At 38.2% G+C, this 60,948-nt stretch overlaps 2 protein-coding genes across 2 annotated transcripts; one reads left to right on the forward strand and one right to left on the reverse strand.

Moving 5' to 3' along the window:
* Positions 1-5,820: 5,820 nt before the first annotated feature.
* Positions 5,821-44,000, forward strand: LOC134649405 (moesin/ezrin/radixin homolog 1). Its single transcript, XM_063504155.1, has 10 exons — positions 5,821-6,012; positions 33,119-33,241; positions 33,919-34,089; positions 35,790-36,001; positions 36,418-36,678; positions 36,997-37,102; positions 37,520-37,654; positions 39,295-39,441; positions 41,593-41,793; positions 43,748-44,000. Exons 1-10 carry the CDS (start codon positions 5,821-5,823, stop codon positions 43,910-43,912), a joined length of 1,713 nt encoding a protein of 570 aa, XP_063360225.1. The 3' UTR covers positions 43,913-44,000.
* Positions 44,001-50,879: 6,879 nt separating this feature from the next.
* LOC134649724 (zinc finger protein 449-like) lies at positions 50,880-60,711 on the reverse strand. Its single transcript, XM_063504555.1, has 8 exons — positions 60,355-60,711; positions 59,656-59,937; positions 59,069-59,113; positions 58,765-58,941; positions 57,764-57,927; positions 56,752-56,927; positions 53,910-54,062; positions 50,880-51,149 (listed from the first exon to the last, which is right to left on the reverse strand). Exons 1-8 carry the CDS (start codon positions 60,526-60,528, stop codon positions 50,965-50,967), a joined length of 1,356 nt encoding a protein of 451 aa, XP_063360625.1. The 5' UTR covers positions 60,529-60,711; the 3' UTR covers positions 50,880-50,964.
* Between the last annotated feature and the right edge of the window lie 237 nt (positions 60,712-60,948).

Raw genomic sequence — 60,948 nt, forward strand, 5'->3', positions numbered from 1 at the left:
CCATTGTGTATATTATGAGATAGAGATAGTTGAGCTATAAATTGATAATGTTCCCACGTCATTTTTGATATATGGTGGCAAGTAGCTATAATACCGGCTTTCACACTCGTGACATAATCGCGTGCACCCACTTTTATTATATGGCCGTACGTTTCTAACATGGTTTTATCAGTATGTTTGATATCTGTAAGAAAAACACAAAACTTTTCCCTTATTTTACTAATAGAAGCTTGTTAAATTTTTACTGAAAGAAGCTTGTTAAGTTCATGAGATATGCGGATAGCATTTCCTTTGAATGCAACCCGTTAAAAAACAACGTTAAAACCAGACAAAAACTCAGCTATATGATATGAAATCCCGCGTGAGTGCCTATAAGTAGAATAGCGTTTCACACATATTAATAGAAGTACCTACACATGGTCTCCGGTATGATGTCACGTTGTTTGCGCACCAAATTACGAGATGCAGCGCGCACGACCTTTTATGTTCAATGTTATTTTGAGTTAGGTTTGAATTAACGTTTAACAGATTTTAGGATAAACAGAGCGTGAAGCTTAATTTAGAGAGAAATTTTAATAAGACAGTACCAGTATCACTAAATATATTACATTTGTGCGCCCAGAATTTAATTAATAATCCTTTTCTGGTGATAAACGTGTAAATGCAGGGAGGATTTTTTGAGATAGTCAAAAAGATTCTGGCAGAGTTTCAATCAAGTTCATATGTTTTGCCTTGTCATAACGATTAGGTAAAGTCTACGTTAATTCTTGAAAGTCCTGAAATGTTGCAACTCTCATGAGTTCCTCTACAAATAAAGACATCATTAATTTCCAATACGAAATAGATATTAAATATCTATTGCACTTTGTAATACTAATTAAATTTTAATTAGTATTACAAAGTGCATTTTAGAGGATATAAGGAAAATTATCAACAACAATCCGGGGTATTGTTTGTTTTTAGTTCGTGTATGCAGGTACTTCCCAAGTTCTTATGACTTATACCTACGTATGAAATCTCGAGGAAAAAACAAATTAGGCAATCTTAAGGAAAATCAAATCAACATAATTTCCTTGTAAAAAACCTCGCCCGCATGGCAGTGGCAGCACCCTTGACACAGCACACTTTGGCCGCTGCATAATATCATTACCATGTCCCCTTGACTCGTGACAATATCATTTCACGTACTTACTACAGTACAGTACCGGTATGTACTATCGACACCGCTGACAATACTTGTATTTTATTGCAAAGAGATAAGGCTGTAATGTAATGATGTAGTAATGATCAGTTTGTGTTGCTAACAAAATTCACTGTCGGTTTTCCTGACGGAATGTACAAATTTTACATAGTGCACGAAAAGGAAAGTAAGTAAAACAGAAAATTTTACAAATATTATAGTGACTAAAGTGAGGAATGTGAGGATTGATGAATTTGTTATTGATATAATTTTACGAAAACTGACTGGTTTTGCATTAAATTAAGTTCACTAAAGCAGTTGTGAGAGGATAAAATATGGGAAAGAAGTATGGGAGTGAAATTAACGACCAAAATGTATGCAGCAAGTGGCGGATATAAGTTAGATAATATAGGGAAATTAAATGCAACAGATTATTGCCAGGTAGAATTTTACATAAGAAATCAATAATCCATAAGTTAGATTAGAAACAACCATCTTTGTTAAAAATGTTATTATTATAGAAAAAAAAGTGCTTCACACGTGTTAGTTATATAATTATCCGTTGTCTCTTCATTCAGTAAACATATGTACGCAAACATTGCGGTCTCATGGATATTTTTAGAAAGATGTGGTAAATAATATCACTTGCTGCCATGATGTAAATCTCTCCAATATTTTAATTAATTCAATAATTTAATTCTGATGTCAACGAATATCTGTAAACTATTTGAAATATTGCATAATTTACCCACCATTAGTAAACCTATAAATTCTACAATGCGAAAGTTCTTGGTCCTAAACTCCTAATCCAGCTGTATATCCCATCTGGGATTTTGTCCCGGTTGTAGGTTTTTAGAAGCTAACTTACCTATCTACCTACGTTTTTAGAAACTAGTCTACTACTTTAAACTTAATTGTCTAAGTAAGTACTAGTATATTGACCAAGTTTTGGAGTGCCCAAAAAAGGACAAAACACCACCTTACACCCGCCGACAGTTCTTGTTAGAAACTGTTTGTTTAGAAAACTTAAACGTTCAACAAAGATCGGAATGGTTTTCTTTCCTCTCTAGCCGCCATAGAGAAAGGTATTGGCATGGCAACAATTCCACTATATCCCTTCACTACTTTCCCTCCGATAAACGAATTCACATTTAAAGACCAAACATGGTATGTGGACTCAGGAACTATGGAATAATGTATTTGAAAATTCTTTACCTTATTGCGATCTAAAAATGGCACTACTCGTTGCCGACGCAAAAATCCTCCTTTTTAGGGTTCCGAACCCAAAGGGTAAAAACGGGACCCTATTACTAAGACTCCGCTGTCCGTCCGTCCGTCTGTCACCAGGCTGTATCTCACGAACCGTGATAGCTAGACAGTTGAAATTTTCACAGATGATGTATTTCTGTTGCCGCTATAACAACAAATACTAAAAACAGAATAAAATAAAGATTTAAGTGGGGCTCCCATACCACAAACGTGATTTTTGACCGAAGTTAAGCAACGTCGGACGGGGTCAGTACTTGGATGGGTGACCGTTTTTTTGCTTGTTTTTTGTTGATGGTGCGGAACCCTCCGTGCGCGAGTCCGACTCGCACTGGGCCGGTTTTTTGTAGATTGCCAGACTTTAATTCGCATACAAACATCGGCATGCTCTACACCCGACCGATATACATTATACATATCTTCTAGTAGCTTATTTGAGAGTTAAAAGCCATAAGATAGTTTCTTCCCCTTTTGGCTAAGGCGAAGATCGTCTTAATCTTATTTATGGATTTAACTACCCATTCGCGTTAATTTCCTTCCATTTCTTCTTTATTACCGTTTACCGTCATTAATGTCTGTAAGAGCAAAGATCCTTTTTCCGACTAGTTCTTTTCAATTCCCCGCGTACTAGTACAAACATCCGTTGCGATAAGTCTTATCACCAATTATGGTGCCAATGCCAACTCACCGGCGGAGATTAAAGCAAAGCCGCTTCCATGTTACGATAAGCTCATTAATAATATATATTTAATTAACACGAGTCTCGTGAAAGTTATTGAAATTGGTTTGAAGAAAATTTCTAGCTTTTTAGAAATGCTGGTCTGCACGTGAATTATTATCAAAAAAGGTTTTGCAGCCTTTTTGTTATTAGGAAGAGTGTGGAATCTGGAAGACTTGCCTAGGTGGTAGACTTGAACCATGTCATTTAAAAGAGTGTCAAATTTATACGCTGTGAAATTTTCGATTGAACCGAGAACATCCACGTTAAATGATACTTAAAATGACGAATTAGGTAGATACCTAGAGGTATATCCAAACTTTACTAAATGACTGCCAGTGCATCTCCCTCGTATATATGTACATGTTTGGCTCAGCGAAATGCGTTGCGAGTAATCTCAAAATGAGATACATCAGTCGAACAGACCTGCATGGTGTGATATAAAAATTGTACTCAAGGCCACAGTTTCCGGGGTTCGACGTTGACTTTGCCGTGACTCACTGAGAACTCAGTTTTAAAATCCTTCAAAATATAATTACGTCCATGGGTATAAGAGTAATGATAGTTAAATATCTATACTCAACTCTTATGCGGGCTATAAGTGGATAAATGCTAAACAATAGGGGAGGAAGCAAGGCTGAATTGCGACCTCGAAATTGGTATGAATGAACGCATCGCTGCAACATACAAAGGACCGCAATATAAACCTTAAAACCATAAACGCAAGCCTCATTATCGATTAAGTTACCATCTTGTTAAATTATGAGTCGTCGTACACCATTGTTCGGCGTCTTACTACTGATAAAATCACAGTAACTAACGACTGTTATTAATAATTGTTGTTATTTGCTATAATTGTCGTTTATGGCACACTTAGTTGCGAAATACCTTGGAAATATGCTGTGAGAAGGCATTTATTAACCGTTGAAGCTAATAGTAATGACAATCATTAGATCTATATATCCGTTCCGATAAAAATAAACAAAAAAAAAATAGAAGTGCATCAACAAAAACATGTTTGTCCTTAGCAATGACTATCACTTCAGCAAACAACAATGACATAATCTCCGGAAGATCGCATCCGCTTGGCACAGCTTCAACGTTAAAATTAACTTGACAGAGATTCGGATTTACGCGTTTATTTTTACTACTTTTCTCCATTTTTTTTGTGGCCGTAACTCACGTTCTATTAACAGCTGTGTCTTAACTGTGTTCTAACTATAACATCTTTATGACTTCTCTCGTTTTAAATACTCTTGTTAGCTGGATTAATATTTGCTGTTTCATTACCCCTATCTCTTTTATGCTTCATTTATTGCAATAAGTTTTACAACTCGCGGTTTCTAGTCGTCAAAGTCTTGACCTCTGCGGTCGTCGAATCAATTTAGCTGTTTATGTTCCGAGGTTTAAAAGGCAATGTTCCTGGCCTTACAGCCTTATGTGATGACACTGAGGTCAGTTTTTAATGTAAATTGTTAGCCATGTTACGGGTGTCTGTAAAGGCTATTAGGAGCAGTCAGTGGACAAGGTGTTTTATTATACCTGAATGCTAATAAAGACTTCGATATTCTCACAAATCTTTGCATCAATAAATTTTTGATGCAGCCTTATGTAACATTCATATTATATAACCTTCGCTCGCACCACGTAACCATTCAATATCTTATGCATTTTATTTGCACTAACGCGGCGCCTAATGCATTCACACTTCGCCTTAGAAACAGAAATAGCCAGTCCATATTTCACGTTGGTACTTTCTGACATACATACATCAACTGTGTTAATGTTTTCCTAGGTAATTCTAGGTCTTTTAGGACAGTTCTAGGAAGTCTTATTTAGCAATTTATTAATTTTATAGTCTGGTATCGTTACAGGATAAAGGATTTAAATAAACACATGTTGCTGAAAAATAGGAAATATGTCAATCAATTTCACCCACAGATTTTGGCAACTTTTCCTTTCACTTTTTAATTATAAAATCCACTTTTAATTTGTCTGCGCTCTTTTGTAAATTTATGTCCTGGAATGGTGCCGAGTAGGGATGTCACTATGTTGAAAATGGCTATTATTTCGACAAAAATAGCCCATGTCGTCTTCGTCTTTTCTGTAAGTTTGTTCGCAGCTCATCTCAAAAAGGTCAAAGATCTCACAAGTCCAGTCACGTAGCTAACACTTTCCATGGACCTACTAATTTTATCGTCGTTTTCTAGTCTTGGCCGTGTATGTCGGCACTCTCGATATCTTCAAAGTGGGACGAGTAATTAAATCGTACAACATTTTTCTTCAATGGATTTCGAGAAGTAATTACTTTAATTCCAATAGATGCTAGTAAAATCAACGCTTTTTAAAATAATGTAATATCACATGAAGTCTGTACCTACAATTTGTAAACGACAATTCATGCGGTTCATAAATATCATTACATCAAACTAAACAGACCTAACTTACCCTATACTATACAACTTGTACTAAACCAAGCACAATCATCGGCCTGTGAAATCTTCTTCAAATGCAACTATTGAGAAATCAACTGTGTTGTGCTGAATTAAATCCCCTTTCATAAATCTACGACTCCCATACTCCTCTTATAACCTTTATATAATAACAATGATAACTCTGATAATTGTTGTTGAATACTGTGATGATGCTAATGACAATGTTATTGCAGATGAACGTCCGCGTGACGACGATGGACGCGGAGCTGGAGTTCGCGATCCAGCAGACGACGACAGGCAAGCAGCTTTTCGACCAGGTGGTCAAGACCATCGGCCTCCGTGAGGTCTGGTTCTTTGGCCTGCAGTATACCGACTCCAAGGGAGATCTGACCTGGATCAAGCTGTATAAGAAGGTTAGTTCACAAATCTATGTCAGCGAATCTATTGAGGTCTAATAATAGACCTACAAAGCCACAATGGAATAGCACAAGCATGTAGAGTTTTTTAAGGTGTCTAAATATTACTTATGAGTTATTCATTACATTCGGACATGTAAAAAATCCAACAAAGACTTATTTAAATTTGCAAACATCAGGAGATAAATGTTTTTTGTCACGTAGCAAAAGGTTACGTGTACTTGTGCTAGGCCTACTGGCGAAATATTTAGTGCAAAAATTATGCAGAACTGCAAAAATTCCTCGACTTTCCTTAGCCAGCAATTAAGAGCTTATACGTCGGCGGTTAGTATACGTAATTAGTTTCTAGTCTATTTACATTTCATGTTTTAAGATGTACTTTTTAATGTTCCTTATATATTTCTGATTGCTTTCACGATCTAGCCTATGTATGGAAGCATATGTATTTTTATACTTTTCTTTCAGATTTAAATAAGTTTATTTTAAGAAATGTAAGAAAATCTAATTTCATTGCATGATGTAATGAATCATTACTAATGAGTAATGAATAATGATAAATGTCGATAATTTTGTTAAGTCACGTGTCGTAAAAACTATTTTATTATCTTATTTAATTCTTAGAAAACTATACGCACGCCGATTAAAAGAATTGTTATCAGAACGGAGTGTAGAAATATGCTCATGATACTCATTAAATTTATCTTTAGCGTATTGGTAACGTATCATTAATTTTCTGCATAGTCGGTGTCTTTGACTGAGGCATTTAATAATTTATAAGTGTCATAAATTCTTGTCGATAAATATCCCAGTTAATCACGTCTCTTGAGTTAAACTTAAATTTCTTTTGAAACCTTTTTTGTGCAAGAGATCAAGATGAAGCTCTAGAAATAAATATCATAGCATAGCATATGACCAAGTCTTTTTTTCCGGTCAATCTTCTTCTTCAGTCGGTCCCTCAATACTATTAAGGATCATGACATCATGTCCTTCTGTTGAAGAGCAGGTTCCTCCATAGGGTTCCCCGCCAATCAAAAATATGTTCGCTCAATCAAACATTCAGTTCTAGCTTAGTACACCATATACCAGATGTGATATGAATGATATGATGTATCAAGAAATATTTCAGAAAGTGTTTTCTATATAAATATTGAAAACGCGAAGATCATAATGTATTGTTAATTAGTACTGAATCTAAAATATACAACTATCTAAGATACTATTCACTTTTACGAGAACGTATTCAACGTATACGCTCGTCCAATCCCGATAGTATACCAGCGACAACAGCGCCGCGCAAAAACAGCAACACATTAGTGTGAGTAGCCAACCATACAGTATATTTCAAGCGGACCTCGACGAAGTTCAAGTTTGTTTTGCACCAATTTGCTCGTTTATGAGCGGAGTGTGCTCGCTTGATTTACGAGCAATTCCTTTTATACCACCACAAGCCACAATACTTCTTATTACCCCACCTAAAGGTTTATTATTCTTTGATTGCAGTCGTTTCGTCTTTCAGTACCAAATGTATACGTTCCACTCTCACTTTGATCTGCACGCCATAAATTTGCCAATTTGTGAAAGTAACTGTTATTAATGGTTTTGAGACCTCGGGGTGATGAACACCCTTGCAACATCAACAATTTATATATTATACTCGTCAATATCCTTCATCGCAATGTACTTCTTACATTTTTCCATTAGAAGTTCATATCAAGAATCGCTCTTTACCAACTTGTTCCAATGCTTATTGTTTAGAAAGTAGCCAAAGTAGAGGCGTATTTAAATTGCTATACGCCCACTGTAAAATGATTCAAGTGTATGCGAATTGTAAAGTACCTCCGATTCACAGTAGGTGTATAAAAGTACCTTGATGCGCCTGTTTAAAATATCACTTATAACCAGGGATCGGAACCGGTTTTTTGCAAAAACTTAGACATAACCATATTTTTCGAATTATTTTATACTCGAAATGTAGGACTCAGTTGTGTTTTTAGGTTATGACTTCGTATTATTAGATTGCCCAATTAGAAATGAAGTAATTAGCAAAGAACGAAAAAATACCGTTTCCGTTCCCATACAAAAAATACCGGTATCCGATCCCTGCTTATAACAATCTTTGAATTAGTTCAGTCTACAAATTTAGTAGTCCAAAATTGCAAAGTCGGATAAAGGAAAGCGATATGCTAATTTTAGAATGAGATTTGATAAGGAAGTCAAGAACTGAAATAATGAAATAAACATAATCGGAATCGGAACGGAAGTCATTAATCGGCTTACCTCATCCTAATGACGGATACACTTTGATTGATTCGCCAGTATAAATAATTCTGCTCCCTGAGTCATACAAGAACGGGGAATCGAGCGTTCTTGATGTGGTTTTCCTTTTCAATAAAGAAGGATTTTCCTTGTAATTTCAATTTATAAAGAAAGTAGGTATAAATGCAGTTAAAGGTAAAATCATACTGTTTTTGGATCATTAGTAATTACAATTTCATCATGTTAATATGAAGTTATGAACATGTTACAGTTGGTATTGAAATGATAATCCAAAGCACGTCAATATAAAGTTTCAAATATTTACCCGCTACAAAATAAATTGGCCAACAGTCCAACACAGAATTTCCCAATACCAAAAAATGAATTGGTTTTCCTCCGAACCGACATTGACCCAATGAGCAATGCCGACGTGTCTCCCGCGCATGTTTGTGCCATTCGTACTTATCAATGGGATTGAGGACAGCCAGTTTCGGTGCAGGTGCTGACGAATTTCTTTTCGACAAACCTGTTCTGCTCTGGTATGCCATAATGACACTGATCTGATCTCTATGAGGTTAAGCCGCTTTTATTAGATAAAAGCTTAAAGATGGTAAATTTTGGCCCTCTTATTAATAAAACAGAAAACCTTAAATTTTGTCACTTTCTATCACCACAAATGTCAAAATAACGACAAACGATTACAACATCTTGTACTGACGTTTATGTTCAAACCAGATTTTTATAGGCCCGTTTCGACGTGAAAACCTGGTAACAAAAAATGCTTGAGTTTCGCTGACAGATAGCATAAGTATTAGTGTAGTATTGCATAAGTAATTTAAAAGTTAATGCTGTGTGCCAGAGAAATAGACATGCAAACAAACATACGTACAAAATTTAGCCTTCCTTTTTTTATCAGACAGGTCACATTGAATTGGCGACCTGAATTCTTGAAGCTTAAAGGTAACACAATCCTTCAAAGAAACAAGTCTAATTTAATACCGGTTTGACGCTTCTTACCTTCCAAAACATCATTCCAGTTTACGTTATTCAAGGCACTCTAGACTTCGGTCGAAAAGTCTTCACGGTTTCGAAACCGGATTTAGGAGTGTTTCTTTATCAGAAATTAGTTTACTTACATGTCTGAGATAAGATTCCTCGCACGTAGTTACATTTAGTTGTGAAATTTCTTCATTGAGACATTGATGTTGGTTTTACAGTCTAGCAAACGAATTTGTTGGTAGAAAAAGGCGCGAAATTCAAAATTATGGTAGGAGATCGACCACCGCACCTAAATTTTTTAAATATGCTGCCAATATCTACTGACAAATTTGGTTTATCAGACTATAGTTCAAACATCTTATCCATTTATGTAACATTGGCAAAGAGAAACAGCTTGTAACATTTATAACAAAGCCTACATAGTTTGTATTCATTGTAATAATCATAAAAGTTGTTGCTTATCTTGATTGTTTGTGGACTATTTCTTAGATGTATTGTTTTATCGCCAACTAAAATCTTAAATTAACACCCCTCTTCTTCACCCGGAAAGTAATAGAGTATCTGATTCACTCATTGTTTACTTTAGCAATCTCGGCCGTAAATCTAAGATGCTCGTTTTTTTGTCCCAAGGCCGTCGGTAAACTGCACATTTTAGAAACTGAGCACGCGAACAATAAATAAGACACTTGACGACAGGTGATAAACGATGGTGTCTCTATTTATATTGTTAATAATAAAAAGGCTGAATATATGGATTGCTCGGTATCACGAAGTCATTTATCTCAAAGATTAATTTTGCTCTTAAAATAAACAGTTGTAGATGATGCAACAAAATCAAAATGTTGACTTTACATCTTAATTGAAACACGATCAAACACACTTTCTTTTTTACGCATCTAGATGATATCCGCCAGTTAGAATCAATTACTAGCTAATTCTCATGTAGCAGCAATTAAAAGGGATCACAAATGCGTTTATTTACTAACACCGGTTGTGAAACGACAAGCGTGTTTACGCTCAGCACGTGGACATTTCCTCCGTTGTTTGAAAGCTAGCATTGCGTAGAATAAACAGTGAAATTCAGTTTCTTTTATCATTTCTTCTTCGAATAACGTTACAGGAATAAAAACTTCTTTCACTTCATTTTTGTTGTATTTTGAACGGATATGGCAAGCGTGTTGGTTATTATTTATTATCATTAATAAAGTTATTAAATTTTCAAAGCTATTTTTACTAATTTCGTCCTCAATATCAATGGCAAAGCTTTGGTAATTCTCAATGACATAAATTATCGACTTCCAGTAGGTAGGTATGGTATTTTTTTACCCTTGCGAGTCGTGTCATCTACTTCCTTTGACGTCAGTCAATCGTCAATAACATCTAAAAATGTACTATCTACAACTGTTGAGTATTCGAAGAGCCTCCACCAGCAGACACTTTTCTCGGAACTGGTTTTTCTATTGGAAATGCAAATCACATTGCCGTTCGCTCGCCTCACACTACGGAATGTGATTATAAAGCGATTAGCGTGATCGATGCGATAGTACACCGATATCGATATGATTTACCACTGTTCTCTTTAAGTAGTCCTCTAGTATTTTGTGTCGAATACTTTGACTTTCTTATCTTTTGGTTATAAAGTCAGTATACTCAGTATCACCGTACTTATCATAATGATATTCTTGCTCAGGAATTTCAATTGTATTACTAATATCATTATAAATCACATTGAGTGTTTGGATCGTCTTGCAGAATTGCCTTGGCCTTAACAATCTCATGGCAAACATACTCGTAATATAAATAGTGGTTTCTTTATAATTGTATGAGTTTACGCATCTCTTATTCATGTGTGCTTTAAATCAAAAATAAAGCAGTGTCAACTATGTGTTTTATAAGTAGCAGTTCGTTGATACTACTCTAGTATTTGACGCAACCACTTATCAACATCTCGCGCGGGACATCAGTTTCTCTTTTATCGTCCAACTTACGCCGGCGAGAAGTACACCAGTTACAGAATACCTTGTTCGGATCCGGATCTTGATGATTCGAATGATCTATGTTGTTTCCATACCGACACTGTAAATTGCCTCTCATAAGTTGATGTTCTTCAATATCACGTGCACATGAACTATCTCGTGGATATTTTTTATCTTCACCGAACATGTAACCAAGTTTGTAATGTACATCAATTGCATAATCTTCCAGTACATGATAATTGTACGTATGTAGCGATCCGACGTTACCATGCTGACATTTAACAGCGTCATGCGGCCTCGCGTGAACACCACAATAACGCTTACACGACAAGTACGGAGTTTACCGTAGAACAACATTCGATTGCTATCTCTGTCTAGGCTGTGATTAGCCTCTTACTTGCAACTTTTCTTACTTCATAAATTAATTATAAATCTGCACTGCTTTACCTGGTTAGTAATTAACTTGTGTACCTGCACGTTGAAAAATCTTGTCGATCGAACCAAGAATGTTAAAAGTTAAAATACTAAAAATATTTCAGGAAGTAATAAAAAAGGGTTTAAACACAACAGCTAATATAACCTAGCTAGAAAAAATTACGAGAACAGTCACTATATTACGCATAAAGCAAAAATGCATCAAATACTTAATTTCAATGACGTAATCGCTTTGTTATCAGCGACTAGGTATTACTCACTTGTTTAGGTATAATGTTCGTTATTTGCATTTGCCTATTTCACACTGTCGTTTGATAGTTGATAGTATTCATGATTTTACATAACCTCAACGGGTGAGATAAAACCAACAATGAATCGTTATGATTTTATAGTAGAATTTCTATTAGCTTTATTGAAGCTGCATACATTAATTTGCTCGCTTCAAATGCCAAGTATGATTCCATAGACAAATCCGAGTGAAAGTAAATATTTCAAGTACGCCATAGTGCTGACTCACGAGTTATTTCCGCCGTGACTAAAACGCTGTTTATGGCATCGCGGGAATTATGGCATCTTAATTGCCGACTCGTTGCGTGGCGATCAGGCTCTTTAGTAATATGACTACTACTTTGCCAAGATTCCAATAGTGGTCACTTTGAGAAGAGAGACAACAACTGATGGCATTGTTGTGATTTTTTCTTTAAACCGTGACCTGACAGAAATTTAAGATTTTATTAACTTGATTTCCAATGAACATGTCTACATAAAATGACCCATACATTTTAGTGTCTTAGAGACACCAATACTTAGTTGAATTTTTTTATGAAGAATGTCGGGAGGTTTTTAAAACCTTTTGCTATTTTACCGTATAGCAAATATAATCTAAAGTAATGAAGTTAGTCATGAAACTAATAAACATTTTAAGTATTTTGACGAATCATTATGGCAATCTTTGCTCGCAGCAAGCAAGTATAGTGTATTCATCTCAGCAATCTTTGTCAATAATATATATATTCTGATGCTTATGATTGAGTGATAATAAAAAGATTTGAAATTTCTATTCATTCAAAATTGTTTAGACGACAACGGTTTCACTCACTTTAATTTTTAGTCGCTATTGGCGACATGTCTCACGAAAGTTTAATATCGATCATTCAAAATTGTTCAAGACTTGTAGAATGTAGTTATGTAATAGACAGTCAATCAAATAGATGTTTCACCTTCATGCTCGTTCGGTTTTGTCACTTTGAACCTAGCAAGGTGATCTCGCGTAAGACAAATTTGAATAAATTATCATCTAGTTTCTTACTTGTCGACGACCTTGAGTACAAAATCTTGAAGTTACAACCAATTAAACAATAATTTTGTTCATAACATTCTTAATTTTTCCTTATTTGTTGTTTTTTAAAGACCTAATCCTGATTGATCGTGAGAAGATGAACAATTCCTCGGTCATCACGTCATCAAAATATCTGCCTTTTTTTTTATTTTTCTTCATTCCGAGAATCGCTTGACGAGTTATTTCGCAGTAAAAGGCGCAGGCGCAGTAGACGGACATACAGACAGACGCAAGAGTGATCCTATATGGGTTCCATTTTTTTCCTTTTGAGGTACGGATGGAACCCAAAAATTAAAGTATTTCTAACTATCTCAGATTGCAATACTTTATTTCAGTTAGAAAGTGCGATGTGTTAGTAATAAACAGCAAGCATTTTAAACGTTATGCAAACAGATATTTTCTTTCATCATTGCACCTAGGAGAAAACTGTAGGGAACGCGGAATGCCAAAGGCATTTCGTAATAGATCTCGAGAATGATTCGCATTTTTGTAATTTCGTTTCTGTTTGACCAGTCGGCTACATCTTCTCAATGGACGTAAAATGTCACGGCCGAATGCTTTACAGGCGCGAGGCGCGTCCGATACTTTAAAGTGTGATACTAATGTGATATCAATACCGGTGCCTGCCATCACAACATATGAGTGCGAGCTGGATAGATAGATTTCGATATTAGATTGGCATCATATTTTTACAATCTGAGTGTTCTATTGTGTTTATAGTCGTCTTCAGTACATGTTTTACTTGATGCTTCGTAAATAGGTTGCAATGGCGCTTTTATGTCGATTAATGGATAGCCTCTTGTACACGCATGCAAGTAAAAATATGTTTCATAAACATTTCTGTTAAGTTTATCGATTAATTGTTCAAATTCCTGTATAAAAATCTGTTCAATATAATAATTATACAACTTATTAACACAGCACACGCATCTATTTAGATGCGTATTTATTGGCGATGTCTTCACTGACTTCATAATCTCATAAATAATGTTCTTTATTCAGGTATACACCCACATTACAAATTGCAATAAAAATATAATTAATTATTGGTTATTGCTTTTATTTGCTTTGTTTCATCTGTGATTGTCATCTACATTAGGTTAAATATTAATATTCTTATATTGTTTATGATAATTGCATTGCGTATATACAGTTAATAGTTACATGGTATTTAGTTCCATTGATATATTTAATATACATACATATATGCCTGTTTTAATAGCTCCTGCCTGTAACATCATTCTCTTGAAATAAATATTACCGGATGTTCCTTCTGACTCACAATGGCCTTATTGTTGCTACCAAGTTAAGTTTTTCATGCAAATTCCAAGTACGGTAGTGTTTATTTTATCAAATTGTCATGTCTGGCCCACATGGCGGTGAGATCATCTTTGTAACATAGTTTTTGCTCGAATAATCTATGGCTTCTTCTTCATCTCTATCTATATCGCTTTACATAGTTGTTACAATTTCTATTAAACTTGCCGCCATTATTACATATTAACTCCTTCCTTTTGTTTTAACTCAAAACCTCAACCTCAACCTCAAAACTCTAATGACCCAATTGGACTTATATACTTAAGCCGATTGAAAAGTAATTTATATCTCATTTACTTTCTCCAACGTCCTTGTAACTGCCCTCTTATTTTGTTTTAACTTCGTCTTAATTATAAACAGCTCATATTGCGTAATGGTACCATTCTACGCCATCAACGGTTTCAAGTAGTGTCGTTTTGCCCATTAGCGGTTTGATCCGTTACTTAACGACTTTCCTCGTTTCCATCGAGGATATTGGTACCGGTCTAGGAGAAAACTTAGGAAATGCTATTTATGTTATCTTCCGGATTTTTTCGATTTACCTTGTCTGTGACTTCAACTGAAATGATAAACGAGATTGCGTCATATTTCGTGGTAATTCTATTATCTGTAGCGTCATTTTAATTATACTCTGAATCACTAGGCATTTCATCGATTCCGATGACTAGTGCACTGCGTCTCGCATTTTTTGTGTAAATTCTGTCAATCTTATGAAATGAGGTTCAGACAGCATCCATGAGCATTCAATAACAGTATCTATATTGAAAATGATTTCAAACAGCCAAGCGAAATTCAATCTTATTCCAATGTCAAAACGTTTTTCTCCCTTTTTAAATTACAGCTATGATTGAACCTAAGTCTTTGTTATTTATCAATAGTACAGCAATCAGTTCACCTTAGGATTTCACACACCGGTGTCATAAGTCGGCCGCGCGGTTTTTGCGCGCGGGCTCGATCTCATTCGCGGCTGGAATGTAGGTTTTTGTCGCGATAATTACGCGCGGTTGGTGTATGTACAGTATTTTATTAGACGATTTACTGACGTTGGGAATTACAAAGTCAGTCGAAAAGGATGACGTCTAATTATGCATTTTCTTGTTTCTTGGTGTAAAATTGTAGTTCCATTTTCAAAGAATGTATTGACTAAATATTATCGCAGCAGCATTCCCTGGCAACCAAATCGTTAGGGCAAATTATTATTATGCGGTAATAGTCGTAATGTAAGACGCGCTCTATCGTATTCTAAAGTTCTTTAAAGCATTTACTTAAAGCTGCCTTTACTTTGATATTGCGCTTTAATATTAAATACTGCATTTAACAAATTAAGTAATTCTGCTAAATCAACAAATACTTACCTCTGCTCTTCTGACTTCTTTCCGTAAACCGATAGTCTCCAGTAAGCTAATCTTATTTTCCAGGCTATTGGACTTAGTCTCTTAAGTTTATAAGAAAATATTTTCTTACAAAAGCTTTTATTGCATTTACCTTCAAAAGTTTACCATAAGTCATATGGGGTAAGAGAAACATAGTTTATTTTGCTCCGGGGAAGAGAAACAGCATGAGGATTATTCCTGCAAGTGTTATTCTTAACTCCATCTAACCTTCAGCCAAATTTCATATTCACTATAGTTAAAGTACTGATAGCAATAATTTGTTTGAGCCTGGCCCCGATACCTGTCGCTGACGCGTCGTTGCGTCACGTACACTACACATGGTTATCTCCTGGTTATCTCTAACGCGTTATGGAATGCGACTGTAGATTAAATATCAACACTAAGTCCTGGATCCGGTCCTGAGGACCGACCGCGAAAAAATAAAATTTAAATTTCGTTATCTGCCTCTCTATCACACGAATATGGAAAAGCGATAAAGATAGATAACGATAACGAAATTTCAATTTCGTTTTTCCCGGTAGTCTTTAATAAAATTAGAGCGGTTTCGCACTACGTCCGATCCGAATACGTGAAAATATGGTCCGAACTCCGAAGTAGCCGTAGAACTATTTCTATGGTAATTTACGCACTCCGTCCTCCGATTTCGAAAAGAAATCAGACGGATCTAGTGCGTAAATTACCATAGAAATAGTTCTACGGCTACTTCGGACCATATTTTCACGGATTCGGATCGGACGTAATGCGAAACCGTAGTAACAAGAAAGGGGAGAAGATAAAATGAAAACTGAAATTATTCGATCTTTCGGACTACAAACGCGCTAAAGATCCTAAAGAAGGAAAGAAGATTTATTTAACATTAACACCGGATAATGGTAAATTAATGGTCTTGAATTGTATTTCAATGATTTCTCTGTAGCTTATCAAGCAAGAACAGCCCATTCACAAGTAAAAAATAAACAAAGTAAATTAACGTTGCGCGAGAGTTGCAAGATAATGATTGTATTTCAATTGGTTTTTCCCGTTCTAATTCTCACTACAGTCGCACTTAACTTGTAGATCATTAACCCAAAAATTAATGACACTATGCGATCCAGTTTCCATTTTTACTTTATTTTTGGAAACAGTCGGCCAAAGACATCATTATCCGCTAGCTAATGGCTATTACCGACCTAGTTTAAAGCACTCAATGGCTTCAACTACTGTTTACTTATGTTTACAATCTATCATTTCAATAACAGCTTAAGTAATTGTATCTTCTATACTCATTTTGCTGTTTTAACCCATTACTTTCAATTGCATATATATTTTAAATATGTCAATAGCTTTCCCCTCATCCTCTTATCCTCAACTGCGAAGCACAGGTTTTTCTTCGAATACGTCACTTGTCCAGGTAAGATAATCTTATCCAAAAGAGAAGTGACCCAGCAAAAGCAATTCCAAATTTTCCAATTCGGCTTTCGTTACGTTGTTCAGCTTTTTATTCCGATTTCACTTAAATTCACATCTCGCTAAAACAAAAGAGCAAGCGAGAAAGCTATTACCATAATACGATGGCGTGGTGACCATACAACCACTTTTTGCCTAGTTTGTGATAGGTATTTGAACGAGCCAAACTAACAAATAACTTTAGTTTGCTTTGAAGAAAAGCAAATCGATACTCTAACTTACAACACGCGTGAATACGACGCAAATAGACGTAATGTTTACGTGTTAAGTCGGAATTTAGGAGGGATTTGTTTTAAAGCCGATGTCAGACATCGAACCAGTAGGTTTTGATTTCCAAAGGACTCAATTATAGCTTTAAAAACATCTCTAACTAACGCACCTATTTAGCGCATAATAAATATTATGGTGTAATTTTTGAAAGCATTTTCGATAGAGAGTTCTCATCTTCCTCGCGTTGTCCCGGCATTTTGCCACGGCTCATGGGAGCTCGGGGCCCGCTTGGCAACTAATCCCAGGAATTGGCGTGGGCACTAGTTTTTACGAAAGCGACTGCCATTGCCATACCATCTGACCTTCCTAGTCTTCCAGCCCCTAGTTTACCCTCTAACTAGGCCCTTATTGGGATTAGTCCGGTTTCCTCAAGATGTTTTCCTTCACCAATAAGCGACTGGTAAATCTCAAATGATATAACGAAAAACTCATTGGTACGAGCCGGGGTTTGAACCCGCGACCCCGGCTCGTACCTTCTTCACCTATTCCCATAAAAAGTAACCCAGTCAAGGACGCGAGGTCGCCGTTGTGGGAACGGGGTCAGCTAACGCGGCGTCGCGGCTCGCTGCCCGCTCTTCTGCCGAAACCCGACAAGTGTTGATGTCGAATCAGACGTCGGAACTATGGACGTGTTGCTAAATTAGAATAGGATAGAAATAGTCAATTTGGTGTCTAAATAAAACTTAACCTACAAATACATCTTACTCTAATACATTCAAACATCAAAATGGATGCCACTCAGCATTTACCGATGGCTAAAATGCTTAGCCGTGGCGCTGGTTTTCAGGGAAAATGGATGAGAACTACATGACTAGTATGTTACAGATACGAGCAAAATACATAATAGGCTTTGACCACGCTAAGTTTGCATTTGGACCGGCTTGGCACTCTTAGCAGTGACAATTTACGCTTTGTCGCTGTCGCTACTTTATTTTGATTTAATCCTACAAATGAGATGTTACTTTTTCTAGAAAATTTAACATCATATTCTGTTATCGGTGCTACATCTTCCAGTCTGACTCATTGATAAGATTCAGTAACCACGAATACACACGTGTAAGATTCAAGACACTAATCACACTATCACAAAGACGTCAAATCATCAAACAGCCAGTGCCAGATGGCCTCACAACACCCTGGACTGTTTTGGCCAACAATCCTTCAACGTCGACCAAGCGTCATAGCTCACAATGATCGCTCGCTGCCAAATCGCGATCATAAACTGCTCATGACGTCAGTCTGCGTCATCCTTAACAATAGGACGTCCATAACAACCAACATGGACGTCAGTTTGAAAGGCCGTAACCGTCTAGTCTGTATTCTCATTGCAATAGACGAGGTGGACACTCCGACCAACCAATATAACTGTATGTATTTATGACCTTGAACGCGTGAGGCGCCATGAGCATTGAGCAGGCCTCCAACCCCTGCCCACCTGAGGGAGCATACACCTGCGGCGTGTGTGGACGCGGGATCCTTTCTCGAATAGGACTACACATCCACACGAACGCGTGTCGTCACCGGGATGCTGCTTGAAACATCTTACATGGATGAGAAGGCCTATTATTATTTATGACCTTGAAATCCCTGAGCGCTACACTTATTTGGTAGATACATAGAAAACATCCATGACTCAGGAACAAATATCTGTGTAAATAATTGCCCTTACCGGGATTTGAACCCAGGACCATCTGATTCATAAGCACACTACCCACTAAGCCAGACCGGTCATGAACGGTAGAATACCTCAGGAGTCCGGTGAAAGTGCGTCGTCTGGACGCGACCTTGCTGACCCCCTTCCACGGATATCCCCCACAACCCATCGGCCTTGCTCAACCAGTTCTTACTAAATTCCTAACGCGATCATATCTCGTGTAACGCTTGATTAGGTACCAGATAAATACGGGGAAATAAGGACAACAGATTTTCCTACGCGTGCAGACTTTAATGATTAATTATCTTTAATGATGCCGTGAAGAGAAGGGCGAAGTACGAACTGGGACGAGAGAGAAGGCCGTAGGTGATCTCTGTCTGAAGAGAAATGTCTCAGACTTCGCAGGTTTCACCCATGTTTGATGTAATCACGTACGCAACGGAATTCGCGTATCAGCATATGTCTGCACATAGGGTTGCCAGATGGTCGGGATTCGGCGGGATTCTCCCGATTTTTAGCATGTGTCCCGATTCCCGACGAAGTGAAAATTGTCCCGAAAAACAGCATCACGTTATAAAACAATAATTTCAAGTTCTGAACTGTCGTCGAGCGAACCAGCGACCCGCGTCGAGCCCGTCAGCGCGCACGCGGGCCGCGCGTGGTGAGATTGGGCAGAGCAGCTGACGTAGTGCCAATAATGTATAAGATCGTTGTTTTTAATTCAATTAATTTAATTTGAATGGTTCATTTTCCCGACTTAAGGCCCAAAATCCCGAAAAATTGGTATTTTTTCCCGATAATAGCGCCTTTCGATCTGGCAACCCTATCTGCACATCTTTCAAGTGCTAATAGATGATAATGGTCCTCTCTTGCTAATTTGGTTAGTGTAGCTATTTCCTGACACAGGCCACATTTGATGCAAATTTCGAACAAAGTAAATTAGCTTTCCGAGAGATAAATCTTGGTTGTCTAAGATTTGCTAATTTGGTTAGTGATTTCCCTTTGTGCGGTTCAAAGACAGGATGTGGACGAAGAATTCTCAAGGAAAGCATTTCACGAAATTGTCTACCGTTGTCTTGTACAAATGTGAATTGTCTATTGATTTGCAGCTATAGGAGTTTGTTTTTTTTTTGTCACAATGGATGTGAAAATACTCAGTAAAATAATCATCGACTTGAAACGTTGAAAAACTGTAATATCACTACATAATATAAAACAAAGTCGCTTTCCGCTGTCTGTCTGTCCCTATGTATGCTTAGATCTTTAAAACTACGCAACGGATTTTGATGCGGTTTTTTTTAATAGATAGTGATTCAAGAGGAAGGTTTATGTATAATTTGTTAACCCGTGCGAAGCTGGGGCGGGTCGCTAGTACGAAATAAAATGCGTTTGTACGGGACAGCTCATAGAATGCCCCTTGAGTGTATTTGGCTGTATAAGATCCTGTTCCACGGAAATTACGAAAAAAGGCCCCGAAATAAGTACTTTCCTATGTAGAAAGATATTCAATGAATCTACGTTCAGTTCTGCAATAAGCGCGTAATGAAGTATTTTGCCGGAAATCGTGAAGAGAATCCGTAACTTCCTTACATTCCTCGACTATCCCTCTGATTGCCGTTCGATTGCAATAACACACCACGCAATGATATGTATCTCTCATAAATGACAGAGAAAAGATGCGAAGCTGCTTCATAAATTTCTTACGTTATCGTTCCGAATTCAGGCTAGGCTTTCTTTTATAAGGTGTAGTGATTAGAGAATGAGTAGAGCTAGAGTTAGACCAAGAAAAGTCTGCAGAGATTTTGACAGCACACGCAGTGCAGGTGTTATTTTAAACGTCAAAATTCTATGAAATTATGTCGTATAAATAACACTGGCGCTGCGTGTGTTGTCAAAATCTTCAGACTTTTCTTGGTCTAACACTAGATACGTCAGACGCATAGTCTCACCTGACTGATGCTGATAACAATGACGTCAGCATGCAGCATTCGATAATTTTCATTGAGGGGAACAGCTGTGACTATCTCGGTCGGGTCGTCGACCGCACTTTCGCCGCTCCCACGGCGGCGTTGCTCAATCTCAGTCACGGGGGCTCTAAGAGTTAGCTGAGACACGAATGTGCAAGGTGCATGCGAATCTGCAAGGCTTGTACACGTTAAAATCGGAACAAGACGACTCTGCATGGTATTTGCAATGACAAAGTGCGGCACTGTCATAATGTTGAACTTCTATGACAATATGACGTTTATAATTATTAATGACACTGTTCTGTTCAAGTCAGCGCGAAGTTTAGTTTAGACAGACTCTATATTTTTATCCTGAAGACATATGAGCAATTGAGGTGATTAGGACCTTCCGGAAGGTCGCACTAAACAATTTTTGTTTTCAGTCGAAACTCCGAAATCGCGAAATAAAATTGCTGTTTCATATATTCCGGCGATTTATGGAACAACTGATATTTTTCGCTACATCTTGGTTGGTACAATAGTAAAAGTTGTTTAGTAAGACCTACATGCTCAACTCTCGGAATATGTGTATGTGTATTAATAATATGTCCCACGAGTACCTATGTTTAATTTGCTACAATTCTCAAACGGGCTAAATTCAAACGTCCTTATTCCGGAGTCTTTGCAAGTCATACAAATACATCGTTTTCAGCTTATCTGATAAAGATCAACTTAATCGAACGCCGACAAGCTTTGCGGTTAGGCACTATATCGCCTTAGATATATATAAAATCTTATAAATAATTGATAAATCAGCGGCCAGATAACATACAAGATTGTGCGCTTGTGCTAATGAACATGCGGTCATTTTAGCGCCCCGCTGGCTGTTTAGCACCTACGACCATGCCACCTGCATCGATACCCACCTTGCTTAACGCTTACCTTATCTCAACACCAACTTACGCGGCTATCACACTGGACGCGGTTATCACGCGGAACTGTACACCGGTGTGTGAGCAGACAGCGTTATGCACGGATATAGCGATAACCCTTTCGCAACGGAGCGGCATTCGGACCCGCGTCCAACTTATACCTTACCTTACCAATACACATGGTTTTCACACTGATTCGGACCTGCACGCCACTGGCGGTGTGTGAGCGAGCACTGTGCACGACTGCACGTACATATATAGCGATGTCCCACTCGCCGATGCCTCATCGGAACGGCTTGTGAAGTGAATTTGAAGACCGCTGTACCTCAACAGCAATTTACTTTTTACACGGCCCATCTATTATAAAATACATGAGCTTTTGAATTTATAAATTATGTATTCAATAAACTAATGTTTAACATCTGATACCTCCGCTAGATAGGTGAATGAATGAATGGAACATTCGTCCCACGCATTGCATTCATCAAAAAGGCAGTTGTTTGTGCAATAAGAGAGCTATGCTGTTTTTGCTGCGAGTACTGATTTCGAATCGCGACATTTCCGTGCAAATTTAACATTTTAAATAAGACAGAATTACGAGATTAGCTAGTGATTCTAATTTAGAATTTTTAGCGTAGCTAAGGATTCGGATGAAATAAATTATTTTCGTTTGCTGTTTCAAATTAAAATACTATGAAATTAAAAGCTACATGATAAATAAGCAATTTTACAGTACATATGGGGCTACTTTTCCGCACTAGTGCGTAAAATAGCACTTTTCGTGCGATGTTGAAACTTTAAAGTGCCATATGACTGTAAAACGTTGTTCGATCACGTGCGAATAGGTAATTCGCAACTCGTGTCGATTTAAAACAAAACCTTCGGTCCTTCGGTCGTGTTTTAATTTATCGCCACCAGTACGGATATGATGGTCGTTCTTGTCTACGTGACAGCGTGATAAAACGGTCTCCGTCACTTTCTTTCCCACGGTGTTAAACAGTGACAGTTATTTTATCACGTGGATAAAGATGGATAAAGCTATCCATAATAGGCTGGCAGATCGCCACTCGTTTCGAATTTCCTCTTTTTCGCACTTGTATCGAAAATAACTATTTCCTCGATATTTTATTAAATTGATTTTCCACAGTTGTCTAAACTAAAGCAATAGGTAAACGTCTTTCGGTTTAAATGGAGGAAAAAGTGTTTTCAATATGTTTACTAGATGTATATGGACTTAAATATTAGTTATTTTCGATACAAGTGCGAAAAAGAGGAAATTCGAAACGAGTGGCGATAAATTAAAACACGACCGAAGGGAGTGTTTTAAATCGACACGAGTTGCGAATTACCTATTCGCACGTGTATCGAACAACGTTTTACAGTACATATGGCACTTTAAAGTTTCGACATACGCACGAAAAGTGCTATTTTACGCACTAGTGCGGAAAAGTAGCCCCATATGTACTGTAAAATAATTTCTAATGCTGCACACTCGTCTAAGAGACCCCAAGACCGACCGAGAATAAGTGTGTACATTACATAGGTACTGTACCTTTCTCGTCTAGTTCGCTTGTCCGATTAGATCGGAGCGACACTCGGCGAGAGGCTCTCGACGAGTGTATACAGCCTGCATAAGACATAAGTAGAGTCCAGACGAGCTCGACCGATTTGATCCAGAAAATAATTGGCGCCAATCTCATCTAGCGTCCACACGTACACAAATTTAATCACCAATTTACATTCTATAAATACTAACTTCGAAAATTGTCATTTTTGTGTCCGCACCTGCGAAAAATTGTCTCGTCTGGACTCCACTTTATTAATACATATATAAGTAACAGTGTAACATATAAGTATGTTCCAAGCCGGAATCGGTAGCGGAAAAAACAGCCCGCTACATCTCCACGGGGGTGAAGAAGTTGGTCTCGCCTGAAGATGACGAGGAAGCGGCGTACGATAGGGCTGACGACCTGGTAAGACCAGGAGTGAGCTAGTTTACTGACACACCGAACTGACCAATGGTAATCCTTATGTCGTTGCAATAAGGTTTACATAAGGGTGAATTAACTATTTATAACTAGGATTTAAAGAGTGATCCCGGCGACCGTAACCATGGCAACGAGTGACAAGAAAAAGTTGATTCACCCACATAAATCAGTTAACTGTGTCAACAATGTATAGGTAAAAAACTTAGCTAAACCCCGCTTGCATACAGGGTGGTGGACCACCCTCCATAATGGAAAATAATTTGGATTAATCAGACTTATATAAGTACAAACACTTCAATACTGCATAAAAGAGGGGTCCAACATAAGTTTTTACCTATACTTGAGTAGAGCTATATGCTAATATCGTAATATCAAAGGAAGTAGTAGTACTAAATGCTAGATGGTCATAGTCGCTATACTTAAATACCAATAGGTGGAACGAACATGTTTCTGGGCGTTTTTTTTTTGTAGTCCCCTACACTTTTTTTTTTTCAAATTTGGGATTTTTTATGTTATTTCCACTCAGAATCACGAGCTCTTTCTATCCTAATAGGAGAAAAAAGTGTCCCAAAATTTCCATACATTTTTCGATCTTTCCATTCCGCGACCGTCAAAGTCTATGAAAAATGGTGACGTAATGGAAATAAAAACCTTAGGACACTTTTTTTCTCCTGACACGGTTCGTGAGATACAGCCTGGTGACAGACAGACGGACGAACGGACAGTGGAGTCTTAGTAATAGGGTCCCGTTTTTAACCTTTGGGGTACGGAACCCTAAAAATCCCAATTTTGAAAAAAAAAGTGTAGGGGACAACAAAAAAAAACGCCCTTCTACATACAGACATTGTAACTTTTGTAACGTAACCATAAGCCCCATTTTTACGATAAGGAAATTGCATATATGTAATAATCGATACATTGCTAACTACACAGAGAGTAGGTAGGTAATAGGTACAATGAATTCAGTCGATCGACCAAATACCGCAATTTAACGAAAATTACACGAGAAATTCTTGAATCATTTCAATGATTGTGTAGATTTGTAAATAGAATGTATTATGTGCTGTTAAGCTAAAAATGTCTGCGTATGATGTCATACAGAGATAAGATAATTAACTCAGCACGTCAGAGTAGCTCCAATCTTGTGTAAGTTTTATGTATGCTAATTTTAGTTACTTAAATAAAACGCTAATTTGCCTTAATGTTTACTATTATTCGTATTTTTACATTATTACATTTATCTCTTTGAGCAATGCAGATAAGGATATAAATAAGGACAAGAATACAAGAGATGTAAATTTATCAATTTTTTAACAAGCAGTTTCGTCTGCGAGCGATATTTCATAAAGGAAGGGATAGAAAGATTTGCGATGTCCTGGTAGGCTTCCGTAGCTCAATTGGTTAAGAGCAACGCACGGATTGCGGAGGATGCGGGTTCAAGTCCTGCCGGAAGCGTAACTTTTTCCATTTTTTCCTTTAATATAAAATTATATAAATTTATATTGCTTGGGTTTGTCATAAATTGTCTATGGTTGACTGGTAGAGAATGCCATTTGGCATTAAGTCCGCCATTTGTACATTGTTGTATATATTTTGTGCAATAAAGTTTAAATAAATAAATAATAAATTGTCTAGCTAGGGTACCTAATAATATATAATGGGCAAATAGTAGTAGTAGTAGTAGTAGTAATCACTTTATTGTACACAACACAGGTTTACATAATGTTTACAGAAATAAAGGTACAAAGGCGAACTTATCCCTGTAAGGGATCTCTTCCAGCTAACCTTCGAGTAGATGAGGGGAGAATTCAAATTAGATAGACAAACTTACGGAATGTACAGTAACACTTTAAAAGTAAACTAACCTAAATGTCCAAAAGTAAATAAAATACATGCTACATACATAAATACTAAACATATATTACATATAAATATATATATATATATATATATATATATATATGTGTGTGTGTGTGTGTGTGTGTGTGTGTGTGTATATATATATATATATACAAGTGTCAACAAAAAAAAAATAGACATCAGTACTTAACCAAATCACGCTTGGTTGGAAAGCATAAGTTTCTTCAAATTAGCCTTGAATGACGCTACAGACTGGGACTGTTTGAGCGACAGGGGCAACTCGTTCCACAACTTCACAGCGCGTACCGTGAACGAATTCGCATACGATCGTGTCTTATTCGGGGGAATAGCAAGCGTAAGATTAGCACTTGAACGTAAGCGGTGTTCACTGCCTTCAGCCAGATAATTAAATCTCTCGGTAAGGTAAGATGGAGAGCAGGGGTTAAAGAGCACGTTGAAAAGCAACGACAAGACACGCACATTTCGGCGTTGGCGGATCGGTAACCACCCGAGCTGAGAGCGGGATTCAGAAATGTGATCGTACTTACGGAGGCCAAATATGTACCTGATACAAACATTTTGTAAACGCTCAAGTTTATCCAGCAATTCCTCAGTAAGATCTAAAAACGCAACGTTACCATAGTCAAGAAGAGGGAGCAATAGAGAACGAGCAAGAGTTAGTTTGGTGTGAAGAGGGAGGAAATTCTGTAGTCGTCGAAGAGAGTGGAAAGATCCAAAAATATTTTTGCTCACCTCGGCTACGTGAGGAGACCAAGAAAGCGTCTGATCCATGATGATACCCAGATTTCGGACAGTAGAGGAAAGTGGGATAGTAATCCTATCAAACAAAATGTCAGGTACCACCATGTCCGAGATCTTGTCTACATAGTAAGGACTGCCAATGACAATCGCCTGTGACTTCTGAGCATTAATTTTTAAACCAAATTTGCACGCCCAATCCCGTATGGACTCTAAGTCGTAATTAATCTGAGAAATCAATGAGGGAAGATCGTCTATACTAGCCGCTGCATAAATTTGTAGGTCGTCTGCATAAAGATGGTATGATGACGTAAGCGATGTGGTGATACCATTAATAAAAATAGAGAACAGGAGTGGAGAAAGCACCCCTCCTTGCGGGACGCCAGCCCCAAATAAAGCAGCAGCAAATACCCAGAATATCGATTAACTATTTTTATAAATTAATATCTTACAATAAATTGTATTATACTAACGTATGTCTTTAAAATAGGAGTGTAACTACAGATTTTTAAAGGGTCGGCAACGGAGGTATGGTTCAAACTCTGTAGTTGCAGGGAGTCATAAGCTACGGTGACCAGGTGACCACTTACCATCAAAAGGGCTGCATGTTTGTTTGTCACATATAAAAAACTCTCTCAATTTTATTGAGACACCAGCGCTTGGCCCTCTTTTCCTGTTGTCTGTCGCAAGACATCCAAATTACAGAAAATTTGGACGGAATCCAGCAGCGATGTTGCGAAATCTTACAAACAAAATCGTTGTTACATCACGCAGTCACGCCATCTTATCACTGCCATCTTCTTTCGACGTCATAGATAACAGATATCATTGTCAAATTATAAATTTGTAGCAAAAAGTAACTTTGTCGGGTGTTATTAGGCGATATTGCCATAAGTATGTATATCAAGATCGTCTTTAGCTAAAGACTTCGTAGTACCTTTATATTGAATACACATTTACATAATAACCGTTTGTTTCGTGTCGACACTGCTGATAAATGTTATTAGTTTATACTGTTTTTTAATTTATTATGTGTATAATATGGACTATTAGTCTGCAATAAAGGTTACAATTACAATTATTATCACTTTAAAAAAAAATCTGTTTAATACCGGTCGTGGCGCCTGACGATGATTTGGCCTGTTACCAGAATTTTGACCATTATGGTTCTTATATGTATGTCCTTATTTTTAAAGAAAATGAAATAACAAATAGCGCCTATCCTTTTGACTTACACGTCGAATTAATTGCTATAAATAATAATTGGAACGAATGACGTATTATGGACGTTATTATTGTTTCCAATATGTCTATGAATCATGCGTGACGGTTACATATTGTATGCAGTAAACAGTTAACTACTGTATCGATTGTTTCATCTTACACGAGTACTATGTGTAGGTACTTATATATTAGGCATTGGTAAAGTTAAAAATCACAAAGTATGAAACCATAGCCTGAAACTTGTTCGTTTATAGGTTATGAACAGTACGCTGCAGAGATAACTGTCCCCCTGCATAGAAATTTGTTTACACAGGGGGGTCAACTATTTCTGCAGCTGAATGTACCATTGCGTGAAGGTCCTTCGTGCTTTCAACAATCATAATCATCTTTTATCTTCAAATTTAAATCTAACTGACTCAAAGCTAAAGTTCACTCGAGTTCTAATTAATATCTTTCATTATGGTCCTTGTAATTATTGCCTTACGGATTATATTAGCACCAATTTATAATCTCCTTAGTGTAAAATATGAACCAAAATGAACCTTAATTTCCTTGATATAAAGCTTAAGTACTAATTGTACTTTTAATAATGTGTTAATTCTAAGGAGCTGGCTAATCTTAATCGTTGCCCACAATTTCTTCCACGCTTCATAACGTATGAAACTTACAAATATACTCTAATCCCAGGGAATACAGTCCATAATCGTGTATATATTTATGAGTTGAGGCCTTATAAAGGGATCAGTGATGAGTCAGAGGTTGTTCACATTTGTGACATCAGTCTTTGTCCGTTACTGACACGCTTTGGGACAATTAGTTTAATGAGTTGCTGTAGATGGCGCTACCGAATGATCTGTTTCAACGGTTTTATTGAAACAATAATTGGTGTTGCCATCATTGTCATTTTAAAATTTGATTTTAACTAGTAGTTCGCCCCGAACTGAGAACTCGCGGTTAACCAAAAATTATATAGCGATTGACTTTGTTGCACCTACTTAGGTACTCGTATAGTGCGACATAAAATAATAGAAAATAAATGAGGGCGCCACTTTCTACGTACCTGTCACATTTTTGACGTAAAATGCTTACACATGACAACAATTTAGTATGGACATTTTTGAGTTCCATTTTATTTAATTTCTACTATTTTATGTCGCTCTATAGGCGGCAATGGATCAAAGATCGCGTGGATTTATTGCAAGGTCTGTGGAGCCTTTAACTGATTGATTTAAGCAAAGATTAATATGTATATATAGTTGGCCAAGCAGATCTTGTCAGTAGAAAAAATGTAGGCGCGAAGGGATATGGTCTCATAGAAAATTTGAGTTTCGCGCCTTTTTCTACTGACAAGATTTGCTTCTTTGCATCAATTTTGAAGCGCCATTTACAAGTTTAGCGTTAAGTAATATAGATGGCGCTATTTTTTCGAATAAAGGGCTTCGTATACGGCTGTCCCTCCCCTGGATTTAAGTCACCACCATAGAGATTAAAATAAACTGTATCTGTGCTAAGCCGAAATATTTCTTGTCAAATGTCACATACATATATTATGTTTATTCTATTTTATTTTTATCTTGCTAATTATTTCAAAATGGTATATTTAAAAACGATATTATAAAAGTGTAAGTGGAGCACTTTCATTTGATACTAAACTCGACCATGTTTCTTGCAAAAAATTGACCAGAATAGCAAGACCCCTCACAAACAGCTTTTTGGCCTTCTAAGCTCTTCTAGCTCAATAACCTCTTGATCGGGCCTGCTCATAATTTAATGACTAAAATATAATGCCCTCGACTACACGTTTACCCAATTTCATTTAAATTAGAACAAATTTACTTAAGTTATTGAGTATCAAACTATCTTCTGACAGTTCAGCTTAAAAACATCGAAATGCCGAGACGTGCCGCTAGCCAGCCGCGTGTTCAAAGTCGAATGTAAGAACTTCGCTTCGCTTCGCTCGCTCGTTCGAAAAGATTTGATTTGTATATGAAACAAGAAAATATGGTTAATGAGGAAAGTCAATATTGTTTCACATATTCTGCCGTTTTCAACAGAAATGGTTATTGCCGTTAGTCAATAAGACGCTACCGCTATAATATACTATTTGTAAGTGTAACCATTTAACCAGCCTTATCATACATCCGGCAATCTTTTGTCTGAAATGTTACATAAGTAACTCATCATTTTACTGTAAAGGAAGGTAAACTTCTATCCCCAATTGTCCATACAAAAATATGACAAGTTTTCGTAATTGTTTCATTTGGAAATTTCGCATTTTTGGAAACATTCCGACCGCACATCAGTAGGTAAAACCAATCGACATGGAAAACTTTTTTTTAATGATATTAGGAGGCAAACAGACGGATCACCTGATGGTAAGCGAGTACCGCCGGCCATGGACACCCGCAACACCAGAGGGGTTCTAAGTCCGTTGCCGGCCTTTAAGATGGGAGTACCCTCTTTTCTTGAAGGTTTGTATCGGTCCGGAAATACCGCAGGCGTCCAAAAACGCAAAAACCCGTCCAATCCTTCCCAAAATTCTCAATATTGCACCACACGATTGAACATTCCATGATTTCCATGCACCACGGGTCAGACGTGATGGCACCTTACGAATATAAGTGACGACGTAACAATTAACTTTCACTTAACCTTAATGTTACATCACGGACGGTGCGTCGGTTGTCAATTATGAGATCTGAGAAATGTTGAGGAAAACAAGTGATTTGCTGGTTAAACTTGGGAGGGATTGCTTGAAAACCACAGTAGCGCCTAAAGTGGCAGATTTATAAAAACAATAATCCTCGGTTGACCCGATTTTTTAAAGACCTAATTTTTAAATTTGCTGAAGAAAGAATACAGAAACCGCCAGCAAGTTCCAAGTTGATATAGTAATACAAACATATCACTGCTTTTGGTTAGGTATGGTACATATTTAAGCAAAACTGAAAGCATATAAATGATATACATTTAAAGTATCGTGTGCTAGTCGAATGAATACAACCTTTGTTTGGAATATATAATGATACATTTAGAAGGATTCAGAATGGTGGCATATCGCGTGACTGATGATAGTATGATTGCCGTGTCATAGAAAACGAACACCTTAGCAAGACTATCGTGAGGCCCCACGGGCCTAATAGTGGTGTTATAGCATCACGTGAGCGTACTTAACGTTTTCTTAGTTCCTCGTGTATATTTCTAAACCGTAAATAGTTCTTACTCTCAGGTCCATTTATTGTTAGTTTAACACATTCAGTGCCGAAAACCCGACTATCGGGTATTTTATGATTTCGTTCCCAGGCCGGACGACCCGATAGTCGGGATCGTGGTACAGCCGGCCAAGAAAGTGGTCTACCAGTTTTGACAAACTGCGAGATCTAACGATCGCTAAGGTTGACTTTTCTAACGGAGTTTAAAGTAAATCGACCTCTTGTTGTCTCATGACGTTCAAACGAACCTCAACCGTAGGGTGGTAGACCACTTTCTTGGCCCACTGTACTACAGCGTTATATGACGAAATTTTTGTGGCCTGGCGCGGATGTCTTGTTTGGCTGGGTGGCAATGAATGTGTTAAGTATATAGCTAGTTTTGATATGGAAACACTCAGTAGCAAAGTGACTAAGTTCAAAACGATCTGAACATTTATTATTAAGAGATTAAGATTTATTGCAGAACATTTTGAACACCTCACCCGCTAAATCTGTATAATATGTATACTTGAAGTTTTTTACATACCTACTTGCATAGGTAAGTTTTAAGCAAATAGGCTTGTTTGGTAAATGACGATAGCATGCTAGCTATCTTTATCTGTAGAAATAAGCAACTAAAAATGTAACTCAGTATATGGGGCATTATTTATGAAAAGGGACCTTATTGTCGATGGCGCTTACGCCGCACAGCGTCGCGCGGCAATGTATTTATATCGGAGCATCGTTAATAATGGCGTAAGCGCCATCGACAATAAGGTCCCTTTTCATATATTACGTCACATATTTGTAGGGCTGTATGTGTTGCGACTGGTTCTGAATAGTAATTAACTGTTGCCTTTTTAACGCTTTCGATGGACCCCGGCACGCCGCGAAGTCAGGGTCGCTCCCGTTCTCCAGATGGGTAAGGAATTACGCCGCTTTTTTGTTTGTTTATGCACTTTTGTATTTTGTTGCTGGGTGGATCAACAGAAAAAAAAGTTGATCGACCCTGCTATTGAAGTGAGTTCAAGTAGTAATTAGTCAAGCTACTAGGATATAATTTCATTCATTTACAATCCAACAATTGTCACATAAATAATTAATAATTATCGTGTAAAAAAAACACAACATATTTTTTGGATTGTAAAATTGTAGTGAGTTGTTGATTATTCTTTTAGTAGACTGTTTACTTTTAAGTAGTTAGAAGTAGATAGATTACCTATATTCGCTTTGCAAGTTTGCATAGAATAAATTACATTATATTATGATTTATTAAACACATTAAAAACCCGTTACGTGTGACCCGTTTTTAATATGTTTAATATGTCTGTGTCTCACGGAAGTTTTGTTATATGTATTATGATTTCTAGTTATTTTATTAGTCATTTCCAATGTAATATATACTCGTTTAAATCGAAACGGTACTCTATAATGGTAGCTGTAATTAATTGATTATTATAACATGTTTGGACGTTTTGATTATACCGCTAATGATTGGAAACGTTAGAGCGTTATCATCAAACGACCTTGCGTGCACATCAAATCTGACATCAAGGTTTTTCGCCAATTACGTCATACTTTTGGTTTCCTTGTTTCCAATCTTATTATTTCTGTACGCAGGTTTACAGAAATATATTTTGTCCTAATTTATCCGCAAAGTGTATGTATTACGCCAGCTGTTTTATAATTTCGTCAAATAAAATACCTTTTTCTTAACCTCTCCTTCGGTCCCTTTTGATGACGTTTGAATAAATCTAATGTCCAACGAAATGGACTGAGGAGGATCAAGGGTACCATTTTATAAAGTTCAATTTCACAATTATCACTGACCCGACCAATGATGTACCTGGTCTACCGATTTAGCTAAATTATATCTTTATAAAATTGGCCTAGATCGGTGTACAAAAAGGCTAGTCAAATGTTGACATGATAAGCTAGTAAAAATAAGAATCTTAAGGTGCATCCATGATGTGTAACATGGTAACAGTGTTGCACCATTAGTGGGTGATTTTAAACTCTATCTAAAAAAATCTATGAATATCAGGTATTTTAAACTCTGTCTACTCGTAAAAAAAACTACGAATATCTTGTCTGATCCCAACATGTGTTTGTTCCAGGTGATGCAACAGGACGTGAAGAAGGAGAACCCTCTGCAGTTCAAGTTCCGAGCCAAATTCTACCCCGAGGATGTAGCCGATGAGCTCATCCAGGAGATCACGCTCAAGCTCTTCTACCTACAGGTACAATACCTGCGCTTGTAAACCTTTAACACATTAATTGCCACCCAGCTAAACAAGAAGGTGCGAGAACTCCCATGCGAGTCTATTACATTGCGTCATTTGATCGGTCGGCTGAATTGATGTAACCTCAATGGTCCGCAATGCAACTAAAATCGTATACGAGTTCTCGCGCCGTCTAAATGAGCCCTAATTACATCCTGTTTAGAAATAACATTATTTACCGCAAACGCAAAGTAAGCAATTGCTTAGGGTATATATACCCTAAGCAATTGCTACCAGCACGTGCTACGTGGTATACCACGTTTAATGAAATAAGGTCTATATGAAGAAGGCCTTTTATTCCTTCCTTTTTATACTCTAATCAGAGGCCTTATAGGGTCATTGTGCTAGTTTCCGTCCATGCTCTAGTTTTCGTCCACATGACAGATTAGCAAATAACATATTTGATATTTAATATACTACTTGCCAAATACATTTTTTATGTAGATAGATATATTGTCTCGACATTAAGGATTGTATTAAGTCCAAATTTGTGCAGCAATGTAGATTTATATTCAATTTCGTCAAGTGGACGAAAACTAGAGCTGGACAAAAACTAACGCACCTACCCTATGTCAGTTTCGCACATTTCTCTCTCTTGTTAGTCAAAACTCATACTTTATGTTTCTATTTTCCAGGTGAAGAACGCCATCCTGTCAGACGAGATCTACTGCCCGCCCGAAACTTCCGTCCTGCTCGCATCGTACGCGGTGCAAGCGAGACACGGCGACCACAACCCCGGCCTGCACGGGCCCGGGTTCCTCGCCAACGACCGCCTGTTGCCGCAGCGAGTCACCGACCAGCACAAGGTTCGTGCATATACATATAAGTAGAATCATTTTGGCAACGTAATGTTAAGAGTAAAAACACTTTTTCACCTCAGCAGCTCGAACAAGGGTACTTTGCTACTTAAAAACAGTGAGCAAAATCGCATTTTGCTCTCTGAGTGAGACAAAATGAGCAAAGTGCGATTTTGCTCACTCGGTGAGCAAAATGCGATTTTGCTCACTGTTTTTAAGTAGCAAAGTACCCTTGTTCTAGCTGCTGAGGTGAAAACTTAATTGTCGGTATATCTTAAGAAAACATGAGTGAATAGGTAAGTGATGAAGAAGGAATACATTTTTCGGGTTCTCTAATATGTTCTCACTGCTGAGGTGAAAAGTTTTATGAACTACACGAGATCAAAGTTATTTACATCTCGTGCGCTTTTGAGTCCCTTACTACGCTCAAGATTCTAAATTAGATTCACTCGCTACGCTCGTGAATCTAGTATAGAATCTTTCGCTTGCACGGGACTCAAAATAAGCACTCGAAGAAATATCAAACTTTGATCTCTTGTTGTACAAATAACTATTGTACAGCATTATTTAGAACTGTTGACAGTTAGCGTTCGAATTAAATGCACACTTAATTCACGCCGTCTCAGTGCTTTATTTTATCTGTGGATCTATCTATACATTCTATACCAACCAGCCTTGATAAACCGCCTGTCGCCTGAGTCGTTTTCAGCCTATAGTTTTAGATAATAGGGTCAAACAGATTACTGTGTTATCGTCTTTCCTGTAGACATACACAAGAGTTAAGGGTTATAAAGGTTAGAAAAATGTACAGTTAGCGCGAACACACTAGTTTTCTCTCCTGTGGGCAATAGTTAACAGCTTTTGGGCATGTAAGTAATGATTTTATCATAGTTCTCTAAATAAAAGGAGGTCCTTTTCACGTGGATAAGGGTTAAATAAGAAAATTAACCTTTATAGCCCTTAACTCTTGTGTATGTCTACAGGAAAGACGATAACACAGTAATCTGTTTGACCCAATAACGTTAACGTTAGCCTAAGTGTCAAATTGTCTTCAAAAGTAGGGAAATATTGCGAATTTGATCTGCTGGTAAAGTCGGACCAAGATGGATGGCATTTTCAATGAAAACGGGGTAAAGTCATCATTCATTCAAACTATGAAAATATGACGTTAATAATGACACTACCTCACTTTCTTCGAATCGGTGCAAAGTTGGCTTAGACGACGAGGTCTATTTTGTTATACTCTTTCCTACAATATCTAGTTTAACCTAAGTCACAGGGCGGACACGCCATACATCAAAAATCATTTGCGTTTATATGTGTGCGCGGCACGTCTGTACACGCGTCATTGTGTATGTGGGGGTAAGTCGCTTTACTGAGAGCACGCCAGAAGTCCGCCAGATTCATGTCGCGGGGCGAGGTAATGCGAGTCGGGGCGGGGCGGTGCGTGGCCGTTCTGTATGATAATACTAGCTTTTGCCCGCAGCTTCGCACGCGCAGGAGAGTTTTTTTAAATTTCACCCCTTTAGGGGATGAATCTTTTCTTAGTGGTCCCCTAGACCTTATAAGGAACCTACTTGCCAATTTTGGACTTTCTAGTCCCAGCGGTTTGGGCTGCGCGTTGATTTAAGTCAGTCAGTCAGGTCTTTCACGTTTATATATATAGACTATTACTTAGTCTGTGCCTAAGTGTACTTTTTCCTCACCAGATGTCCCGCGACGAATGGGAACAAAGCATAACCAACTGGTGGCAAGAGCACCGTGGCATGCTCCGCGAGGACGCCATGATGGAATACCTGAAGATCGCACAGGACCTCGAGATGTACGGAGTCAACTACTTCGAGATCAGGAATAAGAAGACCACGGAGCTGTGGCTCGGTGTGGACGCTCTCGGGCTTAATATCTATGAGAAGGACGACAAGTAAGTACAGGAGAAAATAAAGAAAGAAATAACGAAGATAAAGTAGAACTATATAGCTCTCGCAAATAAAAAGAAATATAATTTAATGAACTGAAGTACAAATATTTTGTTGTGATGCCGACCTTTAACAATTAACACGCAAAATTTAGTCGGTTGCAAGAAACCGTCTGTCATCGTTACAACGTTAGCTAAATTTTATTGTATGGGAAGTTTGATAGTTATCTGCTGAGTGACGTTGATCAGTCGGTCAGTGGAACTGCAACTGGCCTTGAATAGGTCGATGACTTCAGCTCAGCGTCATTCTTCTTTTGGTTTACCAGAATCTTGGTAGTGGATAATAATTATGTATCTTTGACCAACGCATTTTTGGCGGTATTAATACAATAATCACTCATCACAAAATCCTCTATTTGCAGACTGACCCCAAAGATCGGTTTCCCCTGGTCCGAAATCCGCAACATCTCGTTCAACGACCGCAAGTTCATCATCAAGCCCATCGACAAGAAGGCGCCCGACTTCGTGTTCTTCGCGCCGCGCGTGCGCGTCAACAAGCGCATCCTCGCGCTGTGCATGGGCAACCACGAGTTGTACATGCGCAGGCGCAAGCCCGACACTATCGATGTGCAGCAGATGAAGGCCCAGGCCAGGGAGGAGAAGCTCGCCAAACAGGCACAGAGGTTAGTTACTTTTGTAAAGCAATAGTGTTGGCCCTATGATGTTACCTTGTGGGACACCAAATTTTACTAGAGAAGACTGATGCGTGGGATCGGATAAGTGTACAATGTTTCCGTTACGTAAAATACTTTTAAGAGTTAAGCTGACTAAAAATAGACTTAATAAGTTAATACACAAAAATATTATGATTAAATAATAAGGAAATGGTGATGATAGTGTCAAAGGCCTTTGCATGGTCGTTTAAAATAAGGCAGATATAAAAAAGAGTAGATATTTCCGTCCTTCTTCCGTTGTTTATAAAAGGTATACTTTGTTTTCAGAGAGAAACTCCAACTGGAGATAGCGGCTCGTGAACGCGCGGAAAAGAAACAGCAGGAATATGAGGACCGTCTCAAACACATGCAAGAGGAGATGGAACGCTCACAGGTATGTTCCAATATACATTTTATTTCTTGAAACACTGGGTTTTGATTGACAAAAATTTGAGTTTTTCTGGCAATCAGCGAAAAGTGCGAAATTATATAAAGTCTCAGTATTTTTTTTTAACACTTTTTTAGTCAACTTTCGTAGCCAAAATGAAACTGGAACCCTATAAGGGCCACAGCCATTTTAGTCGATTAGACCTACTTATAATAGTCATATCAACAGGAAACTTTGCAAATACGTATAAGTAATCCAGGTGACAATACAATTTGAAGATTGATATCATCAAGCTTATCAGTTGATGAAGTTGAGACTGGATATTATTGGATTTTTTTCGTCGTAGTTTTAGTCGTAGTATAATATAGTCGGCAAAATATCATAATAATCGTTTTTGACAGAAACTTCATTGTATTCTTACAGGCAAACCTTATCGAAGCTCAGGACATGATCAGACGGCTAGAGGAACAGCTTCGTCAGCTTCAAGCTGCCAAGGAGGAGTTGGAGCAGCGACAGAATGAGCTGCAGGCCATGATGACCCGCCTCGAGGAGACCAAGGTACCATACCTTCCACAATCCAAACCAGGGATGTTGCGGATGCCGATTTTTTGACATCCGCGGATGCGGATGCGGATTTTTAAAGGCTCACATCCGCGGATGCGGATGTCAAGATAGTACCATAAAAAACGTCAGTTATTACATTTTAGTAATTTTTATTTCAAAAAACCGGCCAAGTGCGAGTCGGACTCGCGTTCCAAGGGTTCCGTACATTAAGTCCCACTCACGCTTGACTGCTCATTTCTAATAGGTTTTTTTGGCTAACGACTAAATTACCTAGCAGTCTAGCACTTACGCCGATGCTAAGACGTTCCTGTACCGACCTGTTCCACATCCGCATCCGCATTAAATCCGCATCGATTTTATGCGGATGCGGATGTTGAAAATAATGCGGAAGTTCCGCGGTTGCGGATGCGGATGCGGATATTCGCAACATCCCTGATCCAAACCACATCATATTCAAACCACAATTTTTTGAGGTGTCTGAGGATATGCATTTGCCATTAAATATGAACGCAAAAAGTGCAAAAAAATATTTGAACACGAGTCTGTTAAAAGTAAGAATAATGGCGACTATGAACAGATCCACTTAAGAAAAAAGAGTAATGAGATTTATGTGTATCACGCACGTGCATCTAAATTAAATGTTGAATGAGTTTCCATCAGGTGTGACGAGAGCCAATCGCCGATCAGTTAATTATATATAAAAAAACCGGCCAAGTGCGAGTCGAACTCGCGCACGGAGGGTTCCGCACCATCAACAAAAAATAGAGCAAAACAAGCAAAAAAAAAAACGGTCACCCATCCAAGTACTGACCCCGCCCGACGTTGCTTAACTTCGGTCAAAAATGACGTTTGTTGTATGGGAGCCCCACTTAAATCTTTATTTTATTCTGTTTTTAGTATTTGTTGTTATAGCGGCAACAGAAATACATCATCTGTGAAAATTTCAACTGTCTAGCTATCACGGTTCGTGAGATACAGCCTGGTGACAGACGGACGGACGGACGGACGGACAGACAGCGGAGTCTTAGTAATAGGGTCCCGTTTTTACCCTTTGGGTACGGAACCCTAAAAAAGAGAATACTTAATGTTGAATATTAATAATCTCTCTAAACCTTAAGCAGGTTAGGGGCTGTTCATAAATTACGTCATCTATTTTTTACGATTTGTGACCTCGCTCCCCCCCCCCCCTTAAAATCATCCAAAAATCATGCTTTGAATGACCTACGTCATGCTACCATCATCCGATGTAACATTTGAAATGACGTAATTTATGAATAGCCCCTTATTTACTAAAATATGTAATGATAATTTCAGATAGTAAGCGGTGGTGGCCGAGTGGATATGACGCCCGACTTTCAATTCGGAGGTCGCGGGTTCAAATCCTGGCTCGTACCAATGAGTTTTTCGGAACTTATGTACGAAATATCATTTGATATTTACCACTAGCTTTTCGGTGAAGGAAAACATCGTGAGGAAACCTGCATACATCTGCGAAGAAATTCAAAGGTGTATGTGAAGTCCCCAATCCGCATTGGGCTAGCGTGGGGACTATAGCCCAAGCCCTGTCGCGCATGAGAGGAGGCCTGTGCCCAGCAGTGGGACGTATAAAGGCTGAATTATTATTATAATTTCAGAACATGGAAGCCGCGGAGCGCGCTAAGCTGGAAGAGGAAATTCGCACCAAACAAGAGGAGGTTTCTCGTATTCAGCAGGAAGTTGAGGAGAAAGACACTGAAACTCGTCGGCTGCAGGAGGAAGTGGAGGAGGCGCGCAGGCAACAGGTAACATTATTATAGACAAACATCTGCTAAAAAAAAAATAACAAACAGGCCAAGTGCGAGTCGGACTCGCGCACGGAGGGTGCCGCACCATCAACAAAAAATAGAGCAAAACAAGCAAAAAAAAAGAACCACCCATCCAAGTACTGACCACGCCCGACGTTGCTTAACTTCGGTCAAAAATCACGTTTGTTGTATGGGAGCCCCACTTAAATCTTTATTTTATTCTGTTTTTAGTATTTGTTGTTATAGCGGCAACAGAAATACATCATCTGTGAAAATTTCAACTGTCTAGCTATCACGGTTCGTGAGATACAGCCTGGTGACAGACGGACGGACGGACGGACAGCGGAGTCTTAGTAATAGGGTCCCGTTTTTAACCTTTGGGTACGGAACCCTAAAAAAAGAAAGGGATAAGTTCGCCTTTGTTAATACAACGGCGAACTTATTATGTAAAATGTTATTTTTCCTGTTGTGTTCTGATTTTTGTACAATAAAGTGTTTTACTACTACTAAAATCCTGGTCACGGCACCAAATTGTAACAACCCCACTTTAACACATTTAGTGCCGAAAACCCGACTATTGGGTGTTTTATGATTTCGTTCCCAGGCCGGACGATCCTATAGTCGGCATCGTGGTACTACAGCTTTGAATGACGAAATTTTTGTGGCCTGGCGCGGATGTCTAGTTTGGCTGGGTGGCAATGAATGTGTTAAAGCTGAAAGAAAAACAAATAGGAGGAACATTAGTAGAAAATTTCTTTAAATATACCTACAACATTATATAACATTGACATTAGATAAAAAGAAAACTGCAAAATAAAAGCAAGAAGTGTTTTCCGTTCAGAGGTCGAGGAGAAGGATTTTGAGATTCCAGGGGCCCGTTTCGCAATAGTACATTATTGTCGAGGTTCGGAAGTAGCTACTTGCAGGCTGAGGATTCGTTTTAAACGGACGACCTTGGGAGTCCGTTTAATTGAATCCGAAGCCAGCAAGTAGCCTTCCAGCCGAGTCATATATAGTGCTTTTCTCAAAAATGGTGCAAGAAATAGAAATATTTTACAGAACTTACAGAAGCAACGTTCTAATTTTCACAGAAAAAAGTACAACCATTAAAAAAATTTGCTTGCCGCCTTTAAAAAAAAAAGAAGTGTATTTTTCTGCTCAAAATATGCCAACCTATTTGAGACACCTAAATAGTCGCCGTACCAACATTAAGCCTGTAACCGACTATCGCACCGCACCGCGACCTTAGAGCGTCGCACCCATAAGTGAGAGCGAGAAAGAGATATCTGTTTCACCCATAAGTGAGAGGGAGAAAGATATCTGTTTCTCGCTCTCACTTATGGGTGCGACGCTCCAAGGTCGCGGTGCGGTGCGATAGTTTGTTATAGGCTTTATAATAATAAGTGCTGATCATCTGTTTGGCTGTTTAAGGGACCTATGCCTTCATTTGATATGGCCATTTAAAGTTTTAAAAAGTTTGGAACTCGTTAAATAATGGAATTTGTATGCGACATTGCAGTCCCGAAATCGAGACTGCAATGTTTTTAATTTTTTGAATGACCATAAACTACGCACTTCGCGACCTATTTTTTAACCGGCAACGTCGACTTTGCCGTCCATTTTTGAGAAAAAGCTTGTAACTCAAGTGAAGAAGGTCCCTTTCAAAAGTTGAAAACTGTCAAAAAGTGACATCCGCTCGTATTACAAGTTAAAAGCTTGTGCGAAACGGGCCCCCGGAGGCATGTAAAGTGTCATTCAATAGAACTTGCGAACTATGTAAACAAAAGTTACTAGTAATTTGACATTCAGTGCCAATTTTAGTATGGCGGTTTGTTTACATAGTTAGCAAGTTCTATTGAATGACACTTTATGTAATCGGTTGCCATATTTTATAAAGAATTAGGGTGTCACGTGTTATTATAGGATTTAGGTATGAAGGAACTACATAATTGTAACGACAGCACCCTTAGCACATGATTGGCGCGACAGTATCTCGCGGTGAGATAGACTACCCGTCATTTTCGAACTGTGTTAATAAAAGAGGGACGGATAGTCTATCTCGCCGCGAGATACTCTCGCGCCAATCATGTGCTAGTCCGGCTGATGAAATAGTCCTCGATCGTCTAACGAATGTTCCGTTTGCGCTAGGACGAGGCGGCGGCGCTGCTGGCGGCGGCGGTGACGCCCTCGCACCACCACGTGGCGGAGGGCAAGGACGACGCGGGCTCGGACGGCGGCTCGGACGCGGGCGGACAGGAGCTGGCCGGAGCCCCGGACGACCTGGTCGACCCCGTCGAGGACCGCCGCACGCTCGCAGAGAGGAACGAGCGTCTGCACAGCCAGCTTAAGGTACCTGACACGCTTTATTTGCTTCCCGTTAATATCTAGTTGAGAGGTGGAATAGATGGCCCGGTTCCTGCGGGGTGAGCGCAAAATATGCGACGGACGCGGGCGGACAGGAGCTGGCCGGCGCCCCGGACGACCTGGTCGACCCCGTCGAGGACCGCCACACGCTCGCCGAGAGGAACGAGCGCCTGCACAGCCAGCTTAAGGTAACCCATAGAGAAATATAGTAAGACAAGAGTGCTCACTCCATACATCAGTTAGACTACTAATTTCAGTGTCTACATCTAGCATCGAATAGCGGAACTATCAGTACTGCTACTTGACAATAGATGTAGCACCGACCGGAAAGTCTTATCTCAACAGCATAAGACTTTCCGGTCGGTGCTACATCTACTGTCAAGTAGCAGTGCTGATAGTTCCGCTACTCGATGCTAGATGCTAATAGTCTTTTTGGTACTAAAACTGATGTATGGAGTGAGCAATCTATGTATTTTTTCTCTATGGGTAACCTGACACGCTTTATTTTTTTTTCATATTCATATTCAATCACTTATTTGCATAAAAAAAAACACAAGTGCATGCAAATACAATTTTTAAAAACACAAGAGATCGCAACAATACAGAAAACAGAAATAATAAAACACACAACTATACCTAAGTCAAACAGAAAAAACAAAACAATAATACTAAGTGAAATGTCAAGTACAATGGTCAAATACAATTTCTACGACATAACTTAAACTAAGGCAGGTAGGTTTAACAGTAATAAAAATAAAAATGAATACTATGTCCAAAATAATAATAATAAGTCAATAGAGAGAGTCAAGATATCAGATTACAAATATATAATAAAACATTAAATTTATTTTACATAACAATTTTTATAGTTCCTCGCCAAACTGCTTAACATGCAGTTTGTTGGCGAGACAGCGCTCATTTTTACAGTTTTATGCACCTACTTTTTAGTTGATATCATGCTATGCTTATTGCTTACCCTAAAATTAACATTAAAGTTATTCTCAGAAAATAGATACACTTTCCTTTTACAAAACATAATTTTACAAAAATTATGTTTGCAGACCGATAAGATATAGTTGCGAGGTGTCATAGATGGCCCGGTTCCTGCGGGGTGAGCGCAAAATATGCGATTGAATTAAATTTTAACAAGCTTTTATTAGGTCGACCTGTATGTAACTATGTAATGGAATCTTGCAAGTTAAATTTGATCCACTTCCCGGTTTCCGATTGAGCTGAAATTTTGCATGCACGTGTAAGTCGGGTGACGATGCAATATTATGGTACCATCGAGCTGATCTGATGATGGAGACGGGAGGTGGCCGTAGGAACTCTGCGATGAAACAACGCGACCTAATTGTGTTAGGGGTTTTTAGAATTGTCTCGATGAGTATTAGTTCTCTGTCGTGAGAAAAATACAGTCGGCGATAAAAGCTTGTACCGAAAATGAAATTATTTGCCAAAAACTTATTTAAAAGTAACTTCTTCATTTTATAAAATAAAATTGTTACCCTACTTGAAGTAATAACTAAATATGTTATCACAACACCGACTCGTATTTTTGTTTATTTATGATGAGAAAGTTGCGTTTTATTCACAAGAATGGCAAATCATTAATTAGATACTAATTTTGGGTCTCTTCATGTTCTCTTGGAATGATAAATATTTAAAATAAAATAACGGACAAAGAGCATGACAATTTATAAACGTTCGCTGCTCAGATTTCAATATTAGCACAAAAAGTTAAACGACAAATTTACCCCCTTTTAAAACCAATAACTATTAAACCCAGCCCACTTTCACTGTAATTGTAAAAACATGTATTTCACTGTTATACCTACGAAATGCACATCTACAACAATTATACGCTTTGTGTGTGAATTAAAATAACTAATTTACTTCTTCAACTACCCAAAAACTAATCCAAGCTTATCCCATTCAGGCTCTGAAGCAAGACCTCGCACAGTCCCGCGACGAGACCAAGGAGACCGCCATGGACAAGATCCACCGCGAAAACGTGCGCCAGGGCCGCGACAAGTACAAGACGCTGCGCGAGATACGCAAGGGCAACACCAAGCGTCGCGTCGACCAGTTCGAAAACATGTAACCGGATACATGGAGACGAGACCGGCTCAATGCGGTGACTGGGGGTTATATTTCACCGTGTCCATATTTGCAACACTTAGAACAGGGGTCAGAAACTTTACACTTTGTCTATTAGAGTACTAAAAACACCATTTTGCTCTGTGAGACTCCTAAAATAGGTCGTTTACTACTCAGCTGGGTCTTCCCAAAAGTTTGCCGACCCCTCACAGAACATTGAATGTTCGAAACAGTATTTTCCTGTGTCGATGTCCAAATTTGCAACACTTAAAACATTGGATGTTGGAAGATTTTGCCGTGTCCACATTTGCAACACTTAAAACATTTAATGTTGAAAGATTTTGCCGTGTCCAGATTTACGACACTTAAAACATTGATTGTTTAAATGTCAATATTTTGCCATGTCCATATTTACAATAGAAACATTGAATGTTGGAATAAGACCTTATATGTGAAATAGTTCTTGTATATTGCGACTAAGAGCTGCCTTATGTAAAAGACTAATTTTTGTACGTGTGGTCATGATCTGTGAGAACTATTTATCAGTATTGTAACCGACTTAGGCATAATAACATTGTCAGTAATGTCATCACTTACTAAGAAATTAAACTAAAGACTATTGCGGTCAATTTATATAAAGACATCTAGAATAAATATACCATTTGTGCTAATAAAGCTCTAATTTAGTACTTATATCCGAGTTTAACGGTTAAATATCGAAAAGCCCACCAGTCTACGGTTTGGACCAAGTTTTGTAAGCGTTTTAAACATATCCTAGTTAAGGACGGCCTAAGGGAGTCCTTCGTTAAAGCAGCGACCATTTGCTCTCGAAATGCTGCCACTTTTGAGTAAAATATACACAAATTATTAAACAATGTCAGACAATAATCTGCCAAACGTATAGACAAAGTATTTCCGACTAGACTATATTAAATCATTTTGTTTGCAATCTATCTCAATTTAATCATCAAATAATTGTATTTACAACAACTGTCTATAATTTTTGCAGATACTATTGTATAGAACTATTTGTATGTATGGTCCGTCGAATGTATTTTTAGAGAATTTTATTCTCGATATATAATTGTACGCAATAATAGTCTATTGTATGGTAAAGGTCATATTTTGTATAAGAGGGCGCGGTCGATTCGGAAAACTTGTTTCCAAGTACATATTTTGGATTTAAATCCAATATTTTTGAAAAAGTGCTTTTAGACCGACGCTAAAAGAGGTAAGATTGCAACCGTCCGAATGGCCCTTAGAGTTTCGAACTTAAACCTTAATCAAATCGCAAGAAAGGTGAGAATCCTGTGCACTTTTCAGCACGAACTCGCGACAGTCGGGACTATATGTAAATATTGATTATTACTTAATAGTAATTTTATTTTAGACCATAATGTGCTATAACCGAATATGTATACAAGAGGAATCACGTTTTAACCATATTTTAAAAACATTTACAAACGACCACGACGGCACACCGGCTCGTTTTATTATTAATAATTATTTTTTAAACAATTCGGATTTTATTTCTAACTGATAGATGTGTGTTGGGAATGTGAGTCATGAAACTGTGCGTCGATTTATTCAGTAATGTTTATTTGTATTAGGTATGTTATAGTTGCGTGTTGACTACTGTAGGGATAGCGTAGGTAGAGGCCAGCGGCCGAACTTACCTCCGATACTTCGGTCGCCTTGTCCCGTTCTCTCACCAGGTGAGTGAGCGAGCTCGATCGAGGCGTGGGAAGCCGGTTCGGCGGCGGAGAGAGACGGCGATACATTAGAGAAGGATGCTCAAGCGTTGGAGCGGGCCGCGGGCCGCATCTTATTTATTTTTATAATCATTTATAATTAGCCGTAGGAGATATCGGTTCAAGTGTAATTATCTATTCTTTCTGTCCGATCGCGTCGCGATCTCTTGAACAAAATTCGAGAAGCTTCAGTTTAGTATGCTTTTGTAGCGTATGTTTAATTGTTAAGTGTATAAAAGGCATTCCATAGTTTACAATGCGGTTGGCGTGAGTTTTTTCGAAATTATATTATCGAGCGTTCTTTGTTCTGTTTGAAGTGCCATCCGTTGCATGATCCGAGTCTAAATGCTGTCAGGGGCCTAGCCAAGGTGACGATCGCTTGCGCTTCGCCATCGAGTCGCTTTGCCTCTTAGCGCCACTTGCACCATTCCACTAACCCGGGGTTAACCGGTTAAACCCAGAGTTACCATGGTGACCAGTACAATTTGAGACTGAGTTAACGGTTTAACCGCTTAACCTCGGGTTAGTGGGATGGTGCAAGTGGCCCTAAGTGTGACAGTGACATGCGTTTTGTTCGCTACGTAGCGTTAGCGATTGGCATGTTGGCTACGGCCAGGTCGCTGCGATTGCGCGACTGGCGACACGGTTACGCTAACCTATTTATATCTTGTCATTATTTTCTAAAATTATACAATACCATGTTGCCTTTCAACTACTGTGAATTTTTTTCCAATAAAACGATTAAGTAAATGTTGTGTTTTATTTATTTTCTTAGCATTATCACATATGCACTTAATTTCATTAAGTGAGACTTATATACATACATACACCTACACTTATTTCAATATAGGATAGTGATTCCATTGAAAGCAACGAAACACTTCAGGAAGCTGTCTGCTAGGATCAGTACAGAATATTTATTTTCACATTACAGTATAATGTTATTTATCAATAAACAGTAATATATAGCTGAATAAGTATCCATTTCAAGTTATGTACATAAAAGACTTAAATAAAAACAAAATTGACTAGATTAAACTACCTGACCTAGTTGTAACTTTTTATTAGAATTTAAATTAACAATAGAGTATTTTAAAGATACTTGTAGATACTAAACTGACAATTCAATTACCACAATCTGTCCAACCGATCTGGCATATATAACGCAACTTATCAAGGAATCTAGAGAAACAGTAATTACCTATACAAATCGAATGGGCCCAAAGTTAAGTTTTATTGCTATGTGCGGTGCTTATAAGTATGTTAAAATATTATTTTCACCTCAGCAGCTCGAACAAGGATACTTTGCTACTTAAAAACAGTGAGCAAAATCGCATTTTGCTCATTGAGTGAGACAAAATGAGCAAAATGCAATTTTGCTCACTCAGTGAGCAAAATGCGATTTTGCTCACTGTTTTTAAGTAGCAAAGTACCCTTGTTCGAGCTGCTGAGGTGAAAATTTAATTGTTGGTATATCTTAAGAAAACATGAGTGAATAGAGGTAAGTGATGAAGAAGGAATACATTTTTCGGGTTCTCTAATATGTTCTCACTGCTGAGGTGAAAAGTTTTGTGAACTACACGAGATCAAAGTTATTTACATCTCGTGCGCTTTTGAGTCCCTTACTACGCTCAAGATTCTAAATTAGATTCACTCGCTACGCTCGTGAATCTACTATAGAATCTTTCGCTTGCACGGGACTCAAAATAAGCACTCGAAGAAATATCAAACTTTGATCTCTTGTTGTACAAATAACTATTTCACCTCAGCAGCTCGAACAAGGGTACTTTGCTACTTAAAAACAGTGAGCAAAATCGCATTTTGCTCACTGAGTGAGACAAAATTAGCAAAATTCGATTTTGCTCACTCAGTGAGCAAAATGCGATTTTGCTCACTGTTTTTAAGTAGCAAAGTACCCTTGTTCGAGCTGCTGAGGTGAAAACTTAATTGTTGGTATATCTTAAGAAAACATGAGTGAATAGGTAAGTGATGAAGAAGTAATACATTTTTGGGGTTCTCTAATATGTTCTCACTGCTGAGGTGAAAAGTTTTGTGAACTACACGAGATCAAAGTTATCTATTATAGAATCTTTCGCTTGCACGGGACTCAAAATAAGCACTCGATGAAATATCAAACTTTGATCTCTTGTTGTACAAATAACTATATAAGAGCTCTACGAGAAACAAAAATAAAGGAATAGAAATATGTTCAGTCTTATCTTACATATCAACTTATAAATTTATTTTTCTCAAACATGCAATGAAGCATGTTTGAAGGCTGTTTAGTCTGTTCATGGACACAGACCCCATGTTTACATTAGAATTAAAAAAAAAAATACTTCCCGGCCTAGGCCTTCAATTTCGTATGAAATTCCTTTACAGTTCTCTGGAGTTGCTCCGCCCTAAACGTGATACTTCGAAGCCTGATATAACGCCCGGAGCGACGACATTTCATTGCATGTTTGAGAAAAATAAATTTATAAGTTGATATGTAAGATAAGACTGAACATATTTCTATTCCTTTATTTTTGTTTCTCGTAGAGCTCTTATATAGTTATTTGTACAACAAGAGATCAAAGTTTGATATTTCATCGAGTGCTTATTTTGAGTCCCGTGCAAGCGAAAGATTCTATAATAGATAACTTTGATCTCGTGTAGTTCACAAAACTTTTCACCTCAGCAGTGAGAACATATTAGAGAACCCCAAAAATGTATTACTTCTTCATCACTTACCTATTCACTCATGTTTTCTTAAGATATACCAACAATTAAGTTTTCACCTCAGCAGCTCGAACAAGGGTACTTTGCTACTTAAAAACAGTGAGCAAAATCGCATTTTGCTCACTGAGTGAGACAAAATTAGCAAAATTCGATTTTGCTCACTCAGTGAGCAAAATGCGATTTTGCTCACTGTTTTTAAGTAGCAAAGTACCCTTGTTCGAGCTGCTGAGGTGAAAACTTAATTGTTGGTATATCTTAAGAAAACATGAGTGAATAGGTAAGTGATGAAGAAGTAATACATTTTTGGGGTTCTCTAATATGTTCTCACTGCTGAGGTGAAAAGTTTTGTGAACTACACGAGATCAAAGTTATCTATTATAGAATCTTTCGCTTGCACGGGACTCAAAATAAGCACTCGATGAAATATCAAACTTTGATCTCTTGTTGTACAAATAACTATATAAGAGCTCTACGAGAAACAAAAATAAAGGAATAGAAATATGTTCAGTCTTATCTTACATATCAACTTATAAATTTATTTTTCTCAAACATGCAATGAAATGTCGTCGCTCCGGGCGTTATATCAGGCTTCGAAGTATCACGTTTAGGGCGGAGCAACTCCAGAGAACTGTAAAGGAATTTCATACGAAATTGAAGGCCTAGGCCGGGAAGTATTTTTTTTTTTTAATTCTAATGTAAACATGGGGTCTGTGTCCATGAACAGACTAAACAGCCGAATTATAACTTCACAACAAAAGTTTTTTAATTTTCCTTCCAATCCCGCCATAATTGTTTTTTTTTTACGGAAGTCGTCCGTATTTCGCGTGTGTAGTGTTCGAATAGACCTTATTAGGGCCATTATACACAATCTGATAATAAGAATCTCAATTTCTATAAATAAAATAAATGCAGAGGATTTTAAATATTGTCTATGGTCTCTGGTGACTTACGTATAGACAAAATTTTAAATTTATTCATCAACACATTGAATCATACAGATTCGTATTCTTAATATCAGTACGTTCGTGTATAACAGGCGTTAACACGGATATTTTGGTCCGAAAACCATTCATTCACCAAAAATAAAAATAAAAATATAATTCGGCTGTTTAGTCTGTTCATGGACACAGACCCCATGTTTACATTAGAATTAAAAAAAAAAATACTTCCCGGCCTAGGCCTTCAATTTCGTATGAAATTCCTTTACAGTTCTCTGGAGTTGCTCCGCCCTAAACGTGATACTTCGAAGCCTGATATAACGCCCGGAGCGACGACATTTCATTGCATGTTTGAGAAAAGATTATAAATTTGTTTTTTTTTGAGTGGTGTATTTTTTATTTCATTGCATGTTTGAGAAAAGCACTATACATGCCTAGCCGTGAAAAGGTCTTGCCGGCTTCGTATCACTATCCGGCCTCCCTACGGTCGGCCGGCTATACCTACTCACCCGGCAAGCCCTTCTTTCCCGGCGTCTGCAGTAATCTACTATTGACACATTTTACATAATTCTATAATAAAATGTAGAATTCGCTGTGCAATTATTGTATTTTTTGCCAATACTTAAGATATAAAAACCTGACTTTCGACCGCTGTCATTATGTTATTTTGCAATACAAATGGCTAAAACCAGGCATAAATATCTTTCATTAAGTATCACATGAAATGTTATTAAATAAGTACAATTCTTTTAGTCCTAAATACAATGTTTTCATTAGTCCTAACTCCTAAGTACGATCTCTTTTCTATTTTATTCGAGATCAGCGGCGCTAGCACGGTTGCATTTTTATCGCTTGTCACCATGCCTGTCACGTTCTAACAAGTATGTAAGTGCGAAAGTGACGGGCATGGTGACAGGCGATAAAAAAGAACCATGCTGCGCCCGCTGCTTAAATTCCACGAATAAGTCATTTCATTTATTTCAAATAGGTTTAAAATGTTATGTACTACAGTGCGGTTTTAGGTGTCTGAATGATTTTGATTACCTATGTTCGTTAAGTTAAAAATACCTACTATAAATATAATATTTTAGTCACAGACTTAGCTACCTTTTTTTTTTAAACCAACCACAACAACCGTCTTAATTGCTGCTAGGCAATGCGCATGTGGTGACGTAGAACGCTCCACTATGTATTTTCATGTTGAGTCAACGCACTTTACGTTTCTACACACTCGGGTTCCACGGGTTGTTCTGATTTCGCGTGGTAGATTCTAATATTAACGTAGAATACGCGCTCAAATATGGGGTGTATTTTTATCTTCAATTGCCTCATTTTCGATTTCTACGCACCCGGGTTCCTCTTGCTGCACTTGTCGAACTCTAAGGTGACGATGACGTAGAAAAACACGCTCCGCTATGTATTTTCGTCTTCATTGGGCGTGTTGCCAGTTTCTATTCTACACCATCGGGTTTGTCGAGTTCCTCTAGAATCTAGATGCACGAGTCGAGCTTTATAGCGACAGCGACACAGAACATACGCCCCGCTTTGTATTTTTGACTACATTAATCGTGTTCTCAGTTTCTACACCATCGGGTTCGTCGGGTTTCCTAAACATACGCGTACCTGTCACAATATAATTAGTCCCGCTATGTGTTTTCATCTTCAGTGGGCGCGTTCTCAGTTTCTACGCACTCGGGTTCGTCGGGTTCCTCTAGATGCGCGTGTCGGGCTCTATGATGACGTAAGACGGAACTTTTGTCTGCGAACTGTCGCCGGCAGGCGCCGCAGACGTACACGCGTCCTGAGTGCGTCATCATGTGGCGTGAAAGACCTGGAAACAGAAGTAGACATACCTAACTTGAATGGTGTTGAATTTGATGGAAAATACATAACCATCAACACTTCAACGAGGCTTCTTTTGTTTTATTTGTGAAATATGTTCTTTTTCAGAAATTAAGAATTCTATATCGTCAGGTGACAAGCAAAAGTCACTAAGTACCACCACAAGTTCATAGCCATAGTGAATCATATTAGTACGAAAAGAAGGTTGATTTTTGTTTAAATATTTTATAGTAATTAGTGACTTTTGCTTGTCACCTGACGATATTCATTAAAACTCTGGATTATAATGGATGAGAAGTCCAATAGGCTACATGACTATTTTTTTTATGGTATCAATCGATCGGGTTTGTTTTTAGGATCAAATGTCTATATGGGACCCATTGCATTAAAGTAACACAAAAGTCAGAAATTGTAGTCAAAGTCCGAGAGTCGCACTTCACTCGCGAAACGCCCTATACAAAACGGCCAGAGGCCGTGACGTCATCGCCCACGTTGTAGTATGGACAAAACAAGAAAATTGCGTTTTTGTCGGTGAAATATTGCGTTTATGTATATAGTTGCTATACAATATTTTTTTTGGTGAAATGTAAGGAATCGAATGGTACCCTTACTTTTATCGTTTTTGGAAGTTAAAAAAACTTAAATTTTGAAACTTTCAGGTCCTGTATTTTTGTAATTTTTCAATATTTTATTTTAATATCCACATTATTGTGATAAATTGCTCGTTTGCTATCTATTTTACTAGATTTTGTTATAAAATTCAACATGTGTCAACATCCCTATTGTGAATTAGAATGGCAGTTCTCCCTGTTACAGAGCTCTTACATGCTAGTCTTGCTACAACTTGCCTTTAATTTTGCGTATTACTACGTAGTTGCGTTGTCGCATGTTGAGCACATGTGTGGACGCACTGCTGTCAACATTAGATTAGTTGATCTGTTTTCTATAATTACCTGAAGAATACAGGAACAGTTTAGTTTAGGATAGGCAGCTGTGCAATAGGGTGGAGCGAAATCCAAAATTCTTGAATATAGCAATGGAACCCCTCTAAAATGATGTCTAATTTTTTATTATTTAAGGGAAAAATAATAAAAAAAATATTGGTATATACTTTTAGCCCTCTACTATTCGATTATATATATAGCAATATATGTATATTTTTAATTAATTTAATTTATGCTTATTTTTTTTATAACAAGTTTTATTCATTAAATAACATCTTTTTTTTTGTTACAGATATACTATATTCCTATACTTATTTTTGTTTATAACGTATATTTTTATGACACGGTAATACCACGTAAATCGAGGTTTTATGGAAAAGGCCCTTTAACCCGGATACTGTGCACAAATTGGAGTTTACAACTAATTACAGAACCGTGAAAACTATTTTGAACGTGATACTACTAGTAAAAGTAAATATATGCCTAACATACGTGTGAACATGACCCAAAAAGGGCGTAAGCGACGCCGAAGGGCACAATTTGACGCTCATTTAAACATAATTATATATAACCCATTTTTTGCAGTAAAATGATACTTTACGTAATCAATAATACCGTTACTTTGCCACAAGAACGTCTAAAAAAAAATAACTCATATATTTTTTTTACACTGTAGCATTTTCCTTGTTTTGCATGAAATTGCTGTTTAATATGAAAGTTTGAAATTTTATTATTTCATAAATATTGAAAAAGGCACAAAAAATTTGGTAATAACTTATTATACGCCTATTAAGTATTATATAATTTCAATAAAATGTACACATATTAGTGAAATAGTATATTTAAATAATTGATGAAAATTTACCTTTATTGATTTCTTTAGCGGCTGGGTAGAGGGCTAAAAGTAGTGTTTATTTTGAAACTTGATATAATCACTATAATCTACATGACAAACTGCAACTTTTTGTACCGGTTCCACATTGATAATCAAATTTTTATTTTTTCCAATACAACGACGCTCCACCCTACTGTGCAAGCCAGGGCTCGGAACCGGTATTGAAATACCTGTTAATATCGTTCCAAAACCGTTATATTATTTCGTTCATTAAAAAACCGGTTAATTGATGGAACGCGAACTAAAAAAATACGTTCTCTCTCCTAACCGGTAAGAAAAAGGAACGGAATTTTATGGTTCGCAGAGAACGATATAATACCGGATACCCTTGGCTTTAGGAGACTCTCGGTTAAACTCGTTGACATACGTGAAAGAGATAGTAATACTTGTTCTATCTCGCTTCGATATTTTTAATTTAACCGGTTAATTTCGTTCCACAAAAACAGAAGGCGCGTTCGCCATAATTTAGTATCTCAATAGAACTGTTCTTTAACCGGTAACCGCAAACGGAAACGACATCCTTTTCGTTTCCGGGTGAATGAACGAAACCGGTTTGAAAAATAAAACGGTTTCCGAGCCCTGGCGCCAGCGCCCTCTCGTGAGAGCGCTCGTGCAGGTGCAGGGCGTTGCGTTGGGTCATAGAGAAATATAGTAAGACAAGAGTGCTCACTCAATATATCAGTTCAGACTATTAATTTCAGTGTCTACATCTATTGTCAAGTAGCACTACTGATAGTTCCGCTACTCGATGCTAGATGCTAATAGTCTTTTTGGTACTAAAACTGATGTATGGAGTGAGCACTCTATGTATTTTTTCTCTATGTTTGGGTGAAACTCTTGTTGCACGTTGAGCACTTGTGTGGACGCACCGCTGTCAAAATACTCAACTTACCTGTAATGTAACAATTACCTGAAGAATACAGGAACAGTTTAGGACAGTGTGGGCAACTGTGCAGCGCCAGCGCCCTCTCGTGTGGGGGGAGGTGAGACCGCTCGTGCAGGTGCAGGGCGTTGCGTTGAGTGAAACTCTTGTTGCACGCTGAGCACTTGTGTGGACGCACCGCTATTAGCAAAGAAAAAAAAAATTTTGATTTCAATAAGGTCAATGTGGCTAATTCCGTCATAAGGGATATAACGTCCATTAGCGTTTCTCTCGGACCACGAACAAAATTGATAAATTCATCGACAAAGCAGCGATTGCTTATAGTTTCAGCAAACAAAAGCAAATGTTTTTTTTTTCTACGGTTGAAAATCAACGAAATATGTGCTCGTGGACGGAATTAGCCACGTTATCCTTAGATTAAACCTCAGAAGTTCTTAAGTATACATTTTTTAATCATCTACGTAGGAGTCTGGAAAGACGTGAAAATACATTGTAAACAATTTTTGTGAAATTTTGTAACCAGTTCTGTTAAAGATATGGATTTTTTTGTCGATCCAATTTAGTTTTTTGTTGGTACGGCGTAAAGGTTCCACATTATCACGTCACAGCACAACAGCGGGGTCTTTAAAATAGACTTGTGTGTGATGTAATTAATACATGACCCCTAACCATGGGTTTTTGTGAAATATACACCTAATAGAGCTACTAGTTTTAAAATAAGTGCCCAGAAAAGTGAAATTAGCAGGCATATTTAGTTGGTATTACCAGGCGTGGCTCACTCCGCGATTTCGTCGCGTCACTACAAGTACCTACAAGTACATGCGGCCCACACCAATTATGCCTGTTCGGCACTTGCGCCACCTAGCGGTCATATCTGCCGTGACGCGTTTAGTTAGAGCGTGAATCTTCTGCACCTAGTAGTACAGTGGAATCCGTTTATTATGACTCCGCCTATACTGACCAACCGCTTACTATGACGCAATTACTGTGCGAAGTTTGGTTTTCATATTCTTAGTGGCAAATTCGGATGACTTTGCTTATAGTGACAAACCGCATACCTACCTATAAATCCTATTTTCATGAAATTATGCTCGGTTATACTGACATGTTAGCTGGTTTTCGTGTATAGTGCGTGCGTGGCATGTAAGTTGTTTTAGGTTTGGTTCTCAGTGATAAGTTGATAATTGGTCAGGTTATTAAAACTACGTTACAATGGAAATTGAGATTAATTCGGGAAAATTACCAAAAAATAAGAAGTGAATCCACTATGCTTTATATGACATCCGCTTAATATGACGTGTTTGTCACTTCCCTTCGATGTCATTATAAGCGGATTCGGGTTATTCCCACTAGTTACCACCAAGTTGTTACCAGTGGTAACTACTGGGAATTTTTTTCCCACCTTTTACCACTGGTAACTACTGGGAAAAATTATTCCCAGTAGTTACCACCAAGTCGGTTTAGTGGTAACTACTGGGAATTTTTATTCCCAGTAGTTACCACCAAAATTTTGTTACAGTTAAATACTAATAAAAATAGTATAAAATAGTATAGTAAAAATATAGAGTGATTTAATAAACAATTATAAGTCGATTAGTGTTTTAGTAAACTGCCTTAAACGTGACCAAGAATATTGAAACAGTTTAACCGGTACTAGTACAAAAACTATAAAATATGTAAGATAAATTTAATAATCCATTTAGATTATTTTTCAAGTGATTTTATTAGGTAATTCAAAATCACTATATATTTATACTATACTATTTTTATGCTGTTTTTATTAGTATTTAACTCTAACAAAATTTTGGTGGTAACTACTGGGAATAAAAATTCCCAGTAGTTACCACTAAACCGAGTTGGCGGTAACTGCTGGGAATAATTTTTCCCAGTAGTTACCAGTGGTAAAAGGTGGGAAAAAAATTCCCAGTAGTTACCACTGGTAACAACTTGGTGGTAACTAGTGGGAATAACCCGCGGATTCTACGTATTATTTATTCAGTGCACTGACAATCCAACCTCTAGACTGACTACTGACTCTTAGGCCAATTCTTTCATGAAACCGATGCTGCCAAAAATACGGGGGTGCGGGGGACGAGGTGAGCGAATCCCGTGCCGTGATTGGTCCGTTCAAAGACACGGACCAATCACGGCACGGGATTGACTCGAAGATGGAGTAACGCTACCGTATGTGTGGCAGAGGGGGTAGCGCGACTATGCTATGTCTAGAGCAGGGATGTTGCGGATGCCGATTTTTTGACATCCGCGGATGCGGATTTTTCAAAGCTCACATCCGCGGATGCGGATGCGGATGTCAAGATAGTACCATAAAAAACGTCAAATATTACATTTTAGTAATTTATATTTCAAAAAACCGGCCAAGTGCGAGTCGGACTCGCGTTCCAAGGGTTCCGTACATTAAGTCCCACTCACGCTTGACTGCTCATTTCTAATAGGTTTTTTTGGTTAATGACTAAATCACCTAGCAGTCTAGCACTTACGCCGATGCTAAGACGTTCCTGTACCGACCTGTTCCACATCCGCATCCGCATTAAATCCGCATCGATTTTATGCGGATGCGGATGTTGAAAATAATGCCAATATACAATTTCGCTTAAAATTACACATGGTAGATTGTCAGGGATTTATATTGTGATTGTCAGTTTTTTACATTACGAAATAATTGAATGTATGAAGAATAACGGTCACAATCAAAATTTCATTCAAAATTTAGGTATTAAATTACAAATCGTATGTCAGTAGTATCACAATAAATTAAAAAAAAAAAATATATATATATATATATATATTTAAAAAATAATTAAGAAATAACATTATAAGCGGATTCTGCGTATTATTTGTTCAGTGTTACCTTCATGCACCAGCATGTGTCGGTGCATGACCTCCTTCTGTGCGAAGCGGCGGCGGCAGTGCGGGCACGGGAAGGGCCGCTCGCCGGAGTGCGTGCGCTGGTGGCGCTGCAGCGCCGACCGCGACGCGAGCACCCGCCCGCAGGTTGGACACCCCATGGCGCCTATGTTCGTGTGGCTAAGGAAAAAAGGTTACTATAAAAAAATTAGACATCACACAATTTTAAATTTTATTACTAAGACACCACTGTGCGTCTGTCCGTCTGTTACCAGGCTGTATCTTATGAACCGTGATAGCTAGACAGTTGAAATTTTCACATATGATGTTTTCTGTTGCCACAAATACTAAAAACAGCATAAAATAAAGATTTAAGTGGGGCTCCCATACAACAAACGTGATTTTTTTGCTGTTTTTGCGTAATTGTACGGAACCCTTCGTGCGCAAGTCCGACACATACTTGACCGATCCCAGACAGATCCGACGCCAGCCCTAGTAGCACGGTCGTATTTTTATCGTTTGTCACCATGCCTGTCACGTTCTAACAAGTATGTAAGTGCGAAAGTGACGGGCATAGTGATAGTCGATAAAACCGGCCAAGTGCGAGTCGGACTCGCGCACGGAGGGTTCCGTACCATCAACAAAAAATAGTGCAAAACAAGCAGAAAAACGGTCACCCATCCAAGTACTGACCCCGCCCGACGTTGCTTAACTTCGGTCAAAAATCACGTTTGTTGTATGGGAGCCCTACTTAAAACTTTATTTTATTCTGTTTTTAGTATTTGTTGTTATAGCGGCAACAGAAATACATCATCTGTGAAAATTTCAACTGTCTAGCTATCACCGTTCGTGAGATACAGCCTGGTGACAGACGGACGGACGGACAGCGGAGTCTTAGTAATAGGGTCCCGTTTTTACCCTTTGGGTACGGAACCCTATAAATGGAACCGTGCTGAGTCCGCAGGTCCCAGAACTTTCTACAAAAATCAATTAAAACTCAATATGGTGAAACTTACATCTTGCTAGTCTTTTTCTTGGGTTCAACAATGGTAGGCTTCGGTTCGATGAGCTTGGCCTGTCGCTGGAAACCTGCCTTGGTTGCCTTCGGAGCCTCCACCGGCTCAGGAGCCTCGGATATCTCTATTAAATAATCCTGCTTGTCTGCCTCTAACTCGTCATCCTGAAATGTAAATACAGATACACATACATTGTCTAGTCGTGTCTAGTCTTGTTACATATTACGTAATAAAATAAGACTAGACTTAGTGCTTATCTTTTAGACTGTACCGCGACCTGCGACTTGTCTCCCATTTCACCCCCGTAAAAGTCGAATTTATAGATCCGTTCACGAGGACTGATGCTACTAGTGTGTTCATAATTCATATATTTATTGCATCCATGGTAAGTACACAGGTGTTATATAGGTAATAGTTGTTTCACATGGGCCCTGGTAGGGCACGGCTATATTCTTAAATCTATTGAGTTTACAGGTTTATTTTAAATTAATAGAAATATTATATCATTACTACTATCAAATAACAAATTATCAAATTATATGCCATTAAAACAAAAATAAAAAATAAAAATCATGCTTAAAAAAAACCGGCCAAGTGCGAGTCGGACTCGCGCACGGAGGGTTCCGCACCATCAACAAAAAATAGAGCAAAACAAGCAAAAAAACGGTCACCCATCCAAGTACTGACCCCGCCCGACGTTGCTTAACTTCGGTCAAAAATCACGTTTGTTGTATGGGAGCCCCACTTAAATCTTTATTTTAACTCTTTTCATTTAAATCTTTTCAACCGTCTAGCTATCACGGTTCGTGAGATACAGCCTGGTGACAGACGGACGGACGGCGGAGTCTTAGTAATAGGGTCCCGTTTTTACCCTTTGGGTACGGAACCCTAAAAAATTGTTACAGTTTATGTAGAAATATCAATAGGTATATAATGTTAATTTAATCTAATTTTTTTAAATTCAATTGTTGATTTCAGTATGTCTACTAGTCCTACTATACCTCTTCGACTAACTCCATCCTGACCACCGCCCCGTCCCCGGCCTCAAGCTGCAACCTTGACACATCTTCCCGGAGCACTGCTAGCTGGTCATCCCGCTGCGACAGGATACCAAGCTTCACGAGAACCGATGTTATGAGAGTGTTTACTTCACCGGGAAGCATCACGCGGCACTCTTCCTGAAATAATGCAATATTTGCATTGCATGGCGACTAGGGGCTATGGTACACAAGAGAGCAATGAAATAGGAAACTTTTATTAGCATATAGTTTTGCTTCCTATTTTATATATTATAGGAGAACCAACCTGAGGAACTTCTGTATCTTGCTGAACAGGATTTACCGTGTGCACCTGAAAATTTTACAAAATGTGTCAATGAGTTTAAGAATAAATTAGATAAGCACCAGGCATGTTGCGAATATCCGCATCCGCAACCGCGGAACTTCCGCATTGTTTTCAACATCCGCATCTGCATTCGCATCCGCATAAAATCGATGCGGATTTAATGCGGATGCGGATGTGGAACAGGTTGGTACAGGAACGTCTTAACATCGGCGTAAGTGCTAGACTGCTAGGTAATTTAGTCATTAGCCAAAAAACCTATTAGAAATTAGCAGTCAAGCGTGAGTGGGACTTAATGTACGGAACCCTTGGAACGCGAGTCCAACTCGCACTTGGCCGGTTTTTTGAAATAAAATTACTAAAATGTAATATTTGACGTTTTTTATGTACCTATTTTGACATCCGCATCCGCGGATGTGAGCCTTTAAAAATCCGCATCCGCAACATCCCTGATAAGCACAATGCAAATTCTACTCCACACGGAAAACTCTGTAATAAATATATTTCAACTGCCTGCCTGCTTTACAAATAATAATAATAATAATACTCACATCACCGATCACCGACTCTGGCTCCGCCTTGCTCTCCGACTCCTCACCGATCTCCAACCCAAACTCACTGATGTTCATATTCTCGTCCTGATTAATCATCTCTTTCAATATCCCCTCATTCTCTGTAACAGTTTCAATTGGTTGCCGGTTGCGAGACGCTTGGAGATGTGACTTCAGTCTGTGATATGACAGTTCACACTTCTTCCGGAAAGCGTAGTAGTGTTCTAGATCTCTGTTGCAGGTTACGCACACTAGGTTTGGGAGGTTGTCGTCGCGTTTCACCTGCAAATTTTGACAGAATGAGATTTATATAAATATTATACCACAATTTTACAAAACCCCTAGGCGTACAGTAAACTCAAAAAGGCTTGTGTTTTGGGTACTAGACATATAGTATATATAAATACATAGAAAACATTCCATAATTCAGGAACATATATTTGTGATAAACACAAACAAACACTGCTATACCCATTACCCACCCTGATCTCAAAGCTTACAACATCCGTACTAAATGCGAAAGAAACTCTATGTGTCTGTTACCTCTTCACACTTAACTGCTGTACCGATTTTGATGAAATTTCGTATGGACTTTAAGGCTCAAGGAGGGCATGGGATTTTATTTATCATTATCATCATCTCACGCAAACGAAGTCACGGGCAGAAGCTAGTAATAAGGAAAATACAAATGTTACGAACATCCAAACCGACACAGATCATAATCCTCATAGCGAGCGTCGAGCAGATATTATCGGGGTCTTCAGTAAATATCGGCACGGCCGCCTCGGCGGGCCCAAGGCAGAGCCGGCACAGCCCCATCACGCCCTCGATGTACCGGCACTCCAGCTGCTTCCGTTTGTACGTGCGAATCATTTCCACTGTCACAAAATACGATTAATAAACAATATCAATAAAACTCTTCTACGAGCGCTCATCACGGCAATAACGCGACCGCTACGCTCCGACGTTATGGAACTTTAGTACAGAACGCTAGAAGAAGAATACGAGGTTTAAGTCATGTATTTGATTTGTTTTTGGGCTTAAAAAGCGAAATTATGAACACGAATCCAATGTTTTGTTTGACAACTTTGACATTTCGGTCCGACCCCAAAAAGGGTTTATAGCTAATTTAGACTCTCGCGTGAGCCACGAGAGTCTAATCTGCCTATTATTTATATACTTGGTCAACCAGACCTTGACAGTAGAAAAAGGCGGCAAATTTGAAAAATGCAGGCGCGAAGGGATAATATATAGCTGGTCAACCAAATCTTGTCAGTAAAAAAAGGTCAAGGG

The sequence above is a fragment of the Cydia amplana genome, chromosome 7, assembly GCF_948474715.1.
Source record: "Cydia amplana chromosome 7, ilCydAmpl1.1, whole genome shotgun sequence".
NCBI classification, from domain to species: domain Eukaryota; kingdom Metazoa; phylum Arthropoda; class Insecta; order Lepidoptera; family Tortricidae; genus Cydia; species Cydia amplana.

Bases quoted from the DNA above. Each gene is read 5' to 3' on its own strand.
- LOC134649405 (XM_063504155.1), top strand. From the start codon at position 5,821: ATGTTATTGCAGATGAACGTCCGCGTGACGACGATGGACGCGGAGCTG. The intron at 34,090-35,789 runs GTTCGTGCATAT...TTTCCTCACCAG, and splicing joins GAGTCACCGACCAGCACAAG to ATGTCCCGCGACGAATGGGA. The intron at 41,794-43,747 runs GTACCTGACACG...TATCCCATTCAG, and splicing joins GTCTGCACAGCCAGCTTAAG to GCTCTGAAGCAAGACCTCGC.
- LOC134649724 (XM_063504555.1), bottom strand. From the start codon at position 60,528: ATGATTCGCACGTACAAACGGAAGCAGCTGGAGTGCCGGTACATCGAG. The intron at 57,928-58,764 runs GTATAGTAGGAC...TTTACATTTCAG, and splicing joins GGATGGAGTTAGTCGAAGAG to GATGACGAGTTAGAGGCAGA. The intron at 56,928-57,763 runs GTAAGTTTCACC...TTTTTTCCTTAG, and splicing joins AAGAAAAAGACTAGCAAGAT to CCACACGAACATAGGCGCCA.